We start from the raw sequence: 72,089 nt of genomic DNA on the forward strand, positions 1-72,089 counted from the left end.
GTATGTGACAATAATAGAAAAAGGTAGTAAGAAATTGTTTGGAAAACTGGAAAAAACCTTTTCTTCCCCAGCTGGGGGAGCGTAACCTGTATCACTCACCCTACTCACTGCCTGTCACCTCCTCCCCGCCGACTCCGTGTTCATAAGCCACACTGAGTCTTGGGAGAACATTTTGCCTCATGACACTTTTGACTAGGACCTGCAAATTCTTTGTCCCTGGTTAACTCTCTCTTCAAAGCCATTCAACTTTTTTGCAGGCTCCTCCACTCAGATGTAAGAATAGCCTCTTTAAACTTCTTGATGCAGCTCCTTAATGAAGATCTTGTGATGGAAACCTAGCCAAAACTGGGATGTATGCATATAGTGACTGCAAACTCAGCACTTTGTTAGTTCAGAATCAGAGGGGTGAGTGACTCAGGAAATGCTTTTTTAAGGTAACAAGGGGAAAGTGAAAGGACGCTTGCTGTGTGAGAAAGAAACATCTCAATCACAGCCAGTAAGGCCCCTGTGTTCAGGATGGGGTGTGGCGAGTGCAGAGTTCTCACAAAGAAAATAGTGGTGTGATGGGAGCGAGGACAGTTGGGTACTTTATTGGGGAGGAAAAAAAGTGGGCTGAACATTTCCTTGTTGAACAAGAGGATTGTGACATAATGTGCTTGTATTTTGGAGAGAAGGGTTTTGTGGGGAGAAGCCTAGGAGTACGCTGTATGTCTGGGGAGTCAGCACAACAGAGAAACACAGAGAACCGGGCAGACCCCAAGACCCATGCTGGGGGAGAGACTGCCCACCAATTGGAGCCCTGGAGGCTGCTTCTGTCCCTTAGCTGTGGCCTCAGACCTCCCTTCACAGCCCAGTCCTGTTGATACAAGAATAAAAAACGTTGGGCATGAGAAGGGCTGTGTCCCAGGCTTTCATTGAGCCCCTGGGATGTGCCCCACCAGATTTTGTTCCTTAACTTCATGCAGTAAAGAATTCAAGAGCAAGCCAGTGTTGAGTAATGGTAGATTTATTCAGAGAGATACATTGATAGGCAAGAGAAACTTCACGAGGTGTGGGGGTTTGATGCTCATATTAGAAGTAGGTACACACTCCACACATTGTGGGCCTTCCTCAAAGAGGGAGAGAGAGTGGTGACCGCGAGGTGGCGCTGTGTTGCTTGTTTTCTTGGGCTTGGTGGTTTCATATGCTAATAAGTAGAAGGACCAGCCTTAGGGCAAGGGGCTAGGATTCCCAGGGAGTTGGCCATTTCCCACCCTTTGACCTTTTGTGGCTAGCATTGGGACTGCCATGTTGCCTGGGGCATGTTATTCACCAAGTTACTATTACAATGGATGTTTACTGAAGCTCAAGATCTGCTAGAAGTTAAATCTCTTCATCCTGAGCCTCAAGGCCTATTGGGGTTTGAATCCTTTAACATTTTGATGTTAATTGCTGTGGCCTTCCTTGAATGGTTGTGCTCTTCCCCCTTCCATCCTGTCTCACTGTGATGACACAGAGACAGCAAAGGTCGGGCCCTACCTGTGCTCCTGCATTTAAAGGTGGGAGGTGTGAGGTGGGCTTATGATGACCCTGAATGGTAAGAAAAATGTTTCAGATTTTCCTACGTGAGACATGGGGACCTGACAGCAACCTCCGCAGATTTATCTCACGGGCATTATCGCTTGTGTTGTTATAGAAACAACAGGCAAGCCAAGAAACAAGTATAACTCACAAGGTTGTAGTACTGAGATTTATTTCGCTGGCACGCTCAGAGGGGCTTCATTTCCAAAGCTCTGAGCACCTCCAAGACGTGCACATGAGGTTTTATAGGGTTAATTACAAGTATGGGGCTATTAGCCAATAAGGCTCAAACAACAAAAAGCAAGGAATCAGTACACTGAAGCTTATCAATTTGGAACAGATCCCGTTACTGACAATTGTTGTCCTTGGATTTACGTGTTAGCTTATTAGCCCATTAAACTGACACTAAACTTCAGGTTTACCAGGTAGCTCAGCAAAACTTAGATCAGTAAACCGACACTTATCACACTTAGATTTGTGACTTAGCTTGTTAGCCCCGCTGGGGTTTTCCTTCACAGTGTCACTTATATTTTTTATTTTTCTTTTTATCTTTTTTTAAGTATTTAACCCAAATTTAATATCAGGGTTCTTTGGGAAAGAAATTTCTCTTTATCTTTTCTTTGGGGTTCTTTTGGGGGGGAGGTAATTAGATGTATTTATCTGTTAGTGGAGGCCCTGGGGCTTGAACCCAGGACCCCGTGCACGCTAAGAACATGCTCTACCACCGGCCCCTTCATCATTTTCTTTTTGCTTTAGCTGCCAAGAATCTTACAGCTGAATTTGTAGTCGGCCTTTAACACTTGCCCTGACTTCATGGAATCCATTTTTATGAGTTTATCTCCCCCTGGTTTCATTTAAGTATTGAATCTCCATTTTCTCTTCACTCTCCGTTTTGCATTTTTGTTGTTATGGTTGTTAAGCTGTGTTTAACAGAATTGTTTAAATTCTCTTTTAGCAAGAGGCTGAATGTAAATAAATATGTAAGCAAACAGCACAATTAAATGCTTTTATACATTCTGAGCTGTTTAGTAGTAACTTAAAAACCGAATTGAATATTAAAGTGATAGCATTTTAAAAATATTTTTTAATTTTTCATAAAAATATAGCTGATTTAAAATATGATATTAGTTTCAGGTGTACAATAGATGCTCCATTTATAGTTACTGTAAAACATTGTCTGTATTCCCTGTGTTGTAAGATACATCCCTCTAGCGTGTTTACATTACATGCTGCAGTTTGTATAAGAAAGTTGGGTAACGCAGAGTCTGGAACGTGGCTGTGTATGACTCAGGTTCACGCTCACCCTGCCTGTCAGAGCTCAGGCCTTCACTCCTTTCTGCAGGGGAGCGAGTGGAGGCAGCTCTCATCAGCGCTGGCACCACCCTCTGAGTGGCAGTGACAGCAGTGACTGTGTGTGGACGTGCAAATTGTTTTTCCAAGAGCTTTATATGCGTTTCTGCATTTAATAATTAAAGCCCTCCTGTGAGGAAGCGTTTTTAATGCATAATACATTTTATTTTGATATTGATAGATTTCAAACCTCTGGAAAATTTACAGTAGTACAATAAACGCTTAGATACAGTTCACCTTATAGGGCACTATTTGGCTTTCTGTGTCTGGCTTATTTTAGCATAAAATTTCAAGGTTCTTCCATATTGTAGCCTGAATCAGTACTTTATTCTTTTTGTTTGATAATATCCTTTTCCATTTTTTTTGGTTTTAGTTTATTTAAAAATATTTTCATTGAAGTCTAGTCAGTTTATAATGTTGTGTCAGTTTCTTGTCTACAGCACAAGACTTCAGTTAAAAAGGAACATACCTGCATTCATTTTCATACTGTTTTTAAACATAAGTTACTATAAGATATTAAATATATTCTCCTGTGCTATACAGTATAAACTTGCTGTTTATTCTTTACATACTCAGTAACTGCAAATCTTGAACTCCCAATTTATTCCTTCCCCCACCCTCCCCCCTCTGGTAACCACAGTTTGTTTTCTGTGACTCTGTGTCTGTTTCTGTTCTGTAGATAAGTTTATTTTTTTGTTCTTTCTTTTTTTTTTTTTAGATTCCACATGTCAGCAATCTCATGTGGTATTTTCCTTTCTCTTTCTGGCTTACTTCACTTAGAATGACATTCTCCATGTCCATTGATGTTGCTGCAAATGGCATTATTTTATTATTATTTTATGGCTGAATAGTAGTCTATTGGACAAATATGCTACAACCTCTTTATCCAGCCATCTGTCAGTGGACATTTCGGTTGTTTCCATGTCTTGCTATTTTTAAATAGTGCTGCTGTGAACATTGGGGTGTAGGTGTCTTTTTTAATTAGGGTTCCTTCTGGATATATGCCCAGGAGTGGGATTGCTGGGTCATCTGGGAGGTCAAGGTTTTGTCTTTTGATGAACCTCTATACATTTTTCCACAATGGCTCCACCAAACTGCATTCCCACCACAGTGTAGGAGGGTTCCCATTTCTCCGCAGCCTCTCCAGTATTTATTGTCTGTGAACTTCTCAATGATGGCTATTCTGACTGGTGAGAGGTGATATTTGATTGCAGTTTTGATTTGCATTTCTCTGATAATGATATTGAACATTTTTTCATGTGCCTACTGGCCATTTGTGCGTCTTCATTGGAGAAATGTTTCTTTAGGACTTCTGCCATTTTTTGAATTGAATTGTTTGTTTTTCTTTCTTATTAAGTGTAAAAGCTGTTTACATATTCTGGGAATTAAGCCCCTAGCAGTTTCATTTATTGCAAATATTTTCTCCCATTCCATAGGTTGGTTGTCTTTTTGTTTTGCTTACTGTTTCCTTAGCTGTGCAAAAGTTTGTAAGTTTAATTAGATCCCTCTTGTATATTTTTGGTTGTTTTTCTATTGCTTGAGTAGACTGCTCTAGGAAAACATTGCTGAGATGTATGTCACATGTTTTGCCTTTGGTTGCTTCTAAGAGGTTTATAGTGTCTTGTCTATATGTTTAATTCTTTAACACATTTTGAATTCATTTTTGTGTATGCTGTGAGGGAGTAGTCTAACTTCATTGATTTACATGCAGCTGTGCAGTTTTCCCTGCACCATTTGCTGAAGAGGCTGTCTTTACTCCATTGTATGTTCTCACCTCCTTTGTCAAAGTTTCAATGACCAAAAGTTTGTGGGCCTATTCTTGGTAAATGTGTTTATCCGTTCATTGATGGATGGATATTGTTAGTAACTTTTGGCTACTCTGAATGATACTGCTATGAATATTGATGTGAAATTTTTATGAGAATATGTTTTCATTCTGTTGGCTGTACAGTTGGCCCTCCATATCTGTAGTTTCCACTACATGGATCCAGATGGCTGATTGTAAAGGGACTCGAACATCCTTGGATTATGGTATCCAGGGTGTGGGGTTCCTGAAACCAACCCCCCAAGGGTATTGAGGGATGACTCTACATATAGGAGTGGAATTGCTGAGCCGTATAACTCTAAGCTTTTGAGGAAATACCAGGCTTCTCCAAAGAAGTTGCACAATTGTCCCTTTCCCCTGGCCGCATATGAGGTTTCTCTGCCTCCTGAACGACATTTGTTATTGTCCGTGATTTGGTAATAACCATCCTAGTGGGTGTAAAATGAGATCTCATTTTGATTTTGATTTGTCTAGTGATGTTGAGCATCTTTTCATATGCTTATTGGCCATTTGTATATGTATCTAAATTCGTGGTAAATTTAAAAATTGGGTCTGTTTTATTGTATTGTTCAGTTGTAAGAATTCGTTATATATCCTGGATGCTACTCTCTTATTAGATACATGTTTTGCAAAATTGTTCTTCTATTCTGCACATTGTCTTTCACTATATTTTTTTAAACATTAAAACAATTTCTTTACAGGGGAGGTAGTTAGATGTACTGATTTATTTTATTTTTCTTGCTAAGCAAGCACTCTCTGACTTGAGATACTCATTTCCCCTGTCATTTCACTTTCTTGATGATGTCCTTTGTAAGAAAAGGGTTTTAATTTTGATGAAGTCCAGTTTATCTGCTTTTTTCTTCTATCACTTGTGCTCTTTGTATTGTATCCAGGAAACCAAAGCCTATCCTAGGACCACAAAGATTTATACTGTGTCTTCTTTTAGAAAGTTTATAGGTTTAATTTTTACATTTCTGTCTGTGATCTACTTTGTTTTAATTTTTATTTGTTATATAAAATATGGGTGTTCAGATTCCAGATTGATTCTTTTGCCTGCAGACACCCAGCTGTCCCTGCACAATTTGTTGAATAGACTATTCTTTCAATGGGGTGTTTTTGGCCCCCTAGTGGAAAACTGTCTGTAAATGTAAGTTTTTCCCCGTGGGTTTTTATTGTGTCTCATAGATTTATTTATCCAAACTTATGCCAGCAACATACTGACTTATTACTGTAGCATTTTAGTACCTTTTAAAGTGAGTCCTCCAACTTTACTCTTCTTTTGCAAGGTTGTTTTGGCTATCCTGGGCCCCTTGCACGTCCATATTAATTTTGGGATCAGTTTTTCAATTTTTGCAAAGAAGTCAGCTGGAATTTTGATAGGGATTCCACTGTATATGTAGATCATTTTGAGGAGTCTTAATATTTTTAATAATACTGTCTATCATTCCATGGAAATGGGATGTCTTCCATATATGTAGATCTTTTAAAATTTATTTTGGTGATACTTCAAAAAGTTCAATGTACAAATCTTGTAAATTTTTGTTAAATGTATCTCTCATTTTATTTTTAATGCTGCGGTAATTGGAAATGCTGAGTTTCTTATGGGTGGGACTATATATCAATCTTCTTATTTCTAGAATTCCTTAACAGCAATTACCCTAATTATATATTTGCTACTTAAATCTATCCACAACAATTCCCCACCCCGTGTTATAAGAAACCAAGACCCAAGTTAAGCTACCTGAACACCTATGTGGAAATGTGAAATGAGACCCTTGGGTGGGGCTTTGTGCAGATGATACTGGAGCTTATTCAGGATGGCTTCATCGTAATTTCTTTTAAACAACCCTTTCGGTGTATTTAGTCAGATACATTAAGAACATGCCCTTTTGATGTGCGGAGTAGCTAAGACTATGATTTTCAAATAATTTCTAATGAGAGTGTTGTTCTTGAAACCTAATTTGCATCAATCTTTGAAGATTTATGTTTCAGGGGCTTTGACTAAAGAACACCTGTCTTTAATCAATAACGACAACTAAATGCTCAAGCAACATGTAAGAGCTTGAGCAAACTGCCCCTACCCCATAGTGCTGGGTGGCTGCAGCTGCAACTGGAGTCAGCGCTTACCTATCCCAGTACGCTTGTGTTGATCTGCTCAAAGTGGTTCGTCCAACAGTTTGTCAGTAGTCTGTTGGACAAAGTCATTAAAAATTGATTGAAGGTTGCTGGAATGCAATATAATCTTATTAATATTAATTAAGCACATATTGAGTGCTTATTGTATGATGGAATTGTCCCTCAGCCTCACATGAATATTATTTCTCATAAAACCTCACATATTTCCTTGTTAATCTCACTTTACAGATAAGGAGACAGACAATTAGGTCTTCTCTCTTTTGGGGGAGCTCATTATCAATGATGGGAAGTTATAAGGAAAAAGATATTGATTCATCATGAGAAAACATTTTTCTGAGGGTCAGCAAAGAAGAAGATGAACACTGAAGAAGGTGATCATTGTTCAAGTGAGACAAGCCCTGGGTTGTGCGGAGTCAGCATCCCTGTCCTAGAGAAGGCACGTGTAGAGCTGCGTACTGGGTGAGGCGGCGCGGCCGCGCAGGGAACGCGGATGCTGGGCCGTTGGGCTGTGCTCAGGCCCGGTGGGGCTTTCTCCTAAGGGCAGTGGACCATCATTGACAGATTTTATGTTGGAGAGTGGGGTGCTCTCGTAGTTCACTTTTGTCTTGTAGAGTGCTTGGAAACATTTAGAAGGCTTGGCAGGAGGTGATGTGATGAGTCAGAGTAGGGTGGCTGCGAGGTGTAGCAGTGTTCAATTTTCAAGTGGTTTTCAGGCCCAGGCTTGTGGCTCAGTAGCCGTGTCAGTTTGAATGATGCACTCAAGGAAGTGAAACAATTTATCTAATCAATTGAAGCAGTGATGTACCCAATTCCCAGGACTGTTGTGGAGATCCAGTGAGATAACGTTTGCAGTGTGCAGCATGGTCCCAGCACAGAGTCAGTGCTGAGTGAGTGCCAGTGAGTATCTGGTAGGTCAGGTGTGGGTGGTGGGACTCGGTGTCTGAGGATATCTGGGCCCTGAAGGAGGGGTCCATTCACATCTGTGAGTGATGGGTCTGAGTTGGGAGAGGCACGGAGAACTTAGCCCCGGACCAGAGGCCCTGGGCAGGACGGCTATTGGAGGAGCACCGTGAAGTCAGCTCTTTGCAGGTGGAGTTGGAGGTGCCCTTGTGACATCTAAGTGCAGTGTCACGAGCTGAAAGAGGAGGTCTGGGCCAAGGCTGTGCATTTTCGAATAATGTCAACTCCTGAGGACACCGAAGTATTGATCACTGAACGGAAGTCATACTTTACAGGACAAATGAATAGTAGTATCACCTCTGTCATCAAAGCTCACGTCTATTTATTCATCACTCAGTTTGCTAATTGGGTACTTACAGAGCTCACTTCACCGTCCTCCCGTGGGCTCAGGCTCCACAGAAAAGAGCTGGTGTGTCTTCCTCTTTTCCAGAAGAAGACACATTTAGCTTGTAGCCTTCTGTACCTCGCCAGACTTAGGAAATTAGTTTGTTGGTTTAATTGTATTTTCTGTTGGCCATGTCCTGACAGGAGAGAAATTTTACCTCATGGTCATGTTTCAATTAGCTGTTACTGAGAATTGCTGATCTGATACATAGTGTATGTATTATATTAAATTTGTAGAGTAGTTATCATTTTTCTGTCTTTGCCCTTTAATTTTGATTGCCCCTTCAGTGTTCTATCCTTTTTGGGGCCTTATTTTTTTTTTTAATTAAAAAATGTCTGTTAACAGTTAAGAAAACAAAAACAAAGAAAAAATGCACATGGGAGCTAAATTTAGAAAATGTCTAGTGTGTTTTCTATCTCGGCAATGGAGGGTTCTAGAAACTCGTGAAAACTTTCATTACACAAGTTCCTTAAAATGCTGATTAAGAAATAAAACCTTCCTTCCTCATCTTTCAAGCTGCACAACAAATTGTCAAGAAAGTGAGGGGAAATTCTCAGAAGCCAAGACAAATGAGAAAGCAGGGTTTCTGGGAGATATGCGAGCCTTAGAATCCCTGGGGTGCTGGTTCGATCCTGAACTGATTTTCAGTTGCCTTGACAGGAGGGCAGGATGTGAGCCCCAGGCCTCTGACACTAGGAGTTGGATGGGGGATCATATTATGGGCCAAGCCCATCCTGAGGATCTTGGTTTACTAAAGGGTGAAATAGGAAAAAAAAATTCCTCAAGGCAAGAAAATAAGGAAAGTCAATTTTGTTGGAAGAGGGGAAAAATAACAAATCCAAAGTAAGGATATAATTTAAAGTTGTTCTGGCATTAGAGTGACCACAAACACCTGGCAGAAAAGCACAGATACTCCTTGATTGATAAGTTGTGTTTTGAATGAATCAGTGAACAGCCATTCTGAAAAAGGCCTCCAGAGTCTTGTGGATCAATATACTGGACAGCAAACACCTCCCTTCCAAGGTCTCATTCAAATAACCAGAAAGGTTTTAAAGGAAAGAAGCCATGATCATAGTTCTATTTATTAACATTTCTATATGCTACGAATTCAGAGGTGACTATGTAGTTGTCTCCTCTATTATGGACCTTACTTTCTCTTTGGGGAGACAAAATGACATAGTTGGTAATCTTGGTGGAGGGAGGTGTTAGTCTGTTGCACTTAGCCAGGAGAGGAGATTAAGAAAACAGTGAAGGGTGGGTGAAATTTTTAGCTGAGGACAGTCTTGTTCACTTGGCTTTTAATTGCAGGCTCAATGAGCTGTCACTGGAGGGACTAGATCTTACAGAGGATGGACTTAGCTCAGGCCTCATTGGAATGGACAAATGAACCTGGAGAAAGACAGTCAAATCTGTGCAGACATTAAAGTTCACTTGAACGTGCTGCATCCCTGAGCCAAAGATAGGACAAATATGCAGCAATTCTTGAGGACAGAAGAGTGGTTTTTAAGGTTCTCCAAGAATGAATCCCATGGAACCGAGATGGCCAGTTGTCAAACTGAGACTTTGTTCTTTGGACGGTGTACCCAGCAAGGGTATTGGCCTTTTATATGTTTCCATTTGTCTTTAATACATGTCTGTTGATGAGGACATGGGCACAAATGTTTGACACCTTGTCGAGGCGATTTTGGATACCTGCCTAGAAGCACGGGCACAGTTGCGGCTGCTTCATACATCTTGCAGCCCGTCCCTTTCCCCGGCTCCGTGATCACGGCAGAGTGGTTCCTTGTTGACCTGTCCGTTTCCTCTGTGACATCATAACCCATGAAAAGACCGGAGCATATTAACTTGGCTTTGTTAAAGTCAAAGAAACAGATCAAATATGGAGTCAGATTTGTTCTTTCCTATTTCAGTACTACCATGGAGATGGCAGTTTGGGCAGCTTTTTGTAGTGTCCTGGAGGCTTTCTCTCTCAGCTTCTGGGTGCCTCTATTGAAAACCCTTCATTGCGGTCTGGCCTGCTGGTAATGCACACTGCCTGTTTTGCCCTGAAGATGTGTTCTGTTTATAAACTCATCTCTACTCCTTGGAAAACAGCTCAAGAAAAACTCAGTTGGTTTTCCACCAGCCATGGGCAGGGGTGAGGTATACCATGTTATTATTTCATAAAATAATAGTAATAATAGTAATAGTAATAGTACTAGAAATAATAATAGTATTATAATAATAATAATAATATAAAAGTAGTTTTAAAACAGGACTGAGCACACTGGAGAGTGTCAATAAATGCTTTCTGGCTTAAATCAAAACTGATGACTTAGTGATTCCATGGCTGCTGTATTTGCTAAGCTAGTTACTCCTTTGCTCCATTACACATTATTTTAACTGAAAAAGAAATGCAAGCAAATGGTTAAAAAAAAAACTCAGACAGAGCACAAAAATACACAAGTGAAAGAAGTTTTCCCTCATCCTCTGTTCTTTCAGCCCTGTCTGGAGATGCCACTGTTTACTATCTTTTGGGTGCTTTTCCAGATATGCTTTGCACATTCCCACCTATGTATGTAAATTCCTTTAAAATTTTAGTTATTTTTAACTTAAAGAGATTTAAATCCTCAAGTGGCTTCTGCCCGGGTAATAGAACAGAACAAATCTGACTCCATATTAGATCTGTTCCTTTGAATTTAACCCTATGCTCTGTCTCCTAGGCTTCATCTTGCTTGTAAAAAATTGTTGCCTAGAGCCTGAAATACACAGGAGAGCTTATTCTGAAGCTCTGACCTTTAAGGATATTTAACACTTTTTCATTCATTAAAAGATAGCAAATTGCAGAATAGAAAATAACGTTTGTTTTGTTGGAGATTTACAGGGATCTGACCCACGCAGATAGCTGTAAGAACAAATGATTCTAACAAGAAGGAATTCCTACACTAAGAAGTTTGCAACAACCAAGCGCGTAGGAAAGGAGCCTGAATTGTGACTTGGGGAGATGGTTTTCCAGAACATTAGTTTGCCAACTAGGTCTACAGAAACTTGCTATTCCAAGCCCCAACATCTGCTTTCCAAACTTATTGGCCTGTCCTGCACTGAGGAGAATGAATTTGGACTTGGTAACACTCCTATCTACCTAGAAAGCTGGGCACTGGAGCTGAGTGTTATGGAAACAGGCCAGCCAAGAAACAAGCACCAATCGGAGTGCTGGAGTACTCAGAATTATTATGCCGGCGGGCTCAGAGGGGCTTCTGCTCCGAAGTTCTGAGCACCTCCAAGACGTGCACATGAGGTTTTAAATACTTCAATACAAGTAAGGGGATATTAGCCAATAAGACTTAAAGAACAAAAAGCAAGGAATCAGTACACTGGAGCTTATCAATTTGTAATAGATCACGTTACTGACACTTGTTGAGCTTGGAATTACGAGTTAGGTTGTTAGGCCAATAAACTGACACTAAACTTCAGATTTACGAGATAGCCCAGCAGAACTTAGATCAGTAAACCGACACTTATCACACTTAGATTTGTGACTTAGCTTGTTAGCCCAGCTGGACTTTTCCTTCACATGAGGACAGCTCTCCCACCCCCAGGAAACCACTGTGAGCCCTTGATGTTTCCACTAGGGTGGGGTATGGTTTACCCAGGAGGGATGGGGACTATGCACCAACACTCAGGCAGTCTGCTCTGTCTGGGGCTCTGATCTTGTACCACACCACTCCCCCCAGCCCAACACCTGGGACAGTGGAGCTAAGGCAGTGATCCTTCCTGCCTGTTTCCCAGCGTGTAAAAGGGGAATATGTGCTCTTCCCAAGGAAGTTCTGAGCGACAACACCTGCGGGTGCTTGGTTCTCAGAGCAACAGAAAACCCAGCTCCGCATGGGGGCAACGGGTGTGATCCCCGTAGTGTTTCTGCAGAAGCATCTGATGGAGGGCTGGATCAGGGAGGTAAAACATGAGCTGCGAGACTTGAACGGTTACAGAAGGGTACAGAGGTAGGCCTGCCATCTCAGGGTGCCCTAGAGGTAAAGATTTTTCTCTCCAACTCCGCTACGACATTCCCCTATCCAGACCCATCCCTTCTCTGCTCTTCCTGTCCATCTGTATCCCTCCACTTTTCCCCTCTTCTCCACCCGCTCCCATCTTCTCCCTCCCTCGCTGTCCCACCTTCTCTCGGAGAATCCAGAGGATCCATGTCCCTCCTGCGCATGCGCTGTCGGTGCCTGGTGGTCCGCTGGTTCGAAGCTCCATGTCCAAGCCGGGGATTGGCCCCAAATGCTTCTCAACTCTGTCGCCCGTTAGGCCTTTGGTTCCTGCCTGGGGCCGGGGCTTCTGGCTGTGGAAGTGCAAGGTGGGGGGCTCCCGGGAAAGGGTTCAGGCGGCTTCGGGAGGGTGATCTGCCTTTCACAGCCCCCAAGGGCGCCAGTCAGCCCCTGTTCAGCTGAATTTCTCTGGCCAGACCCTTCTGACAGCACCACCTGCCCCGGCGCCCCGGCCACAGCTGTCCAGGTCCAGGTGTGCGCCTGCCACCTCTCACGCAGCCGGGATCCCCTCAGTCCACGGCTGGCGTCCCCTTCCCCTCTCCCGCCCGCGAGTCCTCTCCTCCCGGGCTTCCTCTCCTCGGCCGCCTGCCCGTCCCCACCAATGGGCGGGCTGTTTCCCGGGTGGGCGTGGTCTGCGGACCTGGACGGGAGCGGGCGGCTTATGCTGGTGCTGGGGCTGGCCTCCGAGCGGGGCTGCAGCCCGCACCCCCCCTTTCCCTCCCCCTAGGGCTGCCCTCCTTTCCCTTTCACCCTCCCTCAGGACCAGCTCAGTGGCGTGTGTGCTGCTCCCGGGGCTGAGGGCCTCTGGCTGTAGCGCCCAGCTTCACCTGGTGGAGTCGGGAAAAGGGAGCATGAGTGCTGAGCAAGCTTCTGTCTCCTCCCTCAGTGTTTCTGCCGCAGGTAAGTACCTTGAACACTTTCAGGTGTTATGATGGCGGTGCTTGTTGATGTCACGTGTTTTTATAGTGAGAGGGATTAACAGTGGTGAAAGCAGGGCTTGGTTCTGTTAAAAATGAGCTGAAGGCATGAAGCTGTGATATCCTCCTTCCTTCCCTCTCCAAGGGTGAAACGTGTGACTGTCGATTTTAAAAAGACAGTTACAGTCCCTAACTAGCCCAGCCCAGCTAGTGTGTGTTAACAGGAACAGCATCACCAGAGGCCTTGGAGACCCAGGGATATTGCAGTCCTAAAGAACTCCTGGCACAGTTTGGTTTGTATTGGTTTTTTGTTTTTCTTAAATTGTGGGACAGACTAGTGGTATAAAAAGAAAAATATTTGTCAAGAAATATTTTTTCATATAACAGCGTTATTGTGATATAGTTCACACACCATGAATTCCATCCATTTAAATGGTAAAATTCAGCAGCTTTTAGCATATTCACAGTTGTGCAACAATTATTATTCCAGAACGTTTTTATCACTTCAGAAAGAGCAGTGGAAATTAATGACCTATCCACCCCTCCCCAGTGGTGGTTCTAAAGAAATTTCTTGGCTAATCTTGACCATAAATTCACTTGTTACTTTCCAAGAAAAATCTGGTAGGAATTCTAATCAGAATTGCAATGAATCTGTCTATCAAAACAGGAAGAATTAACGTCTTTATGGCACAAACTTCTTCTACCCACGAATATATTTCGGACCCTGTATTTTCCTCTGTCCAGAGCCTGGCCCATGGGAAGTCCTCACTACTTGTTGGGCTTGTGAATGATGAGATTCTATACATCGTTAGTTGCAGCTGTAGCCTTTCACAGAAGAGAAAAGAAACCTCAGTGAAACAAGTGACTCTCTGATGGTCAGAAAGAGTGACAGCCATTGCTGGAGTGATCCAGTGGACTTGGTGGTTGCAACCAGAATTCTCCACCACCTACAGCTAAGGGGATTAGAGTGTTCTTTTATTTTTTCTTAATGGCATTGCTTTTATTTTTACTTATTTTTTAAATTATTTTTTATTAAGTGTAGTCAATTTACAATGTTAGTTTCAGGTGTACAGCAGAGATTCAGTTATAAACATATGCATATGTATATATATATGTTTTAGATTGTTTTTAGTATAACTCATTACAAGAAATTGAATATAGTTCCCTGTGTTATATAGCAGGTCCTTGTCATTTATTTTATATTTACTAATTTGTATCTGTTAATCCCTCCTTTCCTGCCTGCTAAATACAGTTTGCTTTCTATGTCCATGAGTCCATTTATAGGAGCACCATTTTTCCTAGTAATATATGCTCTTTGGCTGCTATCAGTTTCAGTAATTCCATCTTATCTGTGGGCGCTTTTCTTCTGGTTGCCTTTATGTGGTTTGCACACGTGGTAATAGAGATCTTTATTTGGGAGAACTCCAGGTCTCGTGTAGTCCCTGGTACAGAATGCCCACTGAATTGATGATTGAACTGGGAAAAAAGCACAGTAAATGCTGGAATTTCCACTATGGTTGAGAATTCCAGGTTTCAATAACCTGTTTAGACAACCTTAATATTGGCTGCACCCATACTGGGTAATTTGGTGGAAATTCATGGTATGGTGGTGTAGAGACGGGGCCTTATATTCTTCTTCTCTTTCTATTTTCTAACACTCATTCTCCTGGGCCTTCCAGATCCTCCCCCAGAAGTGCCCAGGGCTGGCTTGGTGCTGCACTGAGGCAAAATTTGTTAATAACGCCCTTTCCTCTTCTCCTCTGAGCCTCCGTTTCTTTCTGTGCACAATGAGCGCTTAGACTAGATAACTACTTTTCAGTTTCTTTTAAAGCCATGTTTCCTTTGAGAAACAGAAAATGCAAATATCTCCTCTCAACCCAACCCTTTAGATTTTGGTATGTCCTCCAAGGAGTGACATAGCTCTTTGTGAAAAATTGATGTGATTTTGATTGCAGGTGACACAGAAAAGACTCTTCAGAGATTTATTGCAGGGAGAGGGCAGGAAAGAGGCAGTATGTGACACTTTCTAGTGTGAGCAACGGAGCAGGGACTTGGATTTAAATACGGTGTCTGACGTGGCCTCTCTCTAATCTTGTAGAATGTGATAAACTTCTCTACCTCAGTTTCTTGATGTGTCAAGTTGGGGTGATAATATTTTAAGGCTTCTGTGAAACATTATACAAATAAGACATTTGTGTCTCGGTAGAAACAAGATCTGCTAGGGATTCAGGGATTTGTTTAAAAAAAATTCTTGTCCATAGCACTCTGTCTGTGTGTATTTAGACGTTCCTGGAGGGTGAGGGTGAGTCTAAAGTCCATTGTGGGACAGGTGGCCCATATTTCTCCGTGTCCCAGTTTACCCCCTACTCCCCAGTCCTCTTCCTCAGTCCAGGATGAAGTTCCCTAGTAGATTTACACAGAGGTCTTGTGGAAATGGCTTTTCATTTTATTCTTTCACCAAGAAGGGCTGCCATCATGATCTCTGTGGTCAGGTTTTGAAGGGCTGCCATCATGATATCTGGTAAGAATTCTATGCAATTTGGAGTTCCAATTTAATGAAAAGAAAAAAATTACAAATAGAAAATTAGAACAAGGGTGGTGACAGGGGCTCTTTTAAGTGGACACCATTAGCTTTGTTAGCTTCAGGTGCTGTGGCCTGTTGCCACGAGGACCCATCCTCTTGCTCTGAAGTTGGAGGGACTAGTGGGCTCAGTGGGAATGTTAACTGAGTGTATCTCATGGGCTGGGCATTGTCCTATTTGTACTGTGTGTTCCTTATTTGAGACAGTGAGCTCACCTAACCTCGATAACCTCTTTAAAATATTAGACTTTTAATTTTGAGATGTAATGTAGATTCCCATGTGGTAGTAAGAGATTATATGGAGAGGGCCTATGGGCCCTTTGCCCAGTTTTCTTAATGGTTCCATCTTGCAGTGTTGGGGTACAATTCATTACTGACTCACTAACAATTTGAGGTTTGTGTTATTGCCCTTATTTCTATTCACGATTAAACTGGGGCTTCGAGAAGCACACAGGCCTGTCCAGGTCACCCACATTGATAATGCAGAGTCGGGTGAACGTGGGCTTGGGATTTCCAGGCAGTACCATTATGATGGTTTGTGGCAGGGAGAAGCATTCACTTTGCTTGTTTATTCATTCATTCAACAAATATTTATTGAGTAAACTCTGTGGGTCAGATGCTTTCATAGAGTTATCTGATTCTTCAGCAGTACTGAGAATCAGGTAATGTTTATATTTTTTAATCTGAGAAAATTAGCTCTGAGAGGTTATAACCCCCCCAAAGGAAGTATAACTCATAAAGGAGGGATAGAACATGTGTACAGTCACCTCCTTTTATGCAGGTGGTACCCTATGCATTTTACATTTTCAAACATCCGTAATCCAGATATATTCTTGTAAGGCAAGGCTTTTTTTAATTGAAGTATAGTCAAGTTTACAATGTTGTGTCAATTGCAAGGTGTTTTTTGACTTTTGAATTAAAAAATACTTTTTCAGCTGGGTAATTAGGTGTATTTACTTGTTTCATTTTTAAAATGAGGTACTGGGGTTTGAACCCAGGACCTCGTACATGCTAAGCATATGCTCTACCAATGAACAATACCCTCTACCCCAAGGCAAGTTTTCTTATCCATTATTATGAAGCTTAGGAGTTCAAATAAATTGAATAGGAATCCAGATCTTTTGATCCTACTGTGGTCCTTTTCTTTATATTCTGCTGAAGGGGGTTGGGGAAGCATTTCCTTTGTTCATTTCTTTATTCAGCATTTTTGAGCAGTGACTTTGCATCAGGGCCTTGCTAGGTGCTTGGAAATAGAAAATAAGAAATGACCTTTCTCTGCAGAGGCAGGAAGCCTAGACCAAAAGCTGGGTAATGTGATCCGAGCTACAGTAGCCATATGCAGACTCTGAGGACAAACTGTACCCTTGGATTTGCTTTGGCTTCCCTTGTCTTCTGGCTGGTACACACCAGGTCACCGCAACCCAGATGGGCCCGTAGCACACAGCAGAGAATGTACCTCGATCTCCTCCCCCTCTCGGCAGGGCCTGCAACATGAGCATCCCTGACTACGTGCAGTGTGCTGAGGACCACCAGACACGTCCCGTTGTGGTCCAATCCATAGAGATCATCTCAGAGGAGAATTTCTTTTGCATCTATCAGCTACTCACCTCGGTTAGCCATATCAGCCCTTGTGGCTCCCAGTGGACACTCTGTATCCACTACAGGCACCGCTATGTGCCCGAGAATCGGTGGAGCGTCTTCCAGAAACACCCCAAGGTCGTGGGCCTTGTCACCATTACCGAATGTCTCTCTGCCAAGGCCTTGGAGAAGCTCCACATGCAGAGGAGCTGTATGGCACATCGCTTAATGACTCTCAGCTTTTTGTCTTTGTGCAGCATGGGGAGGTAGCCGAGCAGACGTGCACCGACGTTGCCTTCAATCTAAGAGTACTGCAGGGTGGTGGAGAAGAGGATCGAGGACTTCACTGAGTCACTCTTCATCTTGCTCAAGTCCAAGTGGCTGGATGGTGGCCCCAAGAATTCTGGGGACAAGATCCTCCTCCCCTACATCCCGTTTGAGAAGGAGGACTTCATGGGACTGGACACAGACAGCAGGTAAGTTTACCTGGAAGCCAGTCCACCTTGGCTGTGTGCTGGATTGCTTCCCTACATCCAGAAAGGGATCAGCAAGGAAGAAGTCAATCTTGTAGCCAAGGGGGGAGGGAGGTGCAGCCCGCCGGTTTCCAGACATTTCAAAGTGAATCCGCCTTTATTTCAGAGAGATCCTTTTAGGGTTAGTGTGGACACTTACTCCCGCTTTACAGCCAGGAACATGGTGGGACCCCTGGAGTTGCTGTCCAATAAAGTAGCCAAAGCCACTGATGCTAGGAGCACTGGGGAGGAGGCTGGACTCAGCTGAGATGTGCTGTAGGTCAAATGCACATCAGACGCTGAGGCTTGTCTAGTAAAAGTACATAAACTATCTCTTTACTTCCTATATTGATTACATGTCAAAATAATAGTATTTTACATACAGTAGATTAAGTAAGATCTGTTCTTAAAATCACATTCTAGTATTTGTTTTTTGTTTGTTGGTTTGTTTCTTTGTTTCAAATTTTAAACGTGGCAACTGGGAAACTTTCTTTACATGGCTCTCATTTCATTTCTGTTGCGCAGCCTGTCCTGGTACATGCTCATCCCTTTGCTTATAGATGAGATGCTGAGCCCCGAGAGGCAGAACGAGGCGCTGGTTGAGCTGCGGCTGGAGCCGCTGTCACCTGCCTCCCAGGCCCAGCACCTTTTCAGCTCAGGCCGTCTCTTCCTGCCCGACAGCCACCATGCCAAGTTAGGACATCAGAAACACCGCCAGGGACTTCCTAATGAACTCCTTATGCAGGGAAAGGCGTATCACGGTGTATGGGACAGAGCAGGGAAATGTTCATTCCCACTTTGTCCCTGTGATTAAGTCAATGGCCCCACTTTGCCTCGGAAGTACAGATGAGCTCTTCTGGGCTGCCTACCCCCCACCTTCTGCTCTGTTTCCCCATATATCTATCGTGTTGTCCCTCGGGCTGAAGAGGGTGAGATGCCTTTGCCGAGACGTGGTCCCCCTTTGCTGGGGTGAGTGAGGGAAGCTGTGTCCCCCCGGCCTACGGCCTCGGTCCTTGAGTCTGGAGAGGGCTCATGGTGGTCCCACAGGTGGCGGTCAGAAGACCTGGCATGTGCTACCGGGCCCGCTTTGGAGGTGGTGCTCTGTGATTCTTGAACTTACCTAAGATCAGATCCTACTTTCTGGTTGTTGGTAAGTTGGAGGAGAAGATGCTAGAGAATTGATAAAAAGAATGTCTAGACCAGCCCTGTGAGTGAGAAGCACAGGGGACACTAGTCCCACCTGCGAGAGCCCACCTAGCAGGCTCTGGATGAATTTTCTGTTCCTCCCCGGAAATACCTCTATGGCTTAAGGAAGAGGAGAGGCATGTCGTGGCCGTGATCTGTACTTGTCCTCACAGGGCCCTGTGATCTATATGCTCGCACTCCCCATCTGCTTCTTGGAGATGAGTTGACATGTTTAGGAGCCTGGGCACTGCTGAGGGCATAGCTCCCAGCACCGTGCTACACAGAGTCTGGCTCTGTTCACCTCACCTGTCAACTCCTGCTGAGGCCCCAGACATTAGTCAAGGTAGGTGCATCAGCGAAACCTAAGCAGGGACCACCTTCTCCCCCTGGGCAGAGTGGTGAGTGAGCAGTGGAAGCCTGGAGCCCTGCCCCAGCCCCCACGCCAGTGCCACTTCTTTTGTCATAGGAGGCACTGGTGATATTTTTGCTCAACAAATGCTTGTCTCTGATTCTGCAGACCCACCAGAGAATGCCAGCTTGTTTTTGCCTTTGAAGTCTGCCCTTGGGACTTGGCGGAGTAGCCGGATGTGTACTTAGCCCACAGTGGTTCAGCGCATTAAACCTGCCTCCTTGTGGGTCTGTCTATTGTGGTACCATAAGGGCTCAGCCAGCATCTGAACGTCATTGAGATAACGCGGCCAGTGAGCTAAGGTCAAGCACATTCTCCTCCAGTCACTTTTACTCCATTGTTTCTTTTACTATTCCACAGTCATTAATTTTTTAAACAATGCTTTGGTGCAGGAGCAGAGCCTCATTCTCTCCTGCTACTCTTGGTGGAAGTGAGTAAAACGGTCCAGACTGAAATGCGACAACAATTTGTAGCTCAAAAGCTGCCTAGACGCTTGTAGGTCGAATTTTGGTTAGGGGAGCTGAACACGTTGTGGTCCCCCGGCAGCGCCGCTCCCCTCAGGCCCCTGCTTTCCCTTGAGCAGGAGGTGAGGTTGGGCCTCACCATCCCCGTGTCCCTGGCCTCACACACTCACATAAATTCTTGTACATGCAGTCAAAATCATTTTTGTTCTTGTGTGATTCTAATTTTCTCTTGTTCCTCTTTTCCTTTTCTTTACTCCTTTTTCACTTGTACTGCCCAGTGAGCATGTTGTTGCTTCTGAAAATGTGGGCTGTGCACACCCTGCATTGGAAATAGCCAGATTGCCCTCCGTACAGTCTCCATCACTTTAAAAAGCAACAACTTAACAGCTGTTTTGATCCATCTATTATCTTAGTCATTTTTTATTTTCTAATTTTTTGGAATATTTGCTTTGTTAGCTCACCACCCACTGGTGTTTGATACCTGTTGAAATCCTTGCTTTTGAGGAACATGTTTGGTCCTCCTTTTATTTGGTGACAAATGCGCCCTTATTAAATTTGTTTGATTGTTTTGAAGAAGTAAGATGCGAATTGATTTTGTCGGGTGCTCAGGGATTCTTTTCATGGAGTATTTAAACTTGTAAGGTCAAACTCTGCAGCATTTTGCTCGATTCCTGCTTTTACACAAACGTGCTCGGCACGCGGTTCCTGGCTGTCGCTGTGTGACGTGCATGACGGCGCTTCCTGGCCGTCATGATGAAGTGGCCGCCACGGAGGTGACAGCTGCAGGGGACGCTGTTGGAGGAAGCGGTCACCGTTTGGTTCTTAATTTTTTTTTTTTGCATTCAACTTCCCCGTGCCATTTACTTTACTTTGCCTTCATAAAGGGGCAGAATTGGGTCTAAAATCCATGACACTATTTGTTCCCTTTACGAGGCTGGTTTTTCTGGGTATCAGGACAACATGACCTTCTCCTAAGTAGCTGGCTCACCTGGATCTGTTGGACACAGGGACAGCTAAAAGGGCCGTAGCTTCCTCTCTACTCCAGCCAGTGGGCATTCAGAGCTGGGTCTGTGGTTTGCCTCAGCAGCCGTGCAGACCTCCCTGCCCCGGCCTTTACTTTTAACCCATGTTGGCAGTAAAGAGTTGAATCCGTTTCTGTTGCAGCTGACATCCACCACTGACAGCCGTGTCGTTAGTTTGTGGTAGTCAGTCTCCAACACCCCAGACAACCGTGAAGGAAGATGATTTGGCCGACCTAGGACCCTGGATTCTCACCCTCACCATGGTTCATCTCACCCGGTGGAAGGGTTTGGCCACCACCATCATGCTGACCATGAGGCCTTGTTTCTCCTTTCATGCTCTGGTCCAAATGTGGACACTTCATTTTTCACTGAATTTGTCTCTCTTGAGACAGGCCAGAATATCTGAATGAGTCCATCACATTCTGGGTGGGGAACAGAACAGAAGTAAGTGTCGCAAGTAGATGGAGTCTAGGCTGTCCGGGTTGGCAAATGCAGGCTGGGATCTGTGATGGCTGGGCTGTACACTGGACACAGGCCTTTCCCGTGGCTCCTGAGAGCCCATGAGTTGAAGTGATAACAGCCTTGCGTGGATTCCCCCATCCTCATCTGCTCATTGGCAAGTGTGTCTGCTAATTAGGAGCTCCCCCAGACCTCGGGCCCTTCAAAGCTCAGACCATGGGAGAACCTTGAGTCCCTTCTCCTGGACATCCTGTGTGAGAATCCACTGCCTTCTGAGGTGAACAGCAGCAGGAGATGCCTCCCCCTCCAGGGAGCACCCTACGGAATACTGTTAGTGCACCATGCTGTGAGCTTGTGTGTTTCCGACCATTGTCCCTACAGAACTACAGTTGAGATGGGCTTATTGATGGAAATAACAGGACTGATTCCAGGGCAGGGCCTGGGGGAGGGAACAGTGGAAATTGAATGTGACCTCAGACACCTCGGTGGGTGCTGGGGCTGTTACTAAAATGGGGAGTCTGGGAGATACCTGCCAGGAATGGAATTCTAGAGTAAATGGTGGACATGAGGCATTTTTAAGATGCCATTTGTCATCCAAATTAGGACTTCAAAGAGGCACTCGGGTCGATGAGCCTGGGGCTCAGGTGAAGGAGCCGGACTAGAGATACACGTTGGGAGTCGTCATTCTTAGCTGGTGTTCACAGCCTTCCATGTGAATTAGAACATCTCGAGAGCTGCAGACTGAGGCTGAGGGGGGGCAGGGCTGTGTCTTGGTTGGAGGAAAGCCCAGACCATACAGCTTTGCTGTGTCAGTCAGTGGCGTTTGCCATTTTCAAAGCAATGCCAGTTATCCTTAAGGGGCCAGGGTCTGGGCAGGGCCAGCCAGGAAGAAATATGAAGGGAGGGTCGTGGCCACGTGTGCGTCTTGGGAAGGTGCAGAGTCTGCAGGGTACGGGAGGGTAGACTCCTCAGATGCTAGAGTTGCAGTGAGGAATGGGGAGAAGTTAGTCACAATCACCTGTGAGGGAGGGAGGGAGGTCTAGGGAGCCCCACCTTACCGGACTCGCTTTCCCATGAACAGAAGGCAGTCAGACAGAGGATCTGAGGTGAGAAGGGATGGGCACTGGGAGGGGAGCCAACCTGGAGAATGGTGCTTGCAAAATTCTGGAATAGTCTCCCTGAAAAATAGAGTTAAAAATACCCAGACTCTTAAGAACATTGTTAGTGACTTGGGAGGAGGCAGTTGTTTTTCTGGCCTCCTAAGGGTAAGGCATGTATCCAGGGATACACAGAAGATACGGGCAGTCTGTTCCGGGGGCTTGATCGTTACCGGGGGAACAGTGCAAGTTTAAAGGGGGAAAAGGGCAGCGGAGGGAAACTAGCCAGGCCCCGTGTCAGGTACCAGTCGGCCGCCCTACTTGCGTGTTGCATTCACATCCATGCCTCCCAGGTGGGCGCTGACAGCCCCCTTTTGGGGATTGGGAAGCCTTCTCAGAGGGGTTAAAGAATTGGTCCATTTAGTGACTAGTAAATGCTGTAGCAGGATTCAAGCAGGGCCTTGTCAGAATTCAAGGGCATGTTCTCTCTACTGTTTCCAGTACTTCCCTGTTATACCTGGAATGGTGAAGTGGGTCAGTTTTGGAGCCTTTCAGAAAAAGTATGATTTAAGCGCCTCTGGACTGGTTCACAAAGCTCAGCATTCTTTGATGGTTCTGAAGCACGCAGTGATTTTCGCCCCAGAGAGGTAACGTCTAACTCCTTTGATGATGACGTGGTTTCAAATGGTGTACAGGTGCAAAACCAGACTTTGCAGCTTCTGAAGGGAAACTCTCCAGTTCTCCCTTGGTCGGCTTTCTTCCTCGGGATGTATCTGTGCTGCAGCATAGGCCTGAGCTTTCCATATGGAGTGAGAGTTTAATATCCGATGTTAGCATAAAACGGTCAGATGAAGAAAATCGACGTTGACAATTTATTTTTGGGTTTCATTAGTCAAAATATACTATCAGTTAATGGCCCATATAGCAAATGAAATTGAGTACAGGACATTGCATTTCTTACTTTCTATTTAGAGTTCTCTTACAGAATAATGTTGCCTGCTTTGGAACATCAGCTCCACCACTCACGGCACCTATCAGTGTGTTGGTGTGATTGCATTTACAGAGTGAATGTAATCTGGGCTTCCTCAGCCCCAAACACTTCAGTGCAGAATCACGGGCTGTAGACGTCTGTTAGTCACGCAAATACTTCTAAAATTATATGATTCCAGAAAAGAAAGAAGAGAGAGAGAGAGATTGCCTTTATCAAATTTCCTTTCAGTTCTAAATGAAAACTGTTGTTGAGCAGCTCTGGTTTCCTTTGGATAAGAATATATACATTTCTTTGCATGTAACCTGGGTTTTGGGCTAGAACACCAAGTTCTTGCTGTCCACAAGCCACAAAAATAGTAGCCAAATTGCACATGTGTGAAATAGTTTATAACTTTTTCTGAGAAAGTATCCTTGAATTTGGGACTTGGACTGTGATTTCTGCTTTTTGCTTCCCCCACCTGTCTTGTAATCTCTCACTCCTTCCCACGTGGTTCCCAAGTGTTCGTGGTCTCAAAGGAGCGGGCAAACACCCAGTTGGTCACCATGTACTGCTGCTATAGATAGAGCCCAGACAAGACCTAAAGGACATTATCAGAGAGGACTTCCTGGAAGAAATGGGCTGTACATACATTTGTGAGGACAGAGTAAGAGTCAGCCAGGAGAAGGAGTCAAGAATGTGTCTCAGATCGCAGGGGCAGCCCGGGCAGAGGCCTGGAGGCTTTTGGCGTGGGGACCCGGGGAGAGTGCCCTGTGCAGTCCAGGGTGGAGGGAGCCCCTGCTGGGGAGGACACTGGAGAGAGTCCGGGGTGTAGGGCTTTGGAAGAAGTTGAGTTTTACTAGAACTGACACAGTAGGCAGTGAAGGGTGTCAACAGAAGTGACCCTCAGGAAAGGTACTTCTGGTTTTGCTTCTGATATACTACAGACAAAAGGGTCGGGACGGGCGAGAGCAGGTATGTCTGTCCCTTTGAGATCCAACCCGTCATTCATTTATTCATAACACGTGCACTTCAGTGAGTCTAGGGGAGAGAGAGTGTAGCCACATAAATAAGCAAAATGTATTTGCTTCTTGAGAGCTTAGCGTTGTCAGTTAGCCTAGAATGTTCTAGGAAGAGAGGAACAAATTGTGGAGGTTGGAGGGAGGGAAGGCTTCCTTGGGAAACAGTCAAAATGAACCTGGAGGCAAGTGGGAAGTAGGAGCAGGTCAGGGGGCTCCTGAGGTCACTGGGGACCTATGTACTGAGAAGAGGCTGGGCGAGCAGGGTCTGGGGTGGGGCTAGAACTCTACCAGGGAGCCTCTGAACTGTTTGAAGTGGGGTTGATGTAATCAAATTTGTGCTTTGGGAAGGCTGTCGTGGCTTTGTGTGTGTGTGTAGCGGGGAAGAGGTGGAGGGTGCCACCAACTGGGGGATCATTTGAAGGCCATTCACAGGCTGGGATATGGGCTTCGGGGCTACTTGGGGACGGCAGGGGCAGTGTGGATGCCGGCTTTTCTTATGGGGGACTTGTTAGCGGGGCTGCCCTAGAGGCACCTTGTGGCTGGAAGAAAACTGATGGAGGCTGCCAGGTGGACATTCCTCTTCTCTCTTTCCATGCCTAGTGTGATTATCTTAGCTCAGCCAACATTTGGAACAAAAGAGCTAATCTCCAGGGTTGCCCAGGCCTTTGTAGAGCTCCTTCGAGTGAGATCTGATAGGATTTAGGTTTGTGTTCAGATCTGGATGTTCACTTAGCTAGAAACGTCCTGTCATTTCGATTTCCATAGGGGTTTTTATTCCTGATAAAGATTGCTTTCTTGGTGAGAGGAAAATTATTACAGCTGTTGTCTTTTTCAAAAAAAATCATATGTTTTAAAAGCTTTAATATTCAAAAGAATAGGAATATATAAAATATTTAAGGAAGTCTTTGGTGTGGTTTCTTTGCTTTCTGAGCTAATGTGGACTTAGAGCCTTTGTATTACTTAATAGCACATCCTTGTCAGTATTTAAAGAGCTGTTAGTGAGCACCCCAGGCCCCACCTCTCAAAGAATCGTTAAAATTTGCTCTGAAATAGTGAGGTCATAAACGTCTTGTTTTCAGAAATCAAAAGGTTTTAAATACGCACCATAGCTCCATTTATAAAATAATAATAAGTTCAAAATTAAGAAAATGGAGGATAATTGATTTTTTTTAAAGCCTAAACATAAACTTTCTTGTGCTAATTTTGCAACTGGAAATTTTGAAAAGAAAAATCCTACTGCAATATCATCTACGTGGTATATATATATGAGTTTCACATTTGAAAAGTAACTGCGCAGTGGTTTTCAAAGTCAGGAGCATTCCAGCTCAAATACTGGCAGTGGTGGCTGCTGGTTTTCAATGGAAGAGCCTAAATTTGCCTTCTTAGCTTTTTTTTTTTTTTGTACTGAGAAGGTTGAGTAGTGCTTTGCCAGCATGATTTTCGGGCAATTTGAGGGCAGCTGTCGTGTTCCAGCAGTGAAATATTTCCATGCATTTTATTTTCTGGACATCACCAGGGCACATGTGGGGTCTGTGCCTGCAGGCTGGAATGCTGCAGGACTCCCTAATCCATCACCATTATGTCCTGGTGCTGCTCCGGTCAGTGAATGATTTTCTGTGACTTGGAGGTAATGTGGTCTGATGGTGATGATCAGACGTGCAGTTAAATGCTATTAATTGAAATAAGAGTAACCTAGAAACATTGCTCTAACAATACAGGATGAGGGAGGAGGATTGGCTGAGCTGCTTGCAGTGGGATGTCTTCTCAGGTGACTCCCTCACCGTGATTCCTGCCAATATCCGCCCCAGCCCTGCACGGTAGTCCTGCCGAAGCAAGCAAGCACTTTGCTCAGAAACGCACTGAATTTCCTTGCGCCTCTGTTTGTTGGCTTTTTTTTGAAAACACATTTTGCCCTTTGCTTAAATGCCATCCATGCTAGTCACCCCTTACACTCATTCTTCTGGACCTCGTCCATACATAGCTGCTGAATGGATGAACAGAATGTAGTATCTCCATGTAGTGGAACATTATTCACACGTAAGAGTGAATAAAAAAGAAAAAAAAAAGAGGAAAATGAAAAATGCCACCTGTTTTGGGAAGTCCACCCTGACTGTTCAACCCACACTTTTCCCTTTGAAACACAATCACTTATGCTCCACTCTACTCTTTTTGATAGTACTTACCACCTTCTAATAATCTTTAACGTTTCCAAAAAAAATAAAAAATAAAGAGATGCTGATGCCACTTCAAAATATACAAGCCTTGCTAACAGCATGTTAATTGAAAGGAAGCAGACACAAACGGCCAGATATTGTTGATTTCAGTGATCTGAAAAGCCCAGAAAAGGCACATGCAGAGGCAGAGAGCAGGTGATGGTTGGAAGGGGCTGGGTGGAGGGGGATTACGGAGTGAATGCTAGTGATAGGGGGATTCTTTTGGGCTGATGAAGTGTTCTGGAAATAGAAGGTGTTGAGGGCTGCACAACTGTGATTGTGCAGAAGACTGCTGAGCGCTGTGTCTGGGAGTGCCTGTTGTTGGGGCATCTTTATTTTGTTCACATCCTGCAATGTGAAGGGCCATCTTCTGCTGTGGTCATTCTACTCCTGTGAGTGGTGAGGGTCAGGACTTTGTAGAGTCCTGTTTCTTTTCTCCCTCTGGCTGAGTGTAGGCAAAAAAATTTAAGCCTGAGAAAGTGCTCCATCTACAGAAATGTCTTTCAGTTTTGCCTGGTGTAAAAATCTTGAGAGCTTTTAACCGTTGAGGCTAGTCTGTGGGGGTAAATAGCCTATGAAGCCTGGGTGAGCCCGGGAAGAGCCGCGCTTCCCTCCCAGACACGGGTGGGGATTTCACCCCCTTTCAGGCAGTGAAGGGCCCAGACCCGTGGGCAGACTTGACAATCGTGAATATTTACGTGTATCCGCTGCTTCATCTTGGATATTAATTTCAAGCTGAGTCAGTTTGTGACGGCAGCCTCATCCTACATCAGGAATTTATAGTATCTGCTCTTTGAGGTGAAGACCTGACAGACTTGATTATTTAACAGTCTGCTTTGAATTGATATCTCAGATTCCTTTGTCAAAAGCAAAACAGCAGAAATACAGACGTCCTTTAATTCCAATGTGGCCTGGAACGGGTTTAGTGTCTGTGCCTCAGTGGCCTTATCTGCGGGTGGGGAAGATGATAACAGTGCTTCCCTCAGAGGAGCTGGTGAGGGGAGAGTGAGAAGCACAAATGGAGGACTTACACGAGATGCTCATAAATGACCGAATTTAGTGCTCTCCGCCTGGTGAGGCCTTAGGGGTAGAGATGTCAGAACAGAGCAGTCCTAGCCGGAGCTCGATACGTGATGGTAGCTGTTATGATCAGTATCACCACTGTGGGTTATCAGGTAGTTTTAAGACTTGGTAATATGATTTCATGAATAATGTTAAAAGACTAGACATCTCAGATCCAGTTTACATAGTCCTCAAGATTTCTTCTGAGAATTGGATGGTTTCTTCCCTATCTTAAATCTGAGATGAGTCTCTAAAAATTTCCGTATTCCTCCATCCTTTTGCTTTAATTCTCTATTTCTTAAAAAACAAAGTTTTTAGATGGAGTTACTGGGGACTGAATTGAGGGCCTCATGCATGCTAAGCACATACTCTCCCAAATGAGGTATAATCTCTTCCCTGATTTTTTTTTTAAATTTACATCTTAATTTTCAGAGGTTAGAGGCCTCTAATTATTTTTCTGGAGACTTGTCCATGAACCTGTAAATCTACAATTAATGGACAAAATTTGGTTTATTAAAAAAAAATCTATAGAATATTCTACAGTCCACCCAAAAGGAAATACTCATGGACTTAAAATGTTTCTCCTTTAAGGTGATTTCTCCTGTTTGGTCGAGCTTAATTTGTTAACAGCCATCCTCATCATCATAATGACCAAACTCGCTGTGAGTGGACGCCTAACTGAGGCTAAAATGCTTTGCTCATATTTTACTTCATAGCAAGTGTTTGATTGTAGGTATCAGTGTCTCCTTTTTTGTAGCTGAGGGATTGAGAGATGGGTCAGCTTGCCCCAAATGACACGCAGCTGGCGGTGGCTAGCTCGATGCTGGAATCCAGGCTGCACAGGATGAATTCTCAATTGCTCCTCTAATCAGCTTCCCGTTGAGTGTTTTCCCGAACTCCTGTGAGCCCATAAATGACCGATTTTAGCTATCTCAGCCTGATGAGGTCTTCAAAGGAGAGACACCAGTGAGAATGAGAGGCAGAGTGGCATAAATTAAAATTGTACATTTTCACAAATGTTTTATTCTCAGGTAATGACTGTAAAGGAAATAGTTTTTTAATTTAGTGCTTTGTGAGAACTAAAAACAAAACATTTAAAATAACTATTGTGCAAGAGAGAAGTGGTCTTTGAAAGTCCAACTGTTGCTAATGATGTTACTTGTTTTTTCTAGTGGTGCTTATTTACTGAAAAATTTCCAAACACTGAATTTGTTTTATGTAGTCTTAGTATGAAAGAAAACTTTGTCAGTGAGTATTGTAAGTAAAATCCTTACTCTTTTCTTTCCTGATGATGAATATCTTAGTTGTTTACATGGCTTAAGTATATTTCGTCATTTGTGAAATTTGAGTAATATGGTTTACCTTGTCTGACTGTGAGAGCTGGACGCCTTGTATACAAAGCACCGTAGAGGTGCTTAATAAAAATGTGCTTTCACAGTGACTGATAGTTTAGAAGTATCAACTCTGAATACTAAAAAGGGTAGCTTATTTCTGATGCATATTCAATATGTGTATATATGATATACATTAATATGGCTTAAAGTAACTAGGATTGTTTTTTTTAAGTGCAGTATGAAGCTTTAATGAAATCTGTGTCATTCTAGTGAGACAGGGACTACTTAAATTGCCTTAAGCAGACGACCTTGAAGATTATTTACACAGAATGTAAGCTCAGAATTCATGTTGCCGTGTAACCATCCATCAGACATTTAATTTCTCGGGATTCTGACCAGAACCATTAAGTTTAGAAAAATCCACATTGATTATTATCAGGGAATAAGCTTCTCTCTTTTGTGACTAAAGAAAATTTTGATTTTTTTCTGCACTCTTTTCAGGTTTTAAAATTTCAAAATTTTGATTTGACATGTCACTTTTTTAATAGAGGTAATAAAGCTCATGCTGTTTTAATATGTAAATAAATGTTTTTGTATTTCAATACCCTTCTATGATTTCCTGGCTCTTTGAGAAGTATTTTGCAAGATACTTAGATTACCTACTGTTGGAAAAATACAGACGTGACTTTTATGAATATAGGCCTAGTACAGTTCTGTTGGTTTTTACTACAGTGCAAGACATGAGACCTAGGAGAGCTTTGCTGCTGATTGCCAGGAGGACAGATCTCAGGTCTCAGTCTCCCCTCGTGTAAAATGAAGTGGCTGGACTGGATTCTTTCCTCTTCTAAGATGAGCTTCCATGAGCCTATGTCTTTTGTTTATATTTAGGAGTATTAGCAATATCAGATTAAATACTGAATACCCCTCCATCCCCCCGAAGCAAAGTGCAGTATATGCTACATAAGCTTCTAGTTATCTGATTCTCGTTTCTCATCTTACAGTCAATTTTTGTGTTGCATGTTTCCCGGCAACCTGGAAGGTCTTTTTAGCCATAGGTGGCGCTGTTGCAACTTTTTACAGTCTTAATTTTTCTGTTTGTAAAATAAGGCTTAAACAATGTGATTTTATTTTGATTCCTTTGCTTAATGCTTCAGAATAGCACAACGTCCATTATGTCTTTCTACCTGGAAAATTTTTTCTGCTTATATCATAGTTTTATTCTTTTATCTCGCTGTGAACATTTCAGACTTGCTGTGCAAACAATGGCAAAATCGGGCTTTTCTTCTAGTGTTAGAAACCAGTGAGCCGGGATATTATAAAACAGCTAGAAGCTGCCTCTGGAGCACCATAAAGCTGAAAGGTGTGTTGAGTTCCCTGAGTATTGACCCCGCCGCTGTGTGTTAATTGGTGGGAGTTGATTTGGTACATATATGATGGGGTGTAGTTTCTTGACTTGGGTTTGCCTGCACGTGCTGACACTGAACCATGTGATCCTGAGTCAGCTCGTTCTGAGTTTTCCCCTCGTCTGTGAGAAGGGGACACTCATATCTGCTTTGTAGAATTGTGAGAATTAGTAATTATGTAACATGTTTACCACAGTGGGTATGTCAAGAGAGCTCATAAACTTTAGCTGCTGTTTTGTGTGCAGCCATCATTTTATAGTCTTTGGTAATTACAAAGAAACAAGAAAATAAGAAAAGCTGATTTTATGATGAAAGATATTTGAGGACGTTCCATAATTCCTACACCCATAATTTAGCATCAGCAGAGTCAGAACTGTTACACAGTCACCCTGGACCAACGTTAAGCCACAGAAATTTTTGTTACTTCATATATGTTGGGGCCTAAGGGGAACCAATACTTATACACATGTTGTCTCCAGCAGCCAACTGAGAGATGACACAAAAGAGTAGGCAGGCGATAAATGTCTTCTTTGTTACTGATGAAGCCACGTTCTCCATGAACTTCAGGGCTGTGGATAAATGAGTGTCATGATACTGTGTCCCAGAAGTAGAGACTCACCCTGTCCCAGGTATCTCTGGGCCACAGCAAGCCTTCCCTTGAGAGAATGAGCCCCATCATGCACAGGGCTGTTCTGCAATGGAGCTGAGCATCCAGGGTGCTTCCCTAGGGTAGTCAACACTGGAGGGAAAGGAAGGGTTTCACATGCCCTGCTTGTCTCCCCGGAATCACAACTCAATCTGTTAATGTGAGGAGGGCTAGCTGTGGGCCAGGGGTCAGGGCTGTGAAGGGAGTAGCACTCTGCATGGCCCAGAGGAGTGGGGAGGAGGTATCCCTTCCATCAGTTTAAACAGGTGGTGGGATGGAACAGAAGGGTTCATCCCATGAGTTTATAAAAGGAGAAATAAGAATTTCCTTTGGGTATTAGTCTAGCCAGGAAACACAGAAGATGATTAGGAAGGAGACTTGTAAACCACTGTAATATTAATTTGACATTTGTTGAGCACCCAAAATGTGCTACATTCTTTTCTGAGCGTTTTACAGAAATGAATCCTTCAATCTTCTCAACAAGCGAGTAAGGAAGGTTTGATTGTTATCCCAGTTTCACAGTGTGGAAATTGAGGCACACAGAGGGTAAGTTGACCAAGGTCACAGAACTAGTAAGTGGCAGAGCAAGTATTTTAACCCTGGCTGTATGGTATTGTGGCTCCCAGAATGGGCTTTGGGTGTTTAGATGTATCTGCATCCCTCGATTTCTGTACGTCTGTGCATCAATTAGCCCAGAAAGGACAGGGAAAGGAGAGTTACACAGGTGCTCACAGTCGTGTCTCGGCAACTGTCCACGAAGAGTGCACCGTGATTAGAATTAATTGTTTTCCAGGCAGCAGATCTGTTGGTATAACAGAAATTTAGTCCATTGAATTCATCTAGAAATCCTTCCTGCTCTGCTTCTGTCCACACTTGCCATGTGACTGCCTGCCCGTGTTTGGGCCGTGGAGGAGAACATATACTCATGGTTGAACTCTGATATTGCAGTCTGGTTCATAGTTTCACATCTTCTGTTACATTAATAAGTTAAATTTCTGGTTTTCTTGCATCAGTGTCTCATGAGTTTGGTTAATGTGAAACCAGTCCATGGGAGCCCAGGGGTTATGATGGTATAAATTTTTAGCACGTTGTGGCACTTCTAGCCATGCAGACATGACTGGGGGATGTACGCCTTTCTCACTGATTTCTCCCAACAGCAGGGTCCTCTCACGGATGTGAGGCTGGGAGCTCTCTGAGTAGCTCAGTCAGAGGCCAAGTCCACCAATCCGAAAATGATGAAGTACCTGGAAGTGGGTTTAATAAAAGTAAAGGGCTTCCAGGTAGTCCGATGGGCTGTTCAAGAAATTTGGTGAAAAGCTGTCCACTGTCTGTGGTTTAGCTGCTTCTTTGCTATTGAAAAGTCTGGAGTAGATGAAGGGATTTTAAAAAGCAGAAAGGAGTGATTTCAGGTGGTACATCCACACCGGTGAGAAGTGATGGATGACCGCCTGTGTGAGGCACAGACAGAGTCTTACAAACTTCATAAAACAGCTTCAAATGCTCTGCCATCTGAGTGCGCTTCATATGGGGTCCAGTTCATCACTGGTCACGCTGTGAGGGCAAGTAACTGACGATGGCAGAAAGGACACGGAGGCATCAAAAAGGTCTCACTCATGTTCCCTGTTTAAAGAATGTGGCACAGTGTATTATATTTGAGCTGGTTTTTCACTGAACAGTTTTTAGTGTTTTCTGGGACTCCCCAGTGCCCCAAGGTTCCATGCAGCTGGGTGTCCCCTCATTGCAGCTCCGTCAGCGCTTGCCCTGGGCTGATGTGGTGTCACGGGAAGCAGGACGGTCAGCGTCCCCGGCTCCTCTGAGCTCCGTCTCCTCATCTGCAGAGCCTGGTTTCCCATCCGTGTCTACTTAGTAGGGTTGCTGAGAATCACACGTGATGGTTATCAGGTGTGATTTCTGGTTGTCTCTGCGATTGGCAAATAGCCAATAATTGATAGAAACTCTTGTTTTTTTTATTGTAATTGTGTCTCCTAGATTGCAGTGGTTTTTAGTCTGCATTTTTTTATAACTTTACTCATTTTTAAATATGCCCTTATTTTATTTATTTTTTTTTTGAGGTACTGGGGACTGAAGCCAGGACATTGTGCATGCTATGCAGGTGCTCTACAACTGAGTAATACCCACCCTCCTTTTCTGCACTTAAAAATAAATATTGCAATACACAAAATAGCTCTTAAACTCCATCATGGGACCTGGTCTCTGTATAGGCAAATGAACACGTATACTATTTCAATAAGAACAAATGCTGTTGAGACATAAGTTTCTGAATCTGTTAATGTGCTTAAAAACGATCATAGCTAGTGATAAACACGAGACTTAGATCCAGGACTTTTTAGGGTATGTTTTGCCATCATGGGAAATTACATTCTACCGAGAAGGCTAATTGGGTCTCTTTGATATTTGGATGGTTTAGCAGGTGATCAAGGCTTTCCAAAGCTGACAGTTTTGTATTTTAAACTAACTGCAAAGTTATCTTCTAGAAGATGGAAATCCTAAGTTTGTGAATTTCCCAGTAATCCAGGGGGTATGTGTCTGTGTCTGTGTCTGTGTGAACGTTTGTGTGTGTGATTTCAGGAATGTAGAAATAAGTTCCATATAGACTTCTGATATCTTTCTCTTCCAGTTCAAGGTTTAAGCATATCCTTACACAAATAAATTGATTTTCTTTTGTCATTTGGCATATTGGCGGGAATAAGAGGTTCTCATACTTGTTTCAGAAGGGTTGGGAAGCATGAGCTTAGAAAACGGGAGGAGAAAGAGGCAGGGAGACACTTCACACTTTGTGCAGTATATGAGAAACGGTAGCTTTTCTTTTCTCTTTTCTTCTAAAGCAAACTGGCTCTGAATTGTAACACACTATTACTCAGAATTGCTTTTCTAATCAGATACAAGTGCCTCAGATTTTTCAAGGCAACATGAATGATGAAATGTGTTTTAGCATTTATCTTTAAAAGTAGTTTTATTTCTCAAGTAAAAGACTATAGCCTGTTTCTTCCAGCGTCTCAAGAAATTCTCATTGATCTATGTACATGTTCTATGTGCTTATTTTCTTTTCTTTTTTTTTTAAGTGCTTGTTTCATTGTGGTGTGAATCAATGTTTAAAATTTCTGGATTTTGATCTTTAGAAAATGCTGATATATCAGAACTGTTAAAAACCTGATTGTTCTTTGGTCCTTGTTTGGTGGGGCACCCTATTGATTACTCTTGTCTGTTAAAGAGAGAAATTCTTCCTCTAGCCTGCAGATCATTAAGTGTATGGTTTGCAGTATGCCTTTAAATTTCATTGAATGCATTGAACATGATTGTCCAGTGAATTTTGAGTTGACTCATAGTAATGACTTTGCTTTGATTCTGTGGCTTTTGCTCCTCTCCACAAGAGCTTGAATTCTCTGTTGCATTTTGTATACGTGTTCTTCACAGTGGAAGAAATTTTGCATTTTTTACAGAGGTGGTTTTTCCTAACACCTCTGAATGCCTTCTGTAATTGATACAACAAAAATCTGTTATTTCAATGCTTAATTATTTCATAAACTAGTTTTTGGCTTAATCAGAAACAATGACAGAGTGATAATAAAAAATAGGAAAACTTTCCTTCCTTTGAAGAATAGAAATCAGGTGGTCAGGCTCACCCATGCTTTGGGCCTGACACACTTAATCTCATGTCATTGTGTATCATGATTCGGAGATGGAGTTGCTTCAGGTTTATTGATTTTTGTTTTAACATTTGTGTTGAATTCTTTCTCCAGGCTTATGTATCCTGTTGGGTTTGTTGAAACTGTAGAAGGGAAACAAAAGCTTTTTTTGGTTTCCGGAGGCCTGAGTTGCTGATGATAAGGGTTGAGGGTGGGCTGAGGAACAGAGTGACACTCCCTCTGCTCCCAGCTGAAATTGATGAACAATGAAATCAATTAAGTGTATCGGTATTTGACCAATAGAAGTTAGCGAGCCCAAACTGGCTAGTTATGCCCAAAGAAAGTACTGAATTCACCTGCAGAATTAGGTGCTTTACCAAGAAGAAGCAGCTTAGAGCAATCAGAAAAATCAGTCCTATGATGAGATATAAAGTAAATATAATATCTTTTATTTCTGAAACTTTTCTACGTTAAGTTGTGTAGAGCTAAAATTAAGTTTCAAGCACCAGGAGTTAACAGTGTGGGTGGTTCTGTATGATCATTATTCAGGAATGTGCCTAGACTCTGCTAGAGTGGCTGAAGCTGGCAGGAAAAGACCCAGAGCCAGGATTTGTCACCTTAGGGTGTCCTCCATAATGGTTCCATGTGGGAGCCCATGATTGGGTTAACAAATTGTAACAGACCCCAGCCGCCTGTCAAATTTAAGAAGAAAACGTATGCTTAGTAACTGCTTTGCAAGCAAGTGCCTGTGCATCCTCACTCCTGTCTCCTTGCCTTAAAAAGCAGAGATAATGCTTTGCTTGCGTAGATGATGTTTTAGATAGCACTCTGCTCATCGCAAAGCAATGACCCAGGCCCACAGCTATAAAGGCTGGGCTTGTGTGCAGTTAGATACTCTATTATCCCCCAAGCAAGGACCTAGCTGGTCTGGTGGTCTGCTTTGTAATTCACATGTCTAAAGGATGTATCTTATTCCCCTCACCCCATGACTTACCTAAAGATACACTAAGCCTTTGTACTCATGGTGGATTCTACAATCTCTGTCTCATCCTTCTTTCCCCAAGTTCCTGCTTACTATCACACAACTGTTAATGACGTTTTCCTTTGATTATACACAATAAATATGGGATCATTTGAGAGGCTCGTGGAGTTGGGTCCCTACGCCCTCTCTCTTTCGTGACTTTTTCCACAGAGTCTTGAGTATTCATTCCCTGTACGTAAGACTTCTGCCAGCCAGAACCCACAGTTCCAGGTGAGAAGGATGCAGGCTTTATCTCTCCTACCTCTAGGGAGAGAGAGTAGAAAATTGAGATCTGCTCTTCCGTGGTCCCTTCCTGCCCCAGGTCTGCTCCAGTTCACCTGCAGCCTTCTGGCCTCTGCTCACACTGCCTCTGTCCCAGGACTGACAGCAGCCTTTTCTTCCCTGGTAAACATTTCCTGTGCCTTTTAGAAGTTGGTCTCTTCTCTGCAATACAACCCTGGCAGATGTGATGGTGGTAAACGTGCTGGAGGGCAGTCACTTGGGGACTGCCAGGAGCCATGCTGATTCTCCTGAGTCTCTCATTCGGGGTTACAGAACTGTCGAGCAGCAGAGGAAGCCCTTTAACGTGAGGCCAGCTCAGCATTGCATCACTTTCATTTTATTTTTGAATTTTCAGTGGAGAAATTATTTGTAGCAAACTGTTCCAGATTTTTGGCTGCCTGCTTTCCTCACCACCATTTCCTTGTTGGCTCTGGTGCTTGTTGTAAGAACCAGGTTTCTTCTCTGGTTATTTCTAGCAGCTGGGCTTGCCGAATCCTTGATCTGCATTTGAAGCAGAATGCTTCTTCGTGATGTCAAGCTGATTTTCCTATTTCTGAATATTTCGTGTACACTCAGCAACTCTTTCAAGTGAAATGCTCTTGTCCAATTCTGTTAACCCATATTTGCCGATCTCCTGCTTTCATGCTGAGGGCAGTTTCTTCTTCCTGTAATAAAAGTTAGCAATTTGCATTTACTATTTGAAGGTTCTGGCCCTAGGTGCTTTTGTCCTTAACAGTTTTAATACAATTCACCCATTAAAATGTGCAGCGGTTTTTACTCAAAGCCCAGAATTGTGCATCGCAGTCAATCTTAGAATATTTTCATCCCCCAACAGGAAGCCCTGTATGCACAAGCAGTCATTCCCATCTTCCTCATCCTCCCCCAGCCCCAGGCAGCCATTGTTCTCTCTCTATGGATTTGCCTGTGCTGGACATTTCATGTAAAACAAGTTATTTCATGTAAATGGAACTGTCTATTGTGACTGACTTCTTTCACACTGAGTAACTTTTTCAATGTATTTCCAGGTTGTGGCCTGGGTCAGTACTCTATGCTTTGCTATTGCTGAATTATATTCTACTGTATATCTGGGCCCTACTGTTTACCCATTCATCAGGTGATAGTCGTTTGTGTTGTGTCTGCTTTTTGTTTGTGAAGAGTAATGGCGCCGTGAATACTCCTGTAGGAATTTTTATGTGGACATTTGTTTTCAGTTCTCTTACTTGTGTGACCAGAGAGCAGAAATGCTGGGTCATTCATAAACCAAATGTTCAACTCTCTGAGGACCTGCCAGGCTGTTTTCTAAAGTGGCCACCCTGTGTTACATCCTCAAAAGCAAGGGCTGCGCGCTCCGCTTCCTCTGTGTCTTCATTAGTGCTTGTTACACATTTTTTTTATTATAACCTATTGTAGTAAGTGTGAAGCGGTTTCTCCTAGTGGTTTTGACTTGATTTCTTTTACAGCTAATGATATTGAACATCGTTTGATTGTGCTTATTGGCCATTTGTATATTTTCTTTGAAAAATACATTTTCAGATACTTTATACACATTTTAATTGAGTTCTCTTTTTCTTGTTGAGTTGTAGGAGTTTTTTCTTTTATTTGAAGATACAAATACTTAATCAGATAAATAATTTGAAAAAACTTTCTCCTCTCAGATGTTTTTTCACCTTCTGGATGGTGTCCTTTGAAGCAAATTTTTAACATTTGATGAACTCCAATTTATCACTGTTTTCTTTGTTCCTTGAGCTTTTGGGGTAATATTTAAAATCTGAGGTATTTTATTTAAACTTTTATATAAAAAATAACTTAATTCTTAAGACTGTTCTAGGAGATGGGTGCTGTGGCTGTCCCCAGTCTATGGATAGGAGACTGAGGTGCAGAAAATTTCACTGAAATATCAGTGTCACAGCTACCCAGTGCTGTGGGATTTCAGACCCTCATGTTTGTCCCCAGCATTTGTGATCTTCACCACCATGCTCCACTACTGCCTGGAATCATTAATGAAAAAGTTTTCCTTTTTTGATTTCTTGATTGTTTGTTTTCTCATTGGGGAACTCACCTCTTCATTTTCCTTGCAGAGATCTGTGTAGGTTTATTTTAGATCTCATGTACTTATTTATTACACAGGCTCCAGCGATGATTGTGCCTAGTTGATCTAATCAATTCATACTCAAGTCTTTCCTGCTCATGACACTAAAAAGAGAGTCATGATTTACATAATGCTCAAAGAAGAATGTACTTGAGTGATTTTATTTTTCTAACCAATCAAACAAATCAAATAAAAACCCGGTGTTGGAACAGATTATAAGCCCTGCAGAATAGGGTCACTGTCTTCCTTGTGTTTCATTTGATTTGTCACAGTGTCTGGATAGTGCCTTGCTGTCCAGCAGTTTTGTGAGTATACGGTGCTCGTGAATCATTGTAAGGAAAGAATTTTGACAACAGACTGTGTTGTTCATTTCACAAGGGAAAAGATCATATAGAAATACTGCTCAGATTTATTTTAAAATTAAGCTTGGTGTTTTGAGAAGGGTTCAAGAAACCATACAAAAATCTTTTTCACTAATTTTAAATCTATCTTAGACACATTATGCATACATGGCAGAGTAACTTATCAACTAGTTTTGACAAGAGGAGTGTATTATTGATTATCTATTTTAGTTGAAATATTCTACCTGGGATAAAGTAATCAGTGCCCATAAATGAACAAATATGTTTGTATTTCTATGCAACATGGGGGCAGACTTCATATGTTTTTATATAATATATATGACTGTGTGTTTTAATCTGTCTGTCAGTGTTTTTATAGTTTTTCATCAATGTTGTAACTTTAGAATTCTTCTATGGAAATCACCCCCAATTCTAGTGCAGTTTGTACTGTGTATCCTGTCTTATGCATGGGATTCCACTGTCCCCTCACTGAGGAATTTCCTCTCCTATTGAGTTAGTAGCAGAGTTAAAGGAACTGTGATTTCTAGGCCTTTGCTCTCCATGTGTTTGCAGTTGGCTGTCAATCAAGATTTTCTCTTTCTTGAGTTTTCATTGTTCAATTAGAATTTTGGAAATAACAATTAATATGTTGCAACACTCTCCCTAGAAACTTGATGTGTTTGTGCTTTTCAGTTTCCAATTTACAAAAAATGTAAATGCACTCTTGTTTTTAAATAGTCCTTTTTCACTAGATATTTGTTTACTTCTTTATAGTCAAAATATTTTTTTCCCAATGAATGAATAGGTTTGCATGTTTTAAAAGATACCTTACTTTTTAAATTTCTTATTCTAACAGGTATATTCGTTGTACAGAATTTAGAAAATAAGGATAAACACAATTATAACTTAAAAATGGCCTCTAATCTCACCTGGAGATACAGTTGTAAGGTTTGAAATTGAGAATTACAAGTCCTCTCAAACTGTTCTTCTATTTCAAGTACGGTTTGGTTACTGAGATCCTCGAATTCCCATATGAATTGTAGCAGCAGATAGTCAGTTTCTGCAGAGGAACCCACTGGGATTGTGATCGAGTCCACGTTGAATATATGGATCGCTCTGGGGAGCACTGCCATCCCAAGAATGCTGTCATTTGATTCAGGAATGTGCGTGGTGTGTCTGTCCAGGTATTTAGGTATTCTTTAATTTTTTTCAGCATTGCATAGAGTTTACATTGGATTATTTTACTATATATTTTGCCTTTATACTGAGGACAAGTGTGCAAGGTACCGGGATCAGAAGTGTATTGGAGCTCCGCAGCTTGCTGCCACCATGGACGCTGTGCTCTTGCTTCACCCACCGTACAATGTTGCACAAAATAGGACCTAAGTAACTCTCTCTTGAAAGAATGATTATATGATTGCTGGATGATGCTTGAGAGTCCTTGTGATGATGTCTTTTTCCCAGAATTTCCCCTCTTCTTTACTATGCCCTTTCCCTTCCTTTCCTCCAGCCTGTGTTTCAGCCTGCCTGTGGCATTGATTTTCCTTGTCTGTGGACTCTTCCTTTCACTAGTTCGTGATAATGTTACATGTGAGATGTGGAAACTTGCTAGATGTCAAGAAAGAGGAAATCCATTGCATTCTAGTTTTTTTAGAGTGTGCTATTGTATTATCGATTGAAATGAAATCAGGCTGACCCATTGAGCCATCCCCTGAGCTCTTTTTGCCTTCCTACAGGTGATACTGCTCTCGTTGCTGCATGTGCCCTTCCCCCAGACTTGGTTTTGGGGTTGAGTAAGTCACCGTCACTGGAGCCCTCTCTTTAAATGATGAAGAGAACATTTGCTCTTTCTCCCTGTTTGGGGACTTGGATGAGATGAGGCAACAGATAAAGAATGGAGCCCCACCTCATTCTGACCCCCGCTCTTTCCGTTCCTTTCTCCAGGGGAAGAGTACAATTCAAAAATATAAAGATTGTGAACTAATGAGATAGACAAGACAACCGATCATTTATTAAATACCCTTTCATGCCAGAAACAAATGTATTATACACACAAAAAGCACATAAAATACGGTAGTACTGTGGTTACAAACGTGGGTCCGAGTTCGAGTCCTGGTCTGGAGTGACAAGTCCTGTGAGATGGAGAATTGGTAGGTCGGCTTAGCCTCTCTTGGACTTGTTTTCTGTCCTGCAGAGATGGGGCTCGCTAGGCGTCCCTCCCCCGTAGAGGTGCTGAGGGGTGTAAAAGACACGTGTAGGCAGACCGAGCACAGCTGCTCTTTCCTCGTAAGTGCAGGATAGCATCGCTTTTGCGGTGATGGCTTTATGACTGCACCGTGTAGACTCTCAGTGCTCCAAAGGGATGCCTTGCAGATTGGAGATGGGATTCTCACTTCTGTATATACCCAAGGATTGTGTTATTGGGCCTTGCTAATTTGACTCTATTCTTTAGAAAGTACATAATGTAGATATATTTTTCAAACATGCATGATTTTTTCTTTTATTATTTATAGTTCTACCCTCTCATCTCTTGGTGTGACTTTTCATGGAATCCAGGAAACAGTCCTAAGCAACCTGCCTCTTCACACTTCTCCGTGGTGGTTTCCTTCCCTGACTAGAAGAGGGTTTTGCATAGGTAATTTTGATTGCTCCCCTTCTCTTGGAGACTCTCTGTTTTTCTGCCCATCTCTCACCTGTCCATCTGTCCATTTCTCTACCCACTCATTCTTCTGACTTGTTTCAATAAGCATTTCAGGCAGCTTACAGAAGAACAGGTACCAAATAAACAGGTGAGAAAATGGGGCCAAGTTCATACAGTGAGGCTAGGAGTTGAGCCTGTGTGAGAGTTGCCAGCGTGAGACACACGCCTCTGCCTTGTGACTTATAAGATAGACAACATCAATGTGCCTGAAGCTCCCAGCAGACACAGGGAAACAGGGTTTGTGGGAGATGCTCATTGGCTGTGAAATAAATAAGTGGCTTAGTAGAAGCCCAGCCTTTCCAAGTACTAAGGCTTAGGAGAATATTTTAGTGTCTTCCAAAATCAGATTATTGCATCTTTTCTTTTTCAGAGTTTTATGTATAGTTGGTTTACATTCTATACCTGGAAATTTCTCCAAAACTTCTGCCCACGTGAGTCCCATGACTCAGGAATGGGGTGGTTCTGCTCATTGACGGGTGTTGGCCAGAAACGGAAAATGACAGCCTCAAAGGAGCCTGGGATTTATCAGTTATGTTTTGTCAGTGCTGTAGATTTCAGAAAATGCTTTCACCTTTTCTTTCCATCTGAGGCAGCTGCGCGCTCTCTTACCAGCATCAGGAGCTCAGGGCCACGGGATGGTGGGGGCTGACTGCACTGCCGTCAAGACAGCTGAGCTAGTCACTGCAGGTGTGGTTCTTTTACATACTGCAGTTCATGCTCTTTACTAGAATGTTTCAACAGGGAGTTAATTAACTGAGTTAATTAACATTTTATAAATATGATGCTTTGTTGAAAAGACAGTCATAGGCAGAATATAAGTTGTGATCACTTTAAAAATGGTTTCATTACTGAAATTTCAGTAGGAAAGATCCAGTTTATCTTATTTCCGCCTCTCTTTAAAAGTAACAAAGAAACAAGACAGAAAAAGCAGAGGATGATTTCTGTTCTTCCTCTCGGCTTGCAGGCGCCCTCACCTCCAGTGGCATCCATCCAGACACCAGCACTGACACTGGCCGTGCTCAGAACTGCCTCAGCCCTGAAGACACATCTGACAAATGGAAGGGGGCCACGCCCTGTTACAGCAGGTGCTCTCACTTTGTGGGTCCTTATGTAACTGTGCGGTGTTATTCAAGATCGCCCTTTCTACACTTTGTGACGCTGCTGCGGTGTCTCCTAGTTATTTGTTTCTGTAAGTACTCGTGTAATTTTCCAATGTGTGGTACTAGACATCTAAAAATGCATTTTTCAGATGAAAAATAGTGTGTATTTAATATAAATGTCTGAAAAAAGGGTCAAAAGGATCTATCCTGGTGCCAGTACTCAGAGATAATAATTAACACATTAACATCTATTTTCTGTTCTTTTCATCAGTGTGTATTACCTCTGTCATAAAAACCAGCCGCAATGTGTGCCTGTTTGCTGTGTGGAGACCTCCATTTTCCATTCAGCTTATGACAATTTTTTTACAGTATTCTATCTCTGCTGGCATGATTTTTAATGACCATTATAGCATTCTGTCTTGTGGAGTCCTCGTCCATTTTACTTTGGACTTAAGTAAACTTTTATATTCCAAGTATACTTAATTGAAATTCTGAAAAGAGAACTGTGGTGGTACCGAAAGTCCCCTACTTCCCTTCCCCTTTTTTCCTGAGAGTAAAAACTGCTGACCATGTGGAGTATATATTTCATGACCTTTATGCCTATGTCATATATATATACACATACATAAACGTATATGAGAAATCTATGTATATGTGTGTGTATATATGCTTTATTGAAAAATAAGGCCATACTATATGTTTTCTGCAGCTCGGTTTATTCACTCAGGTATATATCACAGACGTCCTCTCCCTCCAGACTCACCCGGTCCTTTCAGATAGAGTAGAGGGTTTTCCTGATATGCAGGTTTGGTCTCTTGTGTAAGGACACTTTTCATGGGAGCGTACTGTGGACAAGGCCTTGGACCACGCCGAAACACCGGAACTTTAGTGCCCACAGCTCACCGTGATTTACCGCATCATTGTCTTGATGGTGGACACTTAAGTTTTCTCCATTTTCCACTGTCAGAAAGGGTGTTTGACTGGCATACTTCTTATACAAACATTCCTGTGATCTTGTATGAGTATTATTTTCGTTAAGCTTTCTGGAAATTTAGTCCTTGGATGTGACAACTACATAAATCACAGGCTCCTTTCAAGTGAATCTAGAAATTCCTTCTCCTGTGGGACATGAAAAGATGTAGAATAACTTATGTAACCAATTCTCTATCGCTGGATATGATTTCACTTCAGCTTTTCTTCTCACCATTGTAAACAGTGCTGTGTAAATGCTCTGATAAGTACATCTTTTTGAACTGAATTTTTCTAAATGAAACGATTCCAAAATGTGGAGTTCAGCCTGTGTGTACACACGTTTTTCAGAGTTTACATATCCATTGACATGTCATCCTCCAAAAGATCGCTCACAGTTTGTTCTCTCAAAGATGGACACTAGCTAGAATATCTTTTAAAAATATGTGCCAATATGATGAGCAAAAGTACTTTTTCATTGTTTTAATTTGCACTTGATGACCACTGAGGTATTGAGCATTTTTCACTCATTAGCCATCTGACTTTTAAAAAGTGAATGATCTCTTTTGTCCTTTGCACACATTTAAGTGAGGCAGCTTCTTGTTGCTTTGTGACAGCTCTATGTATATTATGAACATTAACCCCTTGTCTTCATCAACATGTATCAGAGAGCTTTTCCTTGTCATTTTTTGCCTTTCATTTTGTTCAGTAGGTTCATTTTTGTTGTGGCCCAAAATAATCTTAAGATTGTAAATGTCTTCTTTTTGGGTTTTATTCCTGATATTATTCTTAGAAATACTTTCTTATAATGGTATAAATTTCTTCTGTAGGTTTTTTTAATCTCTAAGATGGAGATGATGTTGGTACTTGTTATAGTGAAGAGAAGTTGAATTAATATGAGCAAAGAATTATATTCGCTGTTATTAGTACTTTCTAATATTCACATCACATTCTGTAATTTTTCTTGCGGTCATTATGACTGGAATAGAATTTGTTTTTTCCAGGGGATTCTCTGATTGTCCCAAGACAATTATTGAATTCCTACTTTGCTTTTTAACTTGAAATCCCACCTGTAAAGAATACTTATGTACACTAGAGTCTCTTTTTGAGCTCATGGTTTATTTTTATCAATCTTACTTTCTTACACTAGCACTATATCTTACATATTGTAAACATTTATTTAATATCTGACAGTGTGATTTTTTGATTCTCTTTTCGATCCCAAATTTTCTTGGTTAGTATTATGACTTTATTATTCCTGAAGAATTCTAATATAATTTTTCAAGTTAAAAAAAAAAGAAGTGCTGTCGTGGGATTTTTTAGTACTTTTGAATTATCTTTAGGAGAACGTACATTTTTACAAAACTGCTTTCCTCCATACAAAATGTTGATGTCTCTACTTTCACACCTCTTACTTTACCCCACAGTACAGTCGTGTACTTCCTCCATGTACAACATGGGCATTGTTTTTGAGTTTATTCCAGATAATTGTTGATGTTTTTGTTAATTATTTAAGTCAGAATTTTTTGCTATTGTATATTTTAACTGTTAAAACTGACACCTAGGAAGGCAGATTCGGTTTGTAAATACTCACTTTGTAACTTCTCATTTAAATTGTAAGTATTAAGTACTTGTTACAGAATCCTTTCTTTTCTGTTTTTAGAAATTTGTTTCCAAGATTCTCAAAATGGTCATAGCAAAGTAGTATAGGTGGGGACAGAGATGGAGAGAGGTAGTGTGGCTCATGTACAAACTGTGAGCACTTTCATGGCTGTGTTTATGCTGGAAAAGCCACTGAAGATTCCAGGATAAAACAGGGGTGGCTTTGTATGCAGTTGAAAGCCAGCTTTCTTGCCTGGTGAAGCCTGGTGGGCGTGACAGGTAGATGATCAAGGTCGAATGGAGGTTATTGGCTGCACAGAGCGCTGTGTCTGAGAACTGGAGAATATCGCCATGGGAAATGCTTGGTGCCAGGAACAAAGCAGAGGAGCTGGGGACCCTGTGTGTTAAGGAATTTCCAGCCCTCGGAGTGGGAAGATCAGACTCTGCATTCAGATCTGAGTTTGAATTCATCCTCTTTAGTTTACTTGTCCTCTGACTTTTGTCAAGCTATATACCCTCTTTCACTTCCTGTTTTCTTATCTCTCAAAATAGGAGAATTACAGCCTGCTGCTAGATTGTTTGATCAGGTTAAATAATTAGTGTCTATAAGATGTCACGTACAGTCACAAGCTCAGTGAGAAATGGGCTGTCACCTGTTCTTCTGCAACTCAGTGCTTGACAAGACATGTGGGAAAGCCAGTCCCTAATTTGTGTGTGATGCAAGTAGGAACAAAATTAATGTCTTGCCTTTCCCTAGCAGTATACTTACAGCTTTGCTTCATTTACTTCTTTCCTCCTTTCCTTTCCCCTTTCCCATCCTCCACCAAAAGATCCTGAGACTCTCTCAGAATAGTAGATTCAAATTACTTTAAAGGTTGGCTCATCCTCATGAAATGATAGTAACATAAAAAAAATCTGTGCACATCCCAGAATACATTGTATTTGATTTACACACACATGTGTGCACACATACACACACACAATCAGGCTACCTTCCACTTGCAGAGGGATAAGGACCACTTTTTCTGAGTTTTCACTCACTGAGCTTGAGAACAATGTCTCTTACACAGACTTTCACCAGGCTTCGTGCATGGTGTTTTTAATTGAATTTCGGCTTTGTGGCCATAGATATAGTCTCCTAATAGAAGAGAGAAAGTGGAGACATAGACATTCCGCTGAGATATTGGTGTCATCATATTTTAGTTGGAAAGGACTTAAGACAGCATAGAGTCGTAATATTATATGGGTGAGAATCCATGATGTTGTAACTTGGACAAGAACATGGACCTTCTGCCGTCTTGTCCACAAAGGTGAAGAGGCAACTGGGCAGGGGATGGTAGGGATCCTTCTTGCTTGAGTTCCATGTTCTTGCTAGTTTTCATTGCTCAGTTGCCTTTAGTTTATGTCCATGAGGCCTCTCATGGGAAGGTCACTCTGTCCTGATAGATTGAGTTTCTTATCAGCAAAAAGCTCTGGACCCACTCATATTTCCCAGAGTTTTCTGCTGACCTGCTGACACTTTATATAATTGAGACCTAAGAAACTACTGAATATAAAATCCTTATTGTTATTGTTTGCCCTCGAGTTCCATAGGAAGGGGTGCTGTCTCAGGCTGTCTAAAGCCAGATCTGAACAAAGATAGGGTGACAGGCTGTGCTGCTGGTCCTCCACAGTTGAAGGGGATTTCCAACTTAGCTTTATATTCAAGGCAGATGAGTTCAAATCTTGCCTTTACCAGTTATTATCTTTGTGAATTTGGGGAGAAACTGTACTTTTTTGTGTCCAAATTTGTTTATCTGTAAGTAAGTTCAGTATTTATTTTAAGGTTTCTGTTTTAGAATTGAATGAGCTAATACTCTCATTTATACCTAAACTAGTGATCTCATGGTTCTATGCTGGTGCCTTGGTAGTTGATTACTAAGGGACTCCGCAGTGAGATTGGGGGTGGGGGACCCTGGATAATAGAGCTTATATTCCAGGATATGCTTGTAAAAGACTGGATGTGCAGTGGATTTTTAGTAAATATCTACTCCTTTCCTAATCTGCATTGATTGTGTATATATCTTTATACTAATATATGAACAATTTTTATTGCAATTTAAATATCTTTGTACTATTTACAATATCTAATTATAAAAATACGTGAAATAAAAAGATTTGAATTTATTTTCTTTTCAATAAGCAAAACAAAATAAAATAGAAAAGAAAAAAGTTTTGAAGGAGTAGAAATAATTTTATTTCTGTGGAATCAATTCCTTGTAATAGGTTTTTTGTTCATGTTGTTAAAAAGCATATAAAATTGATAGGTGGTGAAATACTGGAAATGAGGAAACAGTGGAGACATACTACCTCTAAGGCAGTCAATTTGTTACCAAGTCCAAACTCGTTCTGCTTGCTGCATGACAGGCCAATTAATCGGGAGATGAGATGTTGGAGTAAGGAAAAGAGACTTTATTTGTAAAGCTGGCAGACCCAGAAAATGGCATATTGTTATCCAGTAGAACTCTCTTCCCCAGGGCAGAATTCAGTCTCCTTTTATACTAAAAAGTGGCGGGGATGTGGCTGGTTGTTGCAAACTTCTTGCTGTATGAATTGTTTGTCTTTGAAATCCTTTGTTCCTGCAGCTGTCCATGTGGGTCAAATTATGGTGCCCCTGTAAAACCTCCAAAATAAAGAAAGGTTATTCACTATTTTACAACTTGCCATCTATACATAAGTGTAGAAGAGCAAATATCCTTAAAGATCAGAGCCCGGAGAATAGACCCTCCTGGATATTTCAGGCTAAAGGCAACTTTCTTTTACAAAAGGTGCAGAGATAGCAAGTCTGAGCCTAGAAAACAAGGTACAGGATTAAAGCCAAATGAACACATCTAACATGGAGTGAAATTTGTTCTTTCTATTACAATTTCTTTTTCTCCCTCATAAATAATTTTAGTAAGAAACATGAGCAATTTTTTTATTTTTGCTTCTTAATAAAGGACTACAACTACAATTTAGTGAGCAGGGATGCTGTGCGTGCCTTGGTGTCACAGCAAACTCTTGTTGGTGGTGGTCGACCCTGCAACATGCCTGATGCCCCATGAGTGTTGGTGAGGGTCCCCCTAACCAGGGGCTCTATTCAGGAACCACCATATGCGCGTTGACCTCTGGCACCTCTTTTTCAGCTGCAGGAAATTTTTTCAGATTCTATGATAGAAAAATCACTCTAGCTAGGGATAATCAGGGAATAAAGGAAGAGGAAAAGGGCTTGAAGTAGAGTAGAAGAGAAAGACAGAAGCTCAGGGAGCCTGGGGGCTTGGCAGCTCTTCCTCGGGAGAGAGAGGAGCAGAGGTGTGGATGGGACCGGCTACGGAACCAGCTCCTGCAGCTTTCCCTGCACCCAAGCCACACAGCTTTTAATAGGGCCCAGGACTCTCTCCTGGCTGGATGTCACCCTGGGCAGAACCTTGAGAATCGAAGGTAAGGGGTGGGCAGCACTCACCTAGGGGGTCACTGAGGACTTTGGTCAAGTCCACATTGACTTTTCCAGTCATGTGCCTTCACCTGTTCTTTATCTCAGGATCTGAGAAGCAGGAGCAAGGAACTCAGGGAGAGATCCAGGAAGATATCTGACTGTGTTAAGAGACAGTCACAGTGACACTGGGAGCGAAGACACTTGCAGCAAAATAAAATAATTTCACAACTATTGCATCAGAGCTGCATGTGTGAGAGAGCCTAAGCCTGTCTCAGAGTGCAGGGGACAAGCGGAATGGAATGGTAAAATTAACAGTGACAATTGAAATTTTGTTAAATAGCCTGCTACAGTTAATTTTATCACTTCAATGTATGCAGGTGTATTTCTATGAGCATTTATAGGTTCACACAACCCCACCAGCCCCTCTTGCCCCCATGGGGGATGGGATTTCTCAAGCACAGTGCCCCTCCTGCTTGCTTGGGCCACGCTGCGGGTCCTCACCTGGGGCCAGACTGCTACAGTACACTGAGTCCCCGAGGCACGGCCTGGGATACATGACAGGAACAACTGTGCTCTTGGCTGAGGGCCTCCATTTCCCCCTGCAGTGTAAGAATGCCGGTGACTCAGTTAGAAGCATGCATCCAAGCCGTCCTTCCGTGTCATCACCATCTAGAAGCGGTGCCTGAATCTTCTGAATTTCTGCAGAATGTGGTTTACAATCACCTTGAACAAGTGAGTGTGTGTCCTCTTTCAAGTGGAGGAGTTACTGCCGTTTTCCTGGAACTTACTCACCACTAGTCCATCTGATTTTTCTGTGCTAGGATTCAGTATGGCCTGCTAATAACTCTGCAGTCAGATCTAGAAACCCTGATGAAGAGGATTATTTATTTTCTTTCTTTATATGATAGTATTTTACTTTCAAATTTCTGAGTTTTCAGTTCTTGGAGGAATTTTTTCGGGGGTTGGAGAAACAACTTTGCTCTTACCATCTTTGTGACCTGTTGCTATATGCGTCTCACCTGTCTTCTGTCACTTGTGAGGCGGTACTATTTTTGACCCTGTCCGGGTTGTTCATATTTTAAAACATAAAATCTGTAAAAGTACAGTCCCTTTTACTCCAAAGACATTCCACAAATACTCCTTTAATCTGGGTATGGTTTTAAGAAGACACAATAATTAGAATATATACTTGCAGGTTGCCAGCGCAAAATCCCCAAATTAATAGTCAAGCTCAACATCTAAAATCTTTCTAATCTACCATGGATTTGTATGGATAAGTGAAGTAGTTTGCTAAGAACTCAATCCTCCCAAGCTGATGCTCTGCCAGATGGTGGAGCCGAGGGACGAGGGTGTGTCCTGCCCTTCCTGAGCTGACAGTTTCATGGCAAAGACCTTCACCAGGTGAAGAAATTGAAGTTTCTTCTAAGAAGAGTGGGTCTGAAATGAGTCCAAAAGCGTGGGAGAGACACAATCACATTTGTCTCAAGTAGGGGAGAGTGGCTGTGGGGCCACTTGGGAGACTCATGAGTCCAGGTGGGCAGTGTTGTTGGCTTCCACTTGAGCGGTGGGACGGTCAGTGGGTAAAAGCGAACAGATTGAAGGCATGTTTAGATGGTAAAGAGGAAAGGATCAATGATTTCTGTGAAGGTAGGATGGAGTAAGGCCCAGGTTTCTGGGTGGATTAATGAGTTAAATAATGGTCCTGCTGTTTTCTGAGGAGGGAAAGCAGCAGAGGGAGTTCTGGGGGAAAACTGATGAGTTCAGCTGTGAGTAAAGTGAAAGGCTGTTAGATGTGTGGTCTGGGAGCTCTGGTGAGAGCCAGTAGTGAGTAGGGGGCGGGGAGAGAGACTTTCAAATCATTTTGTCTTGTGAAAATACATACAAGAATGAGTAATGACACAACCCCTGTATATTCTGGATTTAAAACCCAGTAACATTTTGCTATATTGACTGCAGGGGTTCTTAATTTTTTAATAGAAATAAAATAAATAGAAACAAAATAGTGGAGTTAATGAATATCTTAGAGTTGATGTGTGTCCTTGTATGTATTTTCATACCTCATCTGTTTATAAACATAATCTACAAAAAGTTAACTTGCTTAGCATTAGAGTTAAACAGAGGGACGTGACACACTCTGTTGGTGGTTCAAGGTGATTTCTTGGGCAAATTATGTAGCCTCTCTGTGCCTTAGTTGCATCTTCTGTGACTGCCCCCGTGCCCCTCATCACAGCTGATTTCCTAGACTAGAAGTTGGGAGGGAGGCTGCTGAAGGGAGTAAGAGGTGGCAACTGCTAGGGTCACTGAAGAGAGAGACAAAAACAGATTAAAGCCGAGAAACTGAGTGCTAATACCCTCAAAGGAGAAAGAATCCCTTAGTTTTTTGAGCCACTTAGCCTAAGAGAAAGAAAATCATGTGGATCCAAAGCTCTTGAGCATATGAGTATTGTGGGTGGGAGGGTTTCATCAGAAAAGGGTTGAGAAAAGGCCTTTTGGTTTCCCTTTACGTTTCCAGTAGGATGAGGTGCAGAAGAAAAACCGCCCGTTTCACAGTTGAAGGTGCTGTTTTGTGCGAAACTGACCGAAGGTTGGAAACCATTCATCAGTGGTGCTGGCAAAAGAAGAGACTGCTGGATTGGGTGGGGCACTTGCTGTGACTTCCAGGTGACCTGCTGGCTGGGGGCTGTGAGGCGGGCAGTAGGTTTGCAGTGTGACCTGGGTATAATCCCTGGCAGTGAGGCTGCTGATCTGACTAGCAGAGCTGGTCAGACACCGTCCTAACGGGGCTGCTAGGGATGAGGCCTGGGATACCTGCCATGCTGAGGGCGAGAGGAGAGCTCCCCTGAGGTTGTGTCCCTGTGAAGATTAGAAACGTCCTCCTGCAGGGGAGGAAGAGCCTCTGAGCAGCGGGCCGGATGCACAGGCAAGACCAGCCTGAGCACGGAGATTTCAGGAAGCCGGAATTCATACAGGCCCGAACAGCCTTGTTCCTGAGAAACTGGAGGGAAAAGATGCTGCAAATGCAGGCTAAGTTCAGACACTATTGTGTGTCATGAGTGATAGGAAAAGACTGTTCAGGCAGCCACGAGAGAACCCTGTGGTTGTCCCAGTTGGGCGTCACACAGGAGGGAGGAGCAGAGTTATATACTTTGCCACTTATTAGCTGTGTGACTTTGAGCAATATCACCCCACTTCTCTCTATATATATCTACATCTGTAAAGAGACACAGTGACAAGCTCGTGTCATCAGAATGCTTTGTTTAGCTCTGATCCCCTTTGTCCAGTCCTGTCAGTGCTGCCCTGCAAGGTTCTGCAGCGGCTGCTCTTGCCCTGTGATGGGAGGGCATAAAAGGGCATTGTAGCACCCGAGGGCAGAAAGGGGTTGCTTTAAAAGCAGACATGTAGCCTCTTGCAGCTGCAGACCTGCATGCAGTTTGGTTCATGGTCGTGGAGAGGACTTTGGAGGCCTTAGCGTCGTCTTAAGACTTGTTTTCCCTTGGGACCTGATTTGCCTTTGCAGATTAATGTTGAAGATTTGGGCTTCTGGCAAAGCTGTTTTCAGAGATGGGTATATACGCAAAATATCATATAAAATAAAATGATTTATTTAACGTGAGCGACTTTGCAGCTGTTGGGAAGAGCTGTGTTGGCCTGGTCTCCACGGAGGACACCAAGGGTCAGCAGAGCGTGCGAGAGGGAAGGCAGCCTGCAGTGCTTCTGCGGGGGGTTCTCCCCAGCATGGTGCTCTGCTGAGTTGACTCTTCTCTGAGTTTGGTTGCCAGAGGAGCAGACAGCAAAGTAATGAGTTCTGGAGGGATTGTATAATGACAGGAAGAAATAGGAACCTGGAGATTTTCTGGACTAAAACACGCTTTTGGTTCCTGATTCAGTGTGTTCCATTACACAATTGATGAGTTGTGTCTATTCTGGGACTTCATTGAAATAAACGTTCAGCCTAAATGTTAAGGGATTTGGTTTATTTGGCTGGAGGACTCGAGCCGGGATGACAGCCTCTCAGATCACTCTGAGGGACTGCTCCCAAGAGGTAGGGGAGGAGCTAGGATAAATAGAATCTTTACAAAAAAGATCAGGTAATTGGAACAATAAAATATTGCTTGTTATCTAAAGAAAACCAGATATCTCAAGTTCAAGTATTTAGTGGTTTTCTATGTATGGTGGGAATCAAACATTTGGGTCATTGAATTCATTCCTTTGGCAAGCCCCTGGCTATCTAGGGCCAGTATCCTGTACTTTCTTACTCTGAGTCTGCTCAGAGGGCACCACTGTGAGTGGCTGAGAGGCCGGGCTGTAGGCATGAACTCGCTGGGGGTTGGCAGCAGCCGCTGATGACTCGGATTCAGCATTCTTTGTTTACTGTCATGGTTGCAGTATTTTCATGCACATTGTAGTATTTTCATTCACAGTGTTCCCCCTTGGTCCTAAATTCGACCAATATTTTGAGAGACATTTCATGACCAATTTTGTCCCACGTTGCTAGGATGGCTCATTCGTAGTTCAGGTGAAGAATCTTCTGAGTTGCCATTCAAGGTGTTAGTTTTTTTTATCAGGCCCTGTTGATACTAAAAGTTCTCTGGATCACCTGTCTTACTACTCTATTATGATCCAGGAAGTGTTTAACCTTCTTTGCTCATTCCCATACCTAGAATCACACTATTATATTTATTTTATTCAGGGTTATAAATTTTATCTGTTTCTTCAAGATGTTTAGCCATCATCAATCTTGTGGGCCTAGTTACACATTGGGAAATGTAATAGACAACAATTTTATAAAATAGACTGGATATAAGTAATACAGCTAGTAACGTTAATAAAGTCACGAGTAAGAATTTAATAGTCGAGAAGTTGTATTTTTGGGTTAAAATTTTGCTTGTGTTTCTGAGTTTGATCCTATGAGAAAGTTCATATTTATGGTCAGGGTCAGAGCAGGTATTAATTGGCCAGTTGAAATCTCCCACCTTGTAAGATCAACAGTGGCCTAAACAGAACTATAATTTCTTTTTAGAATAATGTTTCTGAGGGCTACCTAGTTAGAGCCTTGTATTAGGGAAACCCACCAAGGTAACACAGAAGTACTAGACATAGGTAATTTATCATAAACTTAACAATTGGAGTAGTTCATAATCAAAGGTTGGAGAAATTATCAAAGTAATTGGTATACAGTCCTGGTCCGGTGTCTTGGGTCAGCAGTCTAGCTCAGATGTCGTCTTCTTCTCATCCTGGTATGGAAGCTTTTTCTCCATTTGGGCATTGTTTTAAGGTGAGCAGCGCTCTATAGGCCAGTGCACTGCAGGGGCTGTTTCAGATAGGAAATGAATCCGAGACTCCGTTTCCTTCAGCTTTGGTGTGTATGGTCTAGTTAAGAGTATCTGAAAAAGGGTCTTTCCATTCAGGTTGGAGACAGTTCTTTAAGTCATGCCTGTTGCAGTATGTATAATCCCCTGGCTGCAGGTCATGGGGCATTGGAATTTTACCCAAGGATAGATTACTGAGCTTCAGAATCAAACCTAGAGTATTCTTTTCATAATTCAATTAAACTGTACAGCAGTGTGACATAACAGCAAGGAATGATCTGGGAAGTGTCTTAGTAAATATGGACCTCAATTAACAAAACTAGAATTTAATATCGACTAAAATATAATTTTTTTCTCTCTAAAGTTACCCTCAGTTTTCTCAAATATAGCCAAATCAAGATTAATTTCTTTACAAATTAAATCTGATTATTTGATCATATAGGCTTTTTAAATTGACTGTGTTGGAAGTTTTAATACGGAGTCTCAGGGTAGAATGTTAATAAGGTTTTCTAAGGCCAAGAAAGCCACGTCAAGGCTTTTCATGGATTTTTGCCTTACAGATTTAGGTAAATTCTTTTCTCTTTAAAATCCTTAAAATACCTTTATACTCCTATATCTCTTAGGAGATGATCTCCCTAATTTGTCTGATAGAGCCACTGGGGACCTAAGTATTTTTAGTCTTTTGAGGGATCAGATAGAGAGAAAAGATAACTGTTCCAAGTCTGTATACATAGTTATAATTTATCAAATTGCTGTGAACCATAACTAGCTTAAGGAGAAGAGATTCTTTATGTCTGGGAAACAGGTTAAAAGGCAGTAGTATTTCAAACAATATCAAAAATTATAACCATATTCAGCAGGTTAATCAGTCCCTTGTAACTAATTCTTTTAATGAGAGTTTTCATTAGAACTTTAAAATGTCTTACCCAGTTTAGTTCAGTGCTGTAGTTTGAAATTTATTAGAAATCAGTAAATCTCCTTGAAGAGAAAGCATTTTGCAAAACCATCAGAAGAAAACAATTAACTGTCTATAAATGACAAAAGATTTAAAAGCATGGTTAAACACCGTTACACTATAATCAATAAAGAAACCTGTTCACTATACCCATAATTATCACTGGTAACATTTCAGATAAACCAGAATTTTAGGGAGTCCATATAATTTCTACAATACCTATATTAATAATATTTCTCATTCAATATAACCTTAGAAGTTTTATGATTCATTTGACAATTCCATGTTATTTAAAATGCCAAATGAAACTTTATAGTTAAAAATCTCTCTTTGGGATGTTTCAGGGGCCTTCTGTAGCATCCCAAACTTAACTGGAGATTAAAAGAATTTTAATTAATTAAATTAATTTTTATTTAATTAATTAGAATTTTATATTTGGGGAGCTTTTTGAAAGATTTCAGAACACTTGATCAGATAAACATATAGATCACTGTAAAGTAGTACTAATTCATTTACAAGAAAATATGTCAAATGTAAAGGCAGAACAGATCAGCTAAGTGGTATAAGAAGTTTTACAATCTGTTACTGAAGGTGGATTAATATTTTAAGAAAATTTTTTCCTCTTAACAGAGAGAAAACCAAATCTAATCTTGTTCCAGCTAACTTCTAAGATTCATTTACGTTGCCCAATTTGATTCTAAACTTAGCCAATTCTGACCACGTACAAAACTTTCCTCAGGGTTCCTTTTCCACAAGCCTTCCACAGCTTTCTATACTTATATTAGTGTGTCCTTTATTTTGTCTTCCATTCAGAGGTAACCAGCTTCAGGAGAAAGTCACTATTTTTCATTAACAAAGTATTATTCCATTCTTACATCTTCCTTTACGCATTTATATTACTTTCCTAGGATACTGAGATCATTCCCTTACTAATAGAGACTATTTCTGTGTGACACCAACCATTTATTAATATTTCTAAACACCTTTAGTTTCACTGTAAGAGGAAGTTAAATGTTAAGTAATTCATATTTCAATCATTTTATCTGAAAATGGCATAGATATTTAATAAAATCTTGTCATTTAACTTAATTTAGCACAACTCTAGGATTTAAAGATATCAAACATTTAGAGATTATTTTAAGCATACATTTTAAAAATATATTTTAAATATTTACCCAAAGCTCTCATCTCATTTGCATTTAATTTACTTAAAATTTTACCACAGCACATTACTGTTATTTTTTTTTGACAAATCTGCAACAGATATAACAGGATCTTATTTGACTTTCATTAAACCTAGGTACAGTAAAGGTATTATAGTTAAGATGGATGATTTTAAAGATGTCTATATTTATTAGAACATACTTAAACTAAACAATATCAAATATTACCTTAATATTGAATATTTTCCAATTCACATGACACTGAAAGTCAATTTGTTAAGTTTTTATTTTAAAAATACTTAATTTTTAAGCTCTTATATTTTTACATCAATTAAGCAGAGCTCTTTGACTTCGAAATTTTTTTTTTTTAGCAGTAGAAATATCTCACTTCTATAATCTGTATGCAGGCTTATAAACAGACAAAAGCTAGAGATCTCATAGCTTCACTTTAAAACTTACTTATATTTATAATAATAGTTGGAGTAAGCTGAATTTGCTTGCTCAAATCACTAAGGCTTACTATTTATGAAACAGATAATTAAGATTTCCTCACAAAGTCTGAAGGACCCGTCAGAGTTCTGAGTTCTAAAATGCCAAAAATTTCATGGCCTCAAGTTTTATTTCGTTGAGCTAATTAGGCTCAGTCCTAGGTCACTGTTTGTTGTATTTATATTTCTGATCTGCAAGACAAAGACACTCTCTTCCAGGTCCTCAGATAACTGCTCTGTCACCCAGACCCAATTTTATCTCCTTAATTGGCATTTTTGTATCAGTGAGAAGAGCTGTAAACAAAGAATTCCATGTTTTAAAACTAAGGTTTTCTTTATTTTGTCTTCCAAAGCTTGCATAAGACATTTATTAAGGTCTCTTTTCCTTGAGTTATAAGTTAAACCCAGGGTAAAACTATATTTTTTTTTTAGCTACTCAAATTACTTTTTAGATTTATGTTATATTGGACGTCTCAAGTAACTATATTGGTTTCCTTTAATTTGTTCAATTAATATTTTCAGAGGGATAGACATGTGCCCAGCCTTATAATACCAAGAAGGGGAAGCGTTTTTCCACTTAAACATATCTATCCCACAACATAAGCAAAAGGTTTATATAAAGACCATCTAAGTATACCAATTTCACAAACTTTTATCTCAATTTTATTAAATCTTATACCTTTAATTTTTATATTTATTAAGTTTAATCAATAATTCTTATTTCTAGAAGGAGTGACAGAAACCTTTTTTTTGTGGGTGTACATTGTATATAATTTTATAGAAGTCTCTAGGATGCCCAAGTTTCAGCCAAAGAGCTTAGGCCCTTCTCGATTTTTAATTTCATTAATTGGTCTGTTGTCCCAATCCTTGATCAAGTATTTCAGTCTACATATAAATATATTTTAAACTGTGGTAAATAAAACGGACTTGTTTGAACTTTAATGTTGGGGGGGAGTAGGTGAACTCTTTGGCCCTTTTTTTTTAACTTTACGTAGTGTAGTATCAAAACCCTGTATGTAAATCCAAAAATGTCCTTTTTATTGATCTCATTCAAAATAACCATATAAAAATATTTATCCTTTTGGGATAAGCCACTTATCTGTTTTTTTGACATTTTTACAATCCTTTTTCCAGTTATTCAACCTAATTAACATTAATTATACTAAGTTTTTATTAGCATCCCTAGAAACATTTATCAGAAAGGAAAAACAAAAATGTAGCTTTTCAAACCAGTTATATTTTTATATCTGAGTTGTTAGGTTAACCATTAGATATATTTTTCTGCATTTAAACTTTATTTTAATAGGTACCAATAAAACAGCCGTTTATAATGAGATCTCTTTAAACTTTCACCAATTAAAAAGTTTTTCCAAATTAAAAAATCCATCATATGGCCATCAATTTATATAGATATAAATATATATATATATATATATATATATAGTGATTTTAAACCAATAAGATGAAGAGGCCCTTCCACATGAGAGTCGGGGTGTTGCCTAAATAAAATTCAAAGGTTTACTCTCCAAAAGCTTAAAGCCTTCGTGGTCCAGGCTGATGCAACAAAGTTTAAGATGGCAAAATATCTGAAAATTGGTACAATCAAAGAATTGCTTAGAATCCCAATTTATTTGCGTGGCCACCGTATGTACACAATACTTGAACCTTTTGTATGGCAGAGTCCAAGGTTTCCTTTAAAAACTAAACTAAACATATATATACTTACATGCACACACTTAAAACATCCAGAGAAAGATAAAACGTTTACATTTCAAGGACACAGGAAGAGAAATCCAAGTTCCCACTAAAGGGGATTTTGTTTTTATAAGTTCAGAATGCCAAAAAATGTTTTTATCAGGCCTGGTTATTTCCAGAGTGAGTTTTTTTTTTTTTCTTATTCCCGATTAATGTTGTAAGTTTGTATGTACATAAATCTGGCTGGGGTTTTACTTGGAGACTGGCAATCTGTCATTTCTTTTTCTTTTCTTTTCTGTTCTGTATGTTTTTTTTTTGAAAGTTCTATTCCCCATTGTAAGGTCGGGTTCTCAGAATAAATTTGCTAGTAAGATTTCCCAGAGGGACAACTCTGTGGCATGAAGTCTTTGTGTCTACCACTCCTGGAAGATTCCCTGTCACCCGAGAATGCTGTTACCAGCCAGGAGGATGGTCCAAAATTTGGAGTTGAAAGTTTCCTCATAAGAGTTTTACTTTTATCCTGAAAAATTCAATGGAGGTAACCAAATTGAGGAAAACATTAGACCAGGCTCTTACCTAACCACTCAGTCCTGAACCCAGTGTCTTTCAACTTGGACCCACTCGGGATGTCTCCACTGGGTGGGTAATTCACCTCAGTTTCTTTCAACTGGAGGGCCACGTACCTGGATACACCGCCAGATAAAACTTAGGATCATCAACCAATATGTGAGATCTGAGAACCAGGAGAGACTCAGCCAAATTCATCTGGACCCCCCGAGGAGGCGGATGAGCACAAAGGGCCACTGCTGGTACCAAGGCTCTGGTTACTTGGAGAGTTCAGGTGGAGAGAAATCTGCTGTGGTGCTTCATGGTGTCCAAAACTGTTGACTGAAATAAACGTGCAGCCTAAAAGTTAAGAGTTATGTTTTATTTGGCGGGAGGACTCGAGCCAGGATGACCGTCTCTCAGAACTCTCTGAGGGACTGCTCCCAAGAGGTTGAGGAAGAGCTAGGATATATAGGAGCTTTACAACAAAGACCAGGTTGTTGGAACAATAAAAGATTACTTGTTATCTAAAGAAAGCCAGGTATCTCAAGTTCAAGAATTTAGTGATTTTGTATGAATGGGAGGAAGCAAATATTAGGACTCACTGAATTCATTTTTTAGACAAGCACCTAGCTATCTCGGGCCAGTAGCCCGTCCTTTTTTATTCTGAGTCTGCTCAGAGGGCACCATTGTGAGTTGCTGCAGTGGCTGGGCTGCAGGCCTGTCCTCGCCGGGGAGTGGCGGAAGCCTTTAATGACTTGGTATCAGTATTCTTTGTTTACTGACATGGTTGCAGTATTCTCATTCACATTGTAGTATTTTCGTTCACAGACCGAATATGGATAATCTGCAAACTTGGAAAGCAACCGAGATGGAATTACTGCAGATACCTTCTGCTTTAATAAGCCGTGTGCAAACATAAACACGGAGGAAGCATACACTTGGATTTGGAGGTGTAGGAAAGGGATCCTGCACATTGCAGGAGAACGCAATGCAGAATTCCTTAAGTCCAACTTTCTTTACTGTAGTGGTTTCTGAGAACAGTTTATGGTAATTAAACAACATTGACAAACGGTGGCACACATTGCTTTTAAGAGATGGCCGGCTGCAAACTTTTATATTGGACAGGTGGAATTCATAGGCAAGTGGTCACGTGGATGGGAGAGAGATGGAGCCAAGGCCTGGGCCCAGATTCCGGTTTAAATTGCCATTTCTTCACCATAGGGCCTTGGAATAGAATGCATACTCTCAACCTGTTGGTGAATCTGTGAAATGGGCATGATAATATTCATTTCTTCCTGGGATTGTTGTAAGATCTAAAGAGTATTATAGCACACATGAAGCATTTAACACCCTGGCACTTAGCAGTGTTCACTGTGTGGGACCGCCCCGCTTAGCGTGCATCAGAGCCGTAAAGGCAGCATTTGTCTGTTGAGGATGCACTTGTAGCCCCTTGGCTAGGTTGTGAATTTGTTGATTTCCTTTAATACTTGTAACTCTGTGTGACATGGGCAGTTATTTTCATGGACAGATGAGGAATCTCAGGGTAAAGAAGACTGTGTAATTTGCCCAAGGTCAGACCATAATTTTGGGTGCAGGGGCCTCAGTTCAGCATGGGCCCCTGGGCCTTCTGCTCTCTCCGTTCAGCACCAGAGCCAGATATGGAGTTGGCTGTTTCCCTGCCCAGAATATCCGGCAGGACCCAAGACACACCTGGCCCTGTGCTGCTTGAGCAAAAACTCCGGAGGAGAGGGAGTTACAAAAGGGATAAACATAAAAACAGACGACAGCAAACTGTGATCAGCTCTGAGAAGGAAAGGAACACGTCTCGCCGTGCAGAGCTGGGAGCTTTCCCGTCTGGGCTGCTCTGGGGGTGTTCATCTCAGCTAAACAAGTTCTGCTGTTGCAGCAAGGCAGGAAGGCAGGGCGCGTGTGGGCAGGTAGACAGGGCCTCATTGATCGTACTCATTCCTCATTAAGCGGCAGCTTTCACGGGCACTTACCTAGTAAACATTGGCCATAATCGTCACGCAATTTGCTTGGTAGTTTTTTTGACCCCAGGTTTGAGATGAGGTCATTGAAGCTGGGGAGTTTGCTGCATGCCCGTGATTACCTTGCAAATACCCCCACTGGTCTTTCAACCCAGACTGGTGTGGCTGTCATGCCCCATCCCTGTGAATGGCATCGTGTAGCTTCTCCCAAGTGGCCCAAATGACTGACATTGATATGCTTAATTCGTAGGAAATGGTATGTGGCAATAAGAGAAAAAGGTAGTAAGAAATTGTTTGGAAAACAAGAAAAAAACCTATTCTTCCCCAGCTGGGGGAGCGTAACCTGTATCACCCACCCTAATCACTGCCTGTCACCTCCTCCCTGAGGATTCTGTGTTCAGAAGCCACTCTGAGCCTTGGGAGAACATTTTTCCTCATGACACTTTTGACTAGGACCCGCGACATCTCTGTCCCTGGTTAACACTCTCTTCAAAGCCGTTGAAATTTTTTGCAGGTTCCTCCACTCTGATGTAAGAATACCCTGTATAACTTCTTGATGCAGCTCCTTAATGAAGATCTTGTGATGGAAACCTAGCCAAAACTGGGATGTATGCACATAGTGACTGCAACTTCAGCACATTGTGAGTTCATAATCAGAGGGGTGGGTGACTCAGGAAAGGCTTTTTTAAGGTAACAAGGGGAAAGTGAAAGGACGCTTGCTGTGTGAGAAAGAAACATCTCGGTCACAGCCAGCAAGACACCTGTGTTCATGATGGGGTGTGGCGAGTGCAGAGTTCTCACAAAGAAAGAAGTGATGTGATGGGAGGGAGGACAGTTGGGTAATTTATTGGGGAGGAAAAAAGTGGGCTGAACATTTCCTGGTTGAACAAGAGGATTGTGACATGACGTGCTTGTATTTTGGAGAGAAGGGTTTTGTGGGGACAGGCCTAGGAGTACGCTGTATGGCTGGGGAGTCAGCACAACAGAGAAACACAGAGAACCGGGCAGACCCCAAGGCCCAAGCTGGGGGAGAGGCTGCCCGCAAATTGGAACCCTGGAAGCTGGTTCTGTCCCTTAGCTGGGGCCTCAGACCTCCCTTCACAGCCCAGTCCTGTTGATACAAGAATAAAAAACGTTGGGCATGAGAAGGGCTGTGTCCCAGGCTTTCGTTGAGCCCCTGGGATGTGCCCCACCAGATTTTGTTCTTTGACTTCATGCAGTAAAGAATTCAAGAGCAAGCCAGTGTTGAGTAAAGGTATATATATTCAGACAGATACATTGAAATGTAAGAGAAACGTCACGAGGTGTAGGGGTTTCATGCACAGATTAGAAGTAGGTACACACCCCACAGACAGAAGGTCTGTCTTCTCCAAAGAGGGACAGAGAGTGGTGACCACGAGGTGGCGCTGTGTTGCTTGTTTTCTTGGGCTTGGTGGTTTCATATGCTAATAAGTAGAAGGACCAGCCTTAGGGCAAGGGGCTAGGATTCCCAGGGAGTTGGCCATTTCCCACCCTTTGACCTTTTGTGGCTAGCATTGGGACTGCCATGGTGCCTGGGGCATGTTATTCACCAGGTTACTATTACAATGGATGTTTACTGAAGCTCAAGATCTGCTAGAAGTTAAATCTCTTCATCCTGAGCCTCAAGGCCTATTGGGGGTTGAATCCTTCACCATTTTGATGTCAATTGCTGCGGCCTTCCTTGAATGGCTGTGCTCTTCCCCCTTCCATCCTGTATCACTGTGATGACACAAAGACAGCAAAGGCCGGGCCCTAACCGTGCTCCTGCATTTAACGGCAGGAGGTGTGGTGTGGGCTTATGATGACTCTGAGTGGTGAGAAGGATGTTTCAGATTTTCCCACGTGAGACATGGGGATTTACCAGCAGCCTCCCCAGATTTATCTCACGGGCATTATCGCTTGTGTTGTTATGGAAACAAAAGGCCAGCCAAGAAATAAGAATCACACAGAGGGTTGGAGTACTGAGATTTATTACGCTGGCGGGCTCAGAGGGGTTTCTTTTCCAAAGCTCTGAGCACCTCCAAGACGTGCACATGAGGTTTTATAGGGTTAATTACAAGTATGGGGCTATTAGCCAATAAGGCTCAAACAACAAAAAGCAAGGAATCAGTACACTGAAGCTTATCAATTTGGAACAGATCACGTTACTGACAACTTTTGACCTTGGATTTTCGGGTTAGCTTATTAGCCCAGTAAACTGACACTAAACTTCAGATTTACCAGGTAGCCCAGCAAAACTTAGATCAGGAAACCGACACTTATCACACTTTGATTTGTGACTTAGCTTGTTAGCCCAGCTGTGGTTTTCCTTCAGTGTCACTTATCTTTTGAATTTTTCTTTTTTTCTTTTTTTTAATATTTAATCCAAATTTAATATCAGGGTTCTTTGGGAAAGAAATTTCTCTTTTTCTTTTCTTTGGTGATCTTTTAGGGGGGCAGTTAATTAGATGTATTTACCTGTTAGTGGAAGCCCTGGGGCTTCAACCCAGGACCCCGTGCACGCTAAGCACACGCTCTACCACCCGCCCCATCATCTTTTCTTTTTGGTTTCGCTGCCAAGAATCCTACAGCTGAATTTCTAGTCAGCCTTAACACTTGCCCTGACTTCATGGAATCCATTTTTATGAGTTTACTTCCCCCTGGTTTCATTTAAGTATTGAATCTTCATTTCCTCTTCACTCTCAGTTTTGCCTTTTTGTTGTTATGGTTGTTAAGCTGTGTTTAACAGAATTGTTTAAATTCTCTTTTAGCAAGAGGCTGAATGTAAATAAATATGTAAGCAAACAGCACAATTAAATGCTTTTATACATTCTGAGCTGTTTAGTAGTAACTTAAAAACCGAATTGAATATTAAAGTGATAGCATTTTAAAAATATTTTTTAATTTTTCATAAAAATATAGCTGATTTAAAATATGATATTAGTTTCAGGTGTACAATAGATGCTCCATTTATAGTTACTGTAAAACATTGTCTGTATTCCCTGTGTTGTAAGATACATCCCTCTAGCGTGTTTACATTACATGTTGCAGTTTGTATAAGAAAGTTGGGTAATGCAGAGTCTGGAACGTGGCTGTGTATGACTCAGGTTCACGCTCACCCTGCCTGTCAGAGCTCAGGCCTTCACTCCTTTCTGCAGGGGAGCGAGTGGAGGCAGCTCTCATCAGCGCTGTCACCACCCTCTGAATGGCAGTGACAGCAGTGACTGTGTGTGGACGTGCAAATTGTTTTTCCAAGAGCTTTATATGCGTTTCTGCATTTAATAATTAAAGCCCTCCTGTGAGGAAGCGTTTTAAGTTTTTAATGCATAATACATTTTATTTTGATATTGATAGATTTCAAACCTCTGGAAAATTTACAGGAGTAGTACAATAAACGCTTAGATACAGTTCACTTTAAAGGGCACTATTTGGCTTTTTGTGTCTGGCTTATTTTAGCATAAAATTTCAAGGTTCATCCATAATTGTAGCCTGAATCAGTACTTTATTCTTTTTGCTTGATAATATCCTTTTCCTTTTTTTTTCGTTTTTGGTCTATTTAAAAATATTTTCATTGAAGTCTTGTTAGTTTATAATTTTGTGTTAGTTTCTTGTGTACAGCACAACACTTCAGCTAAATAGGAACCTACCTGTATTCATTTTCATCCTCTTTTTAAACATAAGTTACTATAAGATATTAAATATATTCTCCTGTGCTATACAGTATAAACTTGCTGTTTATTCTTTACATACTCAGTATCTGCAAATCTTGAACTCCCAGTTTATTCATTCCCACACCCTCTCCCCACTGGTAACCATAGTTTGGTTTCTATGTCTCTGTGTCTGTTTCTGTTCTGTAGATAAGTTTATTTTTTTGTTTCTTTCTATTTTTTTTTTTAGAGTCCACAAGTGAGCAATCTCAAATGGTATTTTCCTTTCTCTTTCTGGCTTACTTCACTTAGAATGACATTCTCCAGGTCCATTGATGTTGCTGCCAATGTCATTATTTTATTATTATTTTATGGCTGAATAGTAGTCTATTGGACAAATATGCTACAACCTCTTTATCCAGTCATCTCTCAGTGGACATTTCGGTTGCTTCCATGTCTTGATATTTTAAATAGTGCTGCTGTGTACATTGGGGTGTAGGTGTCTTTTTCAATTAGGGTTCCTTCTGGATATATGCCCAGGAGTGGGATTGCTGGGTCATCTGGGAGGTCAATTTTATGTCTTTAGAGGAACATCTATACACTTTTCCACAATGGCTCCACCAAACTGTATCCCCACCACAGTGTAGGTGTGTTCCCAATTCTCCACAGACTTTCCAGTATTTATTGTCAGTGAACTTCTGAATGATGGCTATTCTGACTGGTGAGAGGTGATACTTGATTGCAGTTTTGATTCGCATTTCTCTGATAATGATATTGAATATTTTTTCATGTGGCTACTGGCCATTTGTACGTCTTCATTGGAGAAATGTTTCTTTAGGACTTCTGCCAATATTTGAATTGAATTGTTTGTTTTTCTTTCTTATTAAGTGTAAAAGCTGTGTACATATTCTGGGAATTAAGCCCCTAGCAGTTTCATTTATTGTAAATATTTTCTCCCATTCCATAGGTTGGTTGTCTTTTTGTTTTGCTTACTGTTTCCATAGCTCTGCAAAAGCTTGTAAGTTTAATTAGATCCCTCTTGTATATTTTTGGTTGTTTTTCTATTGCTTGAGTAGACTGCTCTAGGAAAACATTGCTGAGATGTATGTCAGATGTTTTGCCTATGGTTGCTTCTAAGAGGTTTATAGTGTCTTGTCTACATGTTTAAGTCTTTAACACATTTTGTATTCATTTTTGTATATTCTGTGAGGGAGTAGTCTAACTTCAATGATTTACATGCAGCTGTTAAGTTTTCCCTACACCATTTGCTGAAGAGGCTGTCTTTACTCCATTGTATGTTCTCACCTCCTTTGTCAAAGTTTCAATGACCAAAAGTTTGTGGGCCTATTCTTGGTAATTTTGTTTATCCGTTCATTGATGGATGGATATTGTTAGTAACTTTTGGCTACTCTGAATGATACTGCTATGAATATTGATGTGAAATTTTTTATGAGAATATGTTTTCATTCTGTTGGCTGTACATTTGCCCCGCCATATCTGTAGTTTCCACTACATGAATCCAGATGGTTGATTGTAAAGGGACTCGAACATCCTTGGATTATGGTATCCAGGGTGTGGGGTTCCTGAAACCAACCCCCCAAGGATATTGAGAGATGACTCTATATGTAGGAGTGGAATTGCTGAGACATATAACTCTAAGCTTTTGAGGAAATACCAGACTTCTCCAAAGAAGCTGCAACATTGTTCCTTTCCCCTGGCCACATATGAGGTTTCTCTGCCTCCTGAACGACATTTGTTATTGTCCATGTTTTGGTTATAACCATCCTAGTGGGTGTAAAATGAGATCTCATTTTGTTTTTGACTTCCCTAGTGATGCTGAGCATCTTTTCATATGATTATTGGCCATTTGTATACCTATTTAAATTCGTGGTAAATTTAAAAATTGGGTGTATTTTTTTGTATTGTTCAGTTGTAAGCATTTGTTATATATCCTGGATACTACTCTCTTATTAGATACATGCTTTGCAAAATTTTTCTTCTATTCTGCACATTGTCCTTTAACTATATTTTTTTTAAACATTAAAACAATTTCTTTACAAGGGAGGTAGTTAGATGTAAAGATTTATTTTATTTTTTTGCAAAGCACGCACTCTCTGACTTGAGATACCCTTTTCCCCTGTCATTTCACTTTCTTGATGATGTCCTTTGTAAGAAAAAGGTTTTAGTTTTGATGAAGTCCACTTTATCTGCTTTTTCCTTCTATCACTTGTGCTCTTGGGTTTGTATCTAGGAAACCAAAGCCTATCCTAGGCACACAAAGATTTATACTGTGTCTTCTTTTAGAAAGTTTATAGGTTTAATTTTTACATTTCTGTCTGTGATCTATTTTCAATTAATTTTATTTGTTATATAAAATATGGGTGTTCAGATTCCAGATTGATTCTTTTGCCTGCAGATACCCAGCTGTCCCTGAACCATTAGTTGAATAGACTATTCTTTCAATGGAGTGTTTTTGGCCCCCTAGTGGAAAAGTGTCTGTAAATGTAAGTTTTTCCCCGTGGGTTTTTATTGTGTCTTTTAGATTTATTTATCCAAAATTATGCCAGTATCATACTGACTTAGTACTATAGCATTTTAGTACACTTTAAAGTGAGTCCTCCAACTTTACTCTTCTTTTTCAAGGTTGTTTTTGCTGTCCTGGGCCCCTTGCACGTCCATGTGAATTTTGGGATCAGTTTTTCAATTTTGCATAGAAGTCAGCTGGAATTTTGATAGGGATTCCACTGAATATATAGTTCACTTTGAGGATTCTTAACATTTTTAATAATATTGTCAATCATTCCATGAAAATGGAATGTCTTCCATATATGTAGATCTTTTAAAATTTATTTTGTTGATACTTCAAAAAGTTCAATGTACAAATCTTGTAAATTTTTGTTAAATGTATCTCTCACTTTATTCTTAATGCTGTTGTTAAAGGAAAGGCAGAGTTTCTTATGGGTGGTACTATATATCAATCTTCTTATTTCTAGAATTCCTTCACAGCAAATACCCTAGGTATATATTTGCTACATAAATCTATCCACAACTATTCCCCGCCCCGTGTTATAAGAAACCAAGACCCAAGGTAAGCTACTTGAAAACACCTATGTGGAAGTGAGAAATGAGACTCTTGGGTGGGTCTTTGTGCAGATGATACTGAGAGCTTATTCTGAATGGCTTCTTCTTAATTACTTTTAAACAACCCTTTCAGTGTATTTAGTCAGATACATTAAGATTATGCCCTTTTGATGTGCGGAGTAGCTAAGACTATAATTTTCAAATAAATTCTAGTGAGAGTGTTGTACTTGAAACCTAATTTGCATCAATCTTTGAAGATTTATGTTTCAGGAGCTTTGACTAAAGAACAACTGTCTTTATTCTATAATGAGAAATAAATGCTCAAGCAACATGTAAGAGTTTGAGCAAACTGCCCCCGCTCCGTACTGCTGGGTGGCTGCAGCTGTAACTGGAGTCAGCACTTACCTCTCCCAGTATGCTTGTGCTGATCTACTCAAAGTGGTTCGTCCAACAGTTTGTCAGTAGTCTGTTGGACAAAGTCATAAAACATTGATTGAAGGTTGCTAGAATGCAATATATTCTTATTAATATTAAGTAAGCACATATTGAATGCTTACTGTATGATGGAATTGTCCCTCAGCCTCACATGAATATTATTTCTCTTGAAACCTCACATATTTCCTTGTTATTCTCACTTTACAGATAAGGAGACTGAGAATTAGGTCTTCTCTCTTTTGGGGGGAGCTCATTATTAATGATGGGCAGTGGTAAGGAAAAAGATATTGATTCATCATGAGAAAACATTTTTGTGAGAGTCAGCAATGAAGAAGATGAACACTGAAGAAGGTGATCATTGTTCGAGTGAGACAAGCCCTGGGTTGTGCGGAGTCAGCATCCCTGTCCTAGACACGGCACGTGTAGAGCTGCGTGGTGGGTGAGGCGGCGCGGCCGTGCAGGGAAAGCGGATGCTGGGGCCTTAGGCTGTGCTCAGGCCTGGTTGGGCTTTCTCCTAAGGGGAGTGAACCATCATTGACAGATTTTAAGTAGGAGAGTGGGGTGCTCTCATAGTTCATATTTGTCTTCTAGAATGTTTGGAAACATTTAGAAGGCTTGGCAGGAGATGATGTGATGAGTCAGAGTAGGGTGGCTGCGAGGTGTAGCAGTGTCCAATTTTCAAGTGGTTTTCAGGCCCAGGCTTGTGGCTTAGTAGCCGTGTCAGTTTGAATGACGCACGCAAGGAAGTGAAACAATTTATCTAATCAATTGAAGCAGTGATGTACCCAATTCCCAGGACTATTGTGGAGATCCAGTGAGATACACTGTGCAGTGTGCAGCGTGATCTCCAGCAGAGGGTCAGTGCTGAGTGAGTGCCAGTGAGTATCTGGTAGGTCAGTTGAGGGTAGTGGGACTCGGTGTCTGAGGATATCTGGTCCCTGAAGGAGGGGTCCTTTCACATCTGTGAGTGATGGGCCTGAGTTGGGAGACGCAGGGAGACCTTACCCTCCGACCAGGGGCCCTGGTAAGGACGGCTATTGGAGGAACACCGTGAAGTCAGCTCTTTGCATGTGGAGTTGGAGCTGCCTTTGAGACAACTAACTGCAGTGTCACGAGCTTAAAGAGGAGATCTGGGCCCAGGTTGTGCATTTTCCTAAAATCTCAACTCCTAAGGACACCGAAGTATTGATCACTGAACGTGAAGTCATACTTTAAAGGACAAACGAATAGTAGTATTATCTCTGTCATCAAAGCTCACGTCTATTTATTCATCACTCACTTTGCTAATTGGGTGCTTACAGAGCTCACTTCACCGTCCTCCCGTGGGCTCAGGCTCCACAGAAAAGAGCTGGTGAGACTCCCTCTTTTCTAGAATAAGACACATTTAGCTTGTAGACTTCTGTACCTCGCCAGACTTAGGAAATTAGTTTGTTGGTTTAATTGTATTTTCTGTTGGCCATGTCCTGACAGGAGAGAAATTTTACCTCATGGTCATGTTTCAATTAGCTGTTACTGAGAATTGCTGATCTGATACATAGTGTATGTATTATATTAACTTTGTAGAGTAGTTATCATTTTTCTGTGTTTGCCCTTTAATTTTGTTTGCCCCTTCAGTGTTCTATTCTTTTTGGGGCCTTATTTTTTTTTAATTAAAAAATGTCTGTTAGCAGTTAAGAAAAGAAAAGCAAAGAAAAAATGCACATGAGAACTAAATTTAGAAAATGTCTAGTGTGTTTTCTGTCTCGGCAATGGAGGGTACTAGAAACTCCTGAAAACCTTCATTACACAAGTTCCTTAAAATGCTGATTGAGAAATAAAACCTTCCTTCCTCATCTTTCAAGCTGCACAACTCATTGTCAAGAAAGTGAGGGAAAATTCTCAGAAGCCAAGACAAACGGGAAAGCAGGGTTTCTGAGAGATACATGAGCGTTAGAAGCCGTGGTGTGCTGGTTGGCTCCTGAACTGATTTTCAGTTGCCTTGACAGGAGGGAAGGATGTGAGCCCCAGACCTCTCACACTAGGAGTTGGATGGGTGATCATATAATGGGCCAAGCCCATCCTGAGTATCTTGGTTTACTAAAGGGTGAAATAGGAAAAAAAAATTCCTCAAGACAAGAAAGTAAGAAAAGTCAATTTTGTTGGAAGAGGGGAAAAATAACAAATCCAAAGTAAGGATATAGTTTAAAGCTGTTCTGGCATGAGAGTGACCACAAACTCCTGGCAGAAAAGCACAGCTACTCCTTGATTGATAAGTTGTGTTTTGAATGAATCAGTGAACAGCTATTCCGAAAAAGGCCTCCAGAGTCTTGTGGATCAATATACTGGACAGCAAACACCTCTCTTCCAAGGTCTCATTCAAATAACCAGAAAGGTTTTAAAGGAAACTAACAATAATCTGAGTTGTATTTATTGACATTACTATATGCTAAGAATTCAGAGGTGACTATGGAGTTGTCTCCTCTTTTATGGACCTTATTTTCTCTTTGGGGAGAAAAATGACATAGTTGGGTATCTTGGTGGAGGGAGGTGTTAGTCTGTTGCAATTAGCCAGGAGAGGAGATTAAGGAAACAGTGAAAGATGGGTGAACTTTTTAGCTGAGGACAGTCTTGTTCACTTGGCTTTTAATTGCAGGCTCAATGAGCTGTCACTGGAGGGAATAGATCTTACGGAGGATGGACTTAGCTCAGGCCTCTTTGGAATGGACAAGTGAACCTGGAAAAAGACAGTCAAATCTGTGCAGACATTAAAGTTCACTTGAACGTGCTGCATCCCTGAGCCAAAGATAGGACAAATATGCAGCAATTCTTGAGGACAGAAGAGTGGTTTTTAAGGTTCTCCAAGAATGAATCCCATGGAACCGAGATGGCCAGTTCTCAAACTGAGAATTTGTTCTTTGGACGGTGTACCCAGCAAGGGTATTGGCCTTTTATATGTTTCCATTTGTCTTTAATACATGTCTGTTGATGAGGACATGGGCACAAATGTTTGACACCTTGTCGAGGCGATTTTGGATACCTGCCTAGAAGCACGGGCACAGTTGTGGCTGCTTCATACATCTTGCAGCCCGTCCCTTTCCCCGGCTCCGTGATCACGGCAGAGTGGTTCCTTGTTGACCTGTCCGTTTCCTCTGTGACATCATAACCCTTCAAAAGACCGGAGCATATTAACTTGGCTTTGTTAAAGTCAAAGAAACAGATCAAATATGGAGTCAGATTTATTCTTTCCTATTTCAGTAGTACCATGGAGATGGCAGTTTGGGCAGCTTTTTGTAGTGTCCTGGAGGCTTTCTCTCTCAGCTTCTGGGTGCCTCTATTGAAAACCCTTCATTGCTGTCTGGCCTGCTGGTAATGCACACTGCCTGTTTTGCCCTGAAGATGTGTTCTGTTTATAAACTCATCTCTACTCCTTGGAAAACAACTCAAGAAAAACTCAGTTGGTTTTCCACCAGCCATGGGCAGGGGTGAGGTAAACCGTGTTATTATTTCATAAAATAATAGTAATAATAGTAATAGTCATAGTAGTAGTACTTGTAGTAATAGTAATAATAATAATAATAATAATAATAATAATAATAATAATATTAATGGAAGTCTTAAAACAGGACAGAGCACATTGGAGAGAGTCAAAAAATGCTTTCTGGCTTAAATCAAAAGTGATGACTAGTGATTCCATGGCTGCTGTATTTGCTAAGCTAATTACTCCTTTGCTCCATTACACATTTCTTTTATCTGAAAAAGAAATACAAGGAAATGGTTTAAAAAAAACTCAAACAGAGCACAAAAATACACAAGTGAAAGAAGTTTTCCCTCATCCTCTGTTCTTTCAGCCCTCTCTGGAGATGCCTCTGTTTACTATCCTTTGGGTGCTTTTCCAGATATGCTTTGCACATTCCCACCTATGTATGTAAATTCCTTTAAAATTTTAGTTATTTTTAACTTAAAGGGGTTTAAATCCTCAAGTGGCATCTGGCCGGGTAATATAACAGAACAAATCTGACTCCATATTAGATTTGTTCCTTTGAATTTAACCCTATGCTCTGTCACCTAGGCTTCATCTTGCTTGTAAAACAATGTTGCCTAGAGCCTGAAATAAACAGGAGACCCTATTCTGAAGGCTCTGACCTTTAAGGATATTTAACACTTTTTCATTCATTAAAAGATAGCAAATTGCAGAATAGAAAATAACGTTTCTTTTGTTGGAGGTTTACAGGGATCTGACCCACGCAGATAGCTGCAAGAAGAAAGGATTCTAACAAGAAGGAATTCCTACACTAAGAAGTTTGCACTAACCAAGCACATAGGAAAGGAGCCTGAATTGTGACTTGGGGAGATGGTTTTCCAGGACATTAGTTTGCCATCTAGGTCTACAGAAACTTGCTATTCCATGCCCCAACATCTGGTCTCCCAACTTATTGGCCTGTCCTGCACTGAGGAGAATTAATTTCGACTTGGTAACAC

At 41.5% G+C, this 72,089-nt stretch overlaps 1 protein-coding gene across 1 annotated transcript; it reads left to right on the forward strand.

Moving 5' to 3' along the window:
* The first annotated feature begins 17,648 nt into the window (after positions 1–17,648).
* On the forward strand, positions 17,649–51,100 carry LOC140695062 (trafficking protein particle complex subunit 9-like). Its single transcript, XM_072957998.1, has 8 exons — positions 17,649–17,796; positions 39,494–39,679; positions 41,009–41,130; positions 41,567–41,627; positions 41,786–41,883; positions 42,161–42,281; positions 48,927–49,053; positions 50,834–51,100. Exons 5-8 carry the CDS (start codon positions 41,832–41,834, stop codon positions 50,834–50,836), a joined length of 303 nt encoding a protein of 100 aa, XP_072814099.1. The 5' UTR covers positions 17,649–17,796; positions 39,494–39,679; positions 41,009–41,130; positions 41,567–41,627; positions 41,786–41,831; the 3' UTR covers positions 50,837–51,100.
* Positions 51,101–72,089: the final 20,989 nt, after the last annotated feature.

This window comes from Vicugna pacos, unplaced genomic scaffold (genome assembly GCF_048564905.1).
Source record: "Vicugna pacos unplaced genomic scaffold, VicPac4 scaffold_129, whole genome shotgun sequence".
Lineage (NCBI taxonomy): Eukaryota > Metazoa > Chordata > Mammalia > Artiodactyla > Camelidae > Vicugna > Vicugna pacos.

What these genes read in the sequence shown, in the direction of transcription:
- LOC140695062 (XM_072957998.1), top strand. Translation starts at nt 41,832, where the DNA reads ATGGTGGGGGCTGACTGCACTGCCGTCAAGACAGCTGAGCTAGTCACT. An exon ending in AGCTGAGCTAGTCACTGCAG is followed by an intron (nt 41,884 to 42,160) that starts GTGTGGTTCTTT and finishes CTCGGCTTGCAG; the next exon opens with GCGCCCTCACCTCCAGTGGC. An exon ending in GCCACGCCCTGTTACAGCAG is followed by an intron (nt 42,282 to 48,926) that starts GTGCTCTCACTT and finishes TTCCCCCTGCAG; the next exon opens with TGTAAGAATGCCGGTGACTC.